The sequence below is a fragment of the Callionymus lyra genome, chromosome 8, assembly GCF_982586985.1.
Source record: "Callionymus lyra chromosome 8, fCalLyr1.hap1.1, whole genome shotgun sequence".
In the NCBI taxonomy this organism is placed as follows: Eukaryota; Metazoa; Chordata; class Actinopteri; order Syngnathiformes; family Callionymidae; genus Callionymus; species Callionymus lyra.
Genome location: NC_141825.1, coordinates 16,292,232 through 16,364,320, shown reverse-complemented (window position 1 = coordinate 16,364,320; position 72,089 = coordinate 16,292,232). Strand labels below are relative to the sequence as shown.

The following is a 72,089-nucleotide window of genomic DNA, read 5'->3' as shown; positions in this document are numbered from 1 at the left end:
TATATTTAAAAGAAAAGTCATTTTATATCCGTTTTTTCTCTTTAATTATTTTCATAAATGGTTAATACATGTTTTATTGGCCTAGTTTAGTTTATTTTTCGTTTTTTTTGTACATTTTCCTTTTTTCGTAACATGTTTTTTCCCTCATATTTTGTCTCTTCGCTCCTCATATTTTGCTAGACGGCCCCTCACAACCGTCACAGTATATAATGCGGCCCCTGAGGAAATTCAATTGTCCACCCCTGAGTTAGACGATCAGATACTACTGAGAAAACCTTCAAAATAAGTTAAATACTGAAGCCATGTGTGATAAATCGCCAAGTATACTGTTACAACCGTAGTATTATTTACATTAATTAGTTTTTTACTACACACAGAAATACAGAGATGTGTTGAAATGTGTGTGATTGTACAAATACAGATGTTTTAATATGACGTGTAAAAGAGTGTTGGAGTAACAAGTCAACTTTCTAATACGACCAAAGCTCCACAAGCGTTATCACGCTCCATATTTAATTGGCTAACTTCTCCTCGCTTTTGTCATTGAGCCGGAGGATTCTCCGAAATCCTCCTCCAGCCACGTTTTAATCTCCCTCCCATGGCAAATCCATTAAGTCGGCGCGAATCACAAAGTTATTAAGCAGACTGTCAACAACATAACTGGTGCAAATGTACCGTCTGATTAATAGCACTCCAAATACCTTCAAGCATTAAGTGCAAAACGAGCAAAATAATCTGAAATTACGATCAATCAAAAGCCCAATTACGTGTGTTTCGGTTACGGCGGAACAATTTGCCGCCGAGGCGTCAACAGCTGATTAGCACGGGAAACATTGGTAATAACCAACAAAGACAGGAAGTTTGATTGAATTGATGTTCAATTACTAAAGGAATCATTCGCTTCTTTCCGGAGCGTGTTTGACATGATCGGGAGTCAGAAGAGGAAGAGCTGCAACATCCAGGGTAACATATGAAGGAATTTTACTTTCAGGAACATACAAGAAAATTTCATTTTCCTACACGACATATGAAGGAAAGACATTAGCAACATGCTAACAAACTGCAAATGAACAGCAACTATTGATAATCGGTGAGATATCTTCTTAGAAAAGGCAATTCGACATCCTGTCATGTGAAGACAGACACAAAAAAATGTATATATATTGGAATTAACAACTTTTTTCGTAGTAAAACCATTTTAAAATTGACTTTTTTTTTGCAAAGCTTCACAGGGAGGGACAGCAAAAGTTAAAGGAATTCTCGCTCTAAATCTAAGACTGAATGTTGGAGACTACTAATGACTACTCAGTTAAAAGATAAATTAATTGTATTAACTCATAAAAAACGTCTTAAAAAAAGAAGAAAAAGAGGAAAAGATGGTAAGTGCAACCAAAAAGACGTGCTATTGAATCAAATTTAATAAAACGTGAATGTGCAACGTAAACTTCTAAGAAAATTGTATTTCCTAAAAAAAAAAAAATAATAATTGAAGAATAAAACGTTATATGTCCATAAAAAACACTATATCTTTCCTTTAACTATGTCAATTTCTTGGGACATGCTAACATGCTAACATAGCTACGTATCAGGAATTCATGGCAAATAAAAGGATTGAATCAGTAACCAAAACAAATAACAATAAATAAAAGTATTAAAGTCCAAGAACTAATAATAACAAAAAAAACAAAACATAAAGTTTAGCGACTGAAGATTTTCGTCATGTCACTTCCTGTTCCGATAACGGGCGTCCCATTTTGCAGCCGCTCATCGTCCCATTATTCAGCTCATTTGCGGCGGCGTATGACACCGACAGATGAGACGCGTGAATTACAAAAGGTGTCTTACATTTTAATTGCTCAAATTTTCTATCTACCACCACCACCCCCCCCTCTCTCTCTCTCTCTTTGTGTGTGTGTGTGTGTGTGTGTGTAGCGTTAAGATGACAGGGCCATTACTCCGGTGTCACCACTTATCGGCGCCATCAGGGAGGATTAATGGTTTCACTTGCGCCGCTAAGAAATGTTTAAGTTGTCCCGATTATCGGCGCGAGGGAAAGAATAACGGTTATTTGTCATCGTGTTAGAGGGACTAATCAAACGCAGGAGAGGGAGATTTGACTGGAATAACCAGCGACGAACACCGGCAAACAAACTGCAGTCGTCGTCGCCGCGGCTAGTATTTAACACATTTGTCTTCCGACTCGTTTTTTTTTTTTCTTTTTTCCCGCAGCCTTTTTTTTTTTTTTGTTGCTACCGGAGTAATCTCCTACATTATTTTCCTTGTCTGTCACCTTCATAGTATCTATTAGCCACTCTTGCTATCAGTACGTGGGGGCATTTTCTCCCCCCCCCCCCTCCATGAATGTTTTATATATTGGAGCGAGAAAGATTGTTCTTTGCGAAGCACGGCCTCAGTAAGACAAATTGCTCCAGAACGTCTAAATGGCAGTCAATGATAACTCATTGTAAGGAGAGTAAGTGACTTCCAATGGAGTGGGCTCGGGGACAGAGAATAATGGCGGAGCACAGGTGAAAAATAGATGTTTGGCTCGGTGTAATTACTCCATTAGGGGGGCTCTCTGTTAATCTAGCAAAACCCCCGGCAAGTGTTTTTACAGCCGGAGTGACTGGACAAAGGGAAGCGGCGGCGGCGGCGACGACTCCCGATCACAACACCATCGAGTGTTTGCTAATGCGCGTCCCACGTGAGCTCCTCCGGTTACAAGCAAAGTGTGATGATGGATGTATTAACCAAGTTCATCAGCGACATATTCATTACCCGAGAGCGCCGACCAATCCTCTGTCTCGGGTGGACATCAGCTGCTGGTAAACATGAAAGTATGGGTTATAACAACAGGAAAAAAAAAAAAAAAAAGGGGGGGAGGAAACGGAGGAAGAGAAAAAACACCCGCTGCAATCTACATTCTGATGATTTCCCAGACATAATGGTAACATTTTTTTTTTTTTTTGACCATTTGGTGTCTGCCGCTGCCTGTGGCAATCCACACAAAAGAAAAACAGGTCCAATATGGTCTTAAGAGTTTTCATTCTGACCACACAATCTGTTTTCTTGAGTTAACTTTTTTCAAAACAGCGCTACGAGCAGTGCCCACAGCTTTATCACTGGAGCTCAGATTGACCCCGCCGTCACCTTTCGTACTACTTCCCATCTGTTTAGGTTCCACCCTAGCAACCCAGCCCAGTTGGCTGTAGGCCCACTTTGCATTTGGGCTTCCTCGGCGGAACCTACCACTGAACCAAAGGAAAGAGAAGCGCTGTAGGAGTGTTTAGGGCGATTCCAGAGACATCTCAGAGTTTTTTTTTTCTTCTACTAGGATAAAAAAAAAAAATAACAGGTCCTGGAAGGTCAATATACTGCAGTTTATTTTCAATTTTGAAGAAGACAAATAAAAATGATTAATAATGTTATTTGTGAAGCTTCTTTTACACTTGACAGTAGTCAGAAAGTGCTTTTAGATACAAGCGGAATTTAAAACTATTTATTTGAAAATAGGTTAGGTTAGGTTAGATAGAACTTTATTGATCCCTCAGGATTGTTTTTTTTTCCAATTAGCCACAACAAATACAGCAATTTTTCATTAAAAAAAATAAAAATAAAATAAGAACACATGCTACAAATAACATGCTACGAAAAGAATTGCACAAAAATATCAATAGAATAAAATCAAGCTAGATTCTGTAAGGTATTAAAATAAAATAAGTGAAAACCCTTTGATAAAATCCAAGTTAAAAGTGTATTTTTAAAAGAAAGATACAGACTCTCTCGTCTCATCTCCTCGGGCGGTCTGTTTCTAAATGATGGAGGACCCTCGACACCCCCTTTGATTTTAACCTGGACCCTCTGGACCAGCTATCATGGACCTGCCCGAGGATCTAAGATTGTGACTCACCAGTGGTCAACATGTCTGATATCCAGAGGAGCTGCTGGGAGCAAAACCTAAGATCTAAAAATGACTATAAGAATGTTCATATATTTTTGGGGATTAAACCGCTCGTTAAAGAGGGAAAAGTGACCTTTAACTGCGACAAATACATTAAATATTAAAAGAAAAGGGGTCTCAGCAGGCGAGCAGGACTCAGACCCTCACATGAACAACGTCAATAGCAGACATCTGCGCGACTCTCTACAGTGGTGAGGACTTGAGCTCCTGAGGACAGTGAGGGGCCATTAGCGCGGTCCGGGTATAAAAACGGACACGGTGACCCGATTAAAGCAGAAATTTCTGGGTCACGGTCTTGTTTTTCTTTTTTTTCTTCAATGCTTAATTTGTCCGCGGGTAGTGACACGGCTGTCTGGCTTGTTCCTACCTGTAATATTATCTTTGTACAAACGTCGCGGTTCAGACAGAGGCCTTGTCACTGTGACCCGACACGCCTGGCGAGGGAAGTGGTGGGCTCGGGCGCCCCCGAGTGGCCGTTTGGGACACTGCAGCACTTGAAAACATGCATGATGGTTTGAAAATGTGTTGATATGAGCATTAAATACGAGGGGAAACTAACAAACATGTGTTTTTTTTGTACAAATAAGATACATTTTCATTGTTAAGCACAAAGTGAATGGATTCGATGCGTTTGTTGCTAAGAAATGTAAAAATAAAAAAGCGAGATTTTTAAAAAAGAGTCTCAATTGAAGGTGGAAATAAATAATGGGTCTTGAAGATAAACGGATGTAAAGAAATTGTCACGTAAATTGAAAAAAAATTAAATTAATCGAGAGAGAATATCCTTCTAAATTACACTAGAAAATTTCAAAGAGAAGTATTTAATAAATACATGTTGGTTTCAAATTTGAAAAAATGGGTTAAAATAGTTGCATAAAATATAGTTTAATTCCAGCTCTTGGCTTTGGGGTTTTCCTGACAATTTTCTTTCCATAGGTTAATATCACCGAAGTTATCGACAATTTTTTGACAAATATACTGTATATGCAATAAATAGATTTCATTTTTAATTTTAGATATTCAAAAAGAAGAGTTTCTTTTTTTTGTATTATTACATTAGTTGTGCCACAGCTGCAACCACACAAATAAATAGATGTTATATTTGTATTTATCACAATAAATAAACTTGAAATTAGAGTTTAGCTGGTTTTTTACATTCTTTTTTTTGTAAAACGTCTATTGAAATATACATGAATCACTAATGTAACTGTGTTAACATAAGATGCTACACGGCACCAGTGAAGCTATATTGAAAAATTGCGAGCTAATTGATATAAGCTATAAGAAAAATGGATGAGATTCTTTCTTTGGCCTTTCGGTTTGCAGCGAGCAAAGTTCCCTGTCCATGGTCTGCCTACTCGGGGCTTCCTTACATCAGACACCGCCCTTCATCTCATGCTAATGTAGAAAAAAAAGAAGATATCTAGCTTTAAAGACACGGCGCTCTCTTAAAAAAAAAGGCTGTGCTTAGCGTTTGAAGCCATAAATGTGACAGAAGACTTCAAGAGGAAGACCCAAGAGTGGCAGTCTAAAGATGAGTGAAAGGCGGACGGGCAACATGTTTTTTTTTTCCCTTTCCAGAGGGATATTCTGTGGCCAAGCTTGATTATCAGAGATGAAGGACAGGCTGAGAGGATGTAGGATAGTTAAATCCTTGTATCCCTCCACCAAAGCCCTCCTATAAAATTCTTCAGCTCTGAGCATTTGCGGAACACCCTTGACTTTTCTCCTCTTTTTTCCTTTTTTTTTCTTTAGTGGAACTCACAAGACAAAGAATGTAGAAATATGATTTGAAACGGAACCGTGTTGTGATTCCAAAAAAACAGACCTCGTGCGAGTGAAGTAAGATTTCCTGGCCATGATTCACAGGCGTATCCCAGCGCTAACTAATCATGACACCATGCTGCATTCAGACAGCACTTCAACCGTCAATGGTATTATGTGGAACCCTGGCTGTGGATTCAAAACCTCTGCTCCCTTTTGCTACGAGAGGCTGCGCTTCTTTTTAATGCCGCGTCCATTATTGCCAGAATATTTGAAAAGTGGTAAGCCTTGAAACGAGTCCCATATTATTTCAAACTCGACCAAATATTTCTCGGCAGGAGGCAGAAAATGAGACCTTCCCTCAAGAGACTGCCTGCAGTGTATTCTGCTTGCTGCAGCAATCGGAAGGTCTCATACTGTGCAAAACACACTCGCACAATCAATTATATATTTATCCGCCTCACTTTTTTTTTTTTTTTTAGCATCCGCCTTCATCGGGGGAAAAATACACAAATTTAGATCTGAAATCAACTTTGGTTATTGTGCAGGATCCTGCGAGAGCGCTCTGCAAACCATTAAAACGAGTGTGTTTTATCTCCACTTTACGAACAGAAGCACATTCCCCAGAAATTGGAGAGCCCTTCCGGTTATCCTGAGCACATAACGGCCGCCGAAGAAGTCGGGAAACAACAATCTAACCAGATTGTTGGTGAATGTCTTGAAACCTGATCCATGTGAGATTAGCAAAAATCACATGCTATTGTTCAATTCTATGGTTTTTATAATCCTGAAAATCTCTGCTTCAACAGACAAGAGACTATTGACTGACTTGGAATCTGATTCAACATTAGGACACATTGTTATCGCTCATAAATTATAGCACAAAGATGCTTTTAATCTGAGACTCAATTGATGCTTAAATACCTCATGAAACAACCGATGTCTAAGAAATTACTTGTGTTTCTTATTTTTTTGCTTAAGAAGAAAGCATTTTCTTAAAAATCAACGTAACATTTTACATCATTAGGATCTAACAGCTAACTTTGAGCATCATATGCTTTGAATAAGCAGTAAAAACTGTACAAAATTCCATCATAATTAATATATTATTTATTGTAATTGTAAGATTAAGACTGCATGATCAACTGCTCAATTTAATCAATGTTTTAATGATTCTTACCAAGTCAGTTGGTGTGTTATTATTATTTTGTTTTTTTGCCCAAATCAAGCAAATGTTTAATTTATTTATTTTTTTCTTATTTACAAAAAATATTTTTCGTACTACACATAAATAATCCTGTATTTGCGGTTGTATGATTTGATGGTGAAATGGACTGCGAAATGAAAAGTAAATAAATAAAAATTGAGGCACCAAAAAACATTAGAATCCATATTTTAATAAAAATTATAAACAGTGTTAAAGTGTTGATTATATGACATACATTCAAAATAAATGAATCGTGTGTGAAGTCAGAGTTTCCACGCTGAGTCAAAGACAGTCAAACATCTTTGCATTTATGTATTAGCATTTAATCTCTTAACAACATCTTCATGTACATTGTTATCACAGCATCATCCATCACTGGCTCAGTGACAACAAGTGAGTCAAACATAGCTAAGGTTTATTCACTTTAAGAAATCATCAAGTGGCATTTTTTTCAAGATTTAATAATAATATATATATATATATATATATATATATATATATAACTTATGAGGCATGTCAATCTTAGCATACATTCACTCAAACTTTCTTATACGGCTCCAGTCTTGGACAATATTAAAATAAAATATGTTTTTTCTCGAAACACAAGTGGGCCTCTCCCAGCTACACAGGGCAAAAGGCAGAGAACACCCTGGAGAGGTAATCACAGGAAAGTAAAGACCATGATGGACAAGTTAGAGTCACCAAGAATGGTTGTGAACCTGCTCGTCAAAAGTGGACCAAGCTGGGAAAAGTTATTTTGTTTTTCTCAACCACGGCCCGGCTCGATATTCTCCGGTTCAAGAGTAGCAGGAGAAGGTGAAAGTTCCCGAGACGGTCGGGAGAAAAAAATAAATAAATCCGGAGCCACGTATGTAGGTGTGTTATCGTCGCCCACTCAGGCTGCCCTTTGAGCATTTATACATTATTACTTTATGAATCAATGTTGGCACTGAATCTTCTCCTCTGCGTTTTTGCTGTGTTTAAAAGGGCAAGAAAATCTTGTTTAAAATGACATTTGATTGTTTTATCTTCATCAAACGAGCAACAACGCTGACATGTCGCCTCAATTTGTGTAACATTCTGCAACATTTGCACCTTAAAGTGGGCTTTTTTTTTTCCAACGTGGAAAAGAAAGTCAAACAACAAAGCGTGGGCTAATCATTGAAACTTCATCTGGCAGTGACCTTTGGGGAGGATCCATATCTCCGTTCCTGGAAGAAGCGACGTGGATAGCAAGCAGTTGTGTCCTTTGTGTTTGGTGAAGATATTGAGTGTTTGAAGTGTTAACACTGACACTAAGCCTTTGGGGCGAGCGGGCGAACGAAACATGTCACACAATAGGATGGGACTTGGATCTTTGCTTCCCCTTTTCTGACCTCTGACCGTTATTGGTTTTCAGGGTTGCTGCTGCTCCGGCTCCTTAGGGCCAGTGTCTGACCGCATCAGATCAAGCGCTTGTGCACAAGTAAGAGTATTAGCTCCAGTGAATCGTCGCCGGATGATATTGTGTCTCGCTTGACTGTTGAATTCTTGACTATAACTCGTCGTCCAACGAAAGGAAATGTATGATGTTTTTCTGTCTTTTATTCCAGCGACAACAACAGCAGGTTTTATTAAAAAAATTATTCATGACAAGATAAATTCGACATCCCACTTTGACATTCCTGGAACGTGTCTTGAAAGAGACGTCCAGGAAACATCTTGAGAAGAAGAACAGCCTTCTCTCAATGTGAAAATGCAGCAGTTCTACTATGAGTCTCTCCCTAATGACAGAGCTCCAGGTCTTATCTTCCATGGACAGTCAGTTGGTTGCATTCATTTCCATAATGGCTTAAGTACTTTTTTGAAGCTTACAGAAAGAGAAAACTGACACAAAAAAAGTGTCAATTGGCTTTTTCTGTCGATGTCGAAGATAATTCTTCTATTTTCAACTGTTATTACAACTTTATAAATACTGCTGTATGGTTTTCTACATTTCTAACTCTCTCCGAACTCACCTTATGGTCAGTTTATGTTGGTGCTGCTCAAATTGTAATAAAAGTTTAATATGGAGGAACATTTTTAATAGAAAACCTTGCAAACAAAGATTAACAATCTATGTGATTCAAATTAAAAATATATTTTGATTATGTTAAAATAGCAATGAAAATAAAATAAAACTATGTCAGAGAAAAAGGATAACATTCTTTATTTTTACATCAAAAGCATCTTTAAGAGATAAAAATAAACACTTTTATTATTTTATATTAATAAGTAAGTAAGTAATATTTATTATATAGCGCTTTTCGAGACCAGGGTCACAAAGCGCTTAAACAATCAAAACAATACTCAAAAAATACATACTTTAAAGATCAAGATAATACTGAGAACAACACAGGAGTTCGAGAAATTCAAGGAAAAGCCTGAACAAATAGAATAATATGTCTACGATATTGATATACTGTATATAGAATATATTGAATTACATATTAGATTGACTTTATTGATCCCTCTGGAGATCTCCTAAGATAGTTTCATAAAATCAAGAACAAAGCACAAATAAAAAGAACAAAGTGCAAGGGATGACAAAGTGCAAACATAAAGAACATAGATCAAAATAAATAACGCAAATAAAAGATAAAAAAGGATAAAGGATACAAAGATTAACATAGAATAACAACATCCCTTAAGTTAAGATAATGATTTGTAAGAACTCAAGTCAGTGAAGAACCACAGAACTTGTGGCTTTAGTTGAGTTTTGTTATCTTTTTACTTGAAAAAACATAATCCAAAAAACATGTAACATTTATTTAAAAATACTTGTTAAAAAACTTCCCACTAATGTCAATAGTCAATATATATTTATAAATATATATATATATCTAAAACAAAAATAACTAAAGTGAAACATTTTTTAATATTGTTTACTATTATTGGTTTATCCCAGCTTGATAGGGTGAGAGGCAGGTCAGCAGTCCATCTAAAGAATAAACACATAAATAGTGTCAATTAACCTGTGAATGATCTTGTAACGTGGGAGGAAACCAGAGCACAATAAAATAAAGAAGCATAAATGTATTTTTAGTTGTTTCCGTCTCTGGCCGACGGACTTTGGAGCTTCTTTTGTTTAATCACTTATCACGGTGTTAAATTCCCCAGATTTGAGCGGAGGTCAGAACGTTCCCAGCTCTCATTATGATCCATCATCAGATGAATTTGGCCAAAAACTGTGAGGTTCTCTGGTGAATTTTAATTATTTCCTACTGAGCCCCCCAACAAACGGCGTCTTGGCCATCTCTGAGGCGACTGCTGTCATGGAAATGACCTTTGCTAATGAATCTTTTGGATTTTGGTTGACAATGTTTTTGTGTGATCCCTCCATCGTCTCTGCCTCCAGTGGCTCGGCTGACACGATCCATTGAGGCCACACATAAAACAGTGGGCCATCTGCACCTGCAGCATGGCTATCAGCGCCCTGTCCCGCCTTTCACTGCTGGACCGCCGGAGCTGCTTCCTGCCTGTGTGCCGCCTGACCTCGCTCTCCTCAATCTGGGCTACAGAAGCCGAAAACCAAAGGCAGCTTTCAAGGGTGGTGGCGGGGTGGCGGGGGGGACACACTGTCTGTTCAAATCAAGTCAGAGGCCTTTTTAGAATTGGTTCAGAGATCATAGCAAGTGGAAGTCAGGGAAGAGGATGACCCTCTCCTCCAGGCTTGATCGGATCTTGGCCCAGTCAAACCCAGCAGGGCCGAGTCTCTGGACAGCTTCATCTCTGCAGGCTTTGACTCTGCGATAGTGCGAATGAAAGAGGGCACCGAGAGAGCAGCGGTTCTGATGTGTCAGGCTCAATGTCCTGGCAGTCTCGCAGAGCAAAGTGGGCAAAGCAAAGGACACAGCCAGCAGGCACGGGGCCAAAACCACAACCCTACATTGTGTGACATGTCATCTAATGGCTGTCCTTTTGTTTTATATTTACGCATCTGCAGCGAGCCGGAGCAGTGACACGGGTCGTGATGTATGAACCAAATGGGAAGACTTTTTAAATGCCAGCAATGAACTCTGAGCTGGAGATGGCCTCATCATACTTGTCTATTTCAATCAAGCGTCTGATGGATTATCGTCGTCTTCTATCCTTTAAAGCGTTAAAATTCAACCGGTACATTGAATGCAAATTTGAAACCATAATTCAAAAGTTTGCAAAACAACTAATTATAATTGATTATAAAATACATTATACATTAAAAGTGTTGAGAATTCTATAATGATAATTTCACTGTCTTTATAAATATACATTTTAGTTAAAGACAACATGGCCAATTTGTATAGCATAAGCACAAAACCTGTATAAAATCAATATATTAACACAATATTTATACGTTCACACAGGGTTTTTTTGTAGGTTTAAAGTGTAACTTAATGGAGATACATAAGTCTAACAACTCTTCCTCTTTTGGCTATAACAAAGACACTGTTTCTTTAGGTCAGTGGTCTCCAATCAACAGCCTGGTACCAATCCTTGAGGCGGCACAGATTTTTTTTTTATGTTTGTATCTGTTTGAAATGTCTTTTATTTAGCAACAAATATCACATTTTCTCTTATCTAACATTAGCATGTGACGTCAACACACTTGTTTCAGTCATGTTTATGCAAAAGGTAAACCTGTAAAACTAATGAAAATACAAAAGCACAAACTCTACATAAGGAATTCTTGCTCCTGCTGATTCAGAGTTATGATGATATATATATATATTCATGCACATATTGATGCTGTTTCTATCTACTACACCTTAACCCTTGTGTTGTCTCTGGGTCAAGGTGACCCAAAGGCCTGAAAACAAATATGTTTGTTTTATCCCTTGTGTTGTCTCTGGGTCAAGGTGAACGACCTCCCTGGCTTCCATAAATACATATGCAGTGGTGAAGGTCGGTCACCTTGACCCTGAGATAACACAAGGGTTAAAGGTCCATAAAAATAACGCCACCATAAACAGGTACAAGGGGCCAAAACTAATTTGGGGACCCCAGCTTTAAGTGACATCACAGACAGCAAATGAACAAGGTGCTCAAATAAATGCAGGAGCCAAGGTCACGAGCACCCAAGTTCCCATAAAATGTTATACTATGTATCTAGCTCTATTGTGAATTTATATCACATATGTTTAGTGTAACAATTCAATAATAGAGACAATTAAATAATAACAAACACAGTTGTATAAAGTAAAAAAATTAAATTTAAAAAAAGAATGATATAATAGCTATGCATTATAATACTAGGTGAAACTTTTCTGAAATTAAATCGGTAACACTTTGTATCTGAAGCTAAAAATACAAACCAACCATCAATATCAAAAAACACACCTTTTTTTTACGACATAAACATTTTAAATATTTAGCAAAAATTGGATTCTCCAAAATTATAGGGTGGTTAAGATTTGATCAACACCTGGTTCACTATTATTAAAGGATATTTTTGAGAAGCAAAATTTCACAGGTTTTTAACAACGTTTATCAGAAATGTTAGAAGGCTCTGGTGCAGGATTAAAAAAAAAAGACAATGTTAGGCAAGAAAAATGCTTCTATGATGTTTGAGGGACACTAATCTAAATTCAGACGACCCACATTCCTCATTAGCATAGAAAAAAGGTGTTCATCTAATGCATTAGTGTGTGTTATATGAGTACAAATCTTGACCAGGTGTTATTTGAATTCCACTCACTGTCAATACATCCACATCAAGCCGGCGCCGGCGGAGTCTTGTTGACACAGCGGATCATTCACCCGGCGTGTCCGACCCTTCTCTACTTGACTTAGCCTCCCCTCCCTCTCCCACCTCCGCTGATCTCAGCGTTCATTAAGATTACGTATTTACTCGGAGCCGGGCGCCTCTTTGCATAATGGCGTGCAGGTTCCCGCGGCCGGCACACTGTGTTTCAAGTGCTCGGGCGAAGATAGGGCTGAATTTTAAACACACAGCGTCTTGCCTGAAAGTTGACCTCGCACAAAAAGCCCAGTGATCTCATTCTTTGCTTCAGTGGAAGGCTGCTGATTCTCTCTGTTGCAGTGTGAGTAAGAAGCCCTGCATGGCCTGCGTATCACTGCGGGCTACTTCTACACACTCTGTTTTCTTTCTCTTTTTTTTTTTTTTTTGAAACCGAAGCGGAAGGGCAGGGAGAAGCGGTTCAATTCATAGCGCTTTGAAATGGAAATCTAGGTTAATTTCTCTCTCCAAAGGGAGTAATTTACAAACAGTGAAAATGATCCAGCTGAAGAAGGAGAGCGAGCCGGGAATTCCTACAAGTCGGGTTATATCTTGAACAAAGATGGATAGAAGACGAGAGATAAAGCTATCGTTTACAGATGCTGATCCTTCTTAATATTATAAACCGCGACAAGTCACGAGTCGTTGCGCCCGTTTCCCACGCGGCTGCGGCGGAAAGTGGATACGAAGCGACTCCCACTGGATGTAACTTAAGCCCCGACTTACTCAAGGCCTCTGAACTTAGAGGTCGAAGGAGGTCGACGGAGTCGGCATCGTACACCCGGGCCACGTTTTTTTTTTTTACTGCTCACGTTTTAGGATCAAGTTTGTTTAATACAACATCGTTGACTCTTGTCTTGAAAGCTCCAGAGATAGATCGACGTGTCAACGGTGTTCAAGTATTATTGAGCTCAAACGAACCCTGAGGTGACGGACCTGGATATACTGCTGTTGTTGATAAAAAAAAATGTTGGTTTCTGCACTTAAGGAAAGCTCACCCTCTTCGTAAAGAAAAATAGAACAAAAAATAGACAAACTTGTTACAATACATTTTCAAGTAATGTTAATAGAGGGAAAATATACATACATTACCATCTGGATTCACATCCTTTTGAAGGATATTCCGACCTCTGAGAGAGTTAAGACAATTTTGTTAGAATCCTACTGTCCCGTAGTTATAGACAGTATTTCAAATGCTTAAAAAGTCATCAAATTATATGCATCAAATGAATGAAGGGCAAAGATAATCAAGGAAAAAAAAACTACTTTTCAGTTTAAAGTAGAAAAAAGTATTGATAAATGAATTGATAAATGGAAAGAGAGAGAAATAATTTCCAGATAAGGACAGTAACATACTACAACAAATGGGGACAAATCTTCTGGTTGTGTGCTCAAGACACCTGACATTGTCGACGGTTCATTCCAAATATCGTCTCCTTAACTTCACTGTCATCGTGTTGTTGGTGCCATCGATGTCAAGAGAATAGGACTCGACAAAAGGATCTGGTTAAACTCTGGTCCATTTAAAACTGGATAAATAAATAAAAAACAATATTCATTGCTATTTTCACTTCAAAACTTGATTTTCAAAAAACAAATCCAAAAGTAAAATCCCTGAAGCAAGTATGGTCCAAATGTCCGAGCTGCCACAGCCACCTGCCAACACAAGAGGATTAAAGGCTGGACGAGCTCTTACGAGCCCAGTGCAGATACGAGCATTGAACTCCTATTATCAATATAATTCTAGTTCAACAAATGTTTTTTAGTTTTTGTATTTTATTGATATATAAACATAACACAAAACAATTCATACTAGATCTTATTTCTTATATGTGTGTGTGTGTGTGTGTGTGTGTGTGTGTGTGTGTGTGTGTGTGTGTGTGTGTGTGTGTGTGTGTGTGTGTGTGTGTGTGTGTGTGTGTGTGTGTGTGTGTGTGTGTGTGTGTGTGTGTTCACAATAGAATCTCTGTTTTTTATTTATTTTCTTGATACTACAAACCAAACAAATAAATATGATGTTTTACTCGTCCATAAATTCAACCTTTTTTGTTGTCGATGTTCTGACGACTGCCTCAGCCAGAACCAAGACACAACCAACACCAAAACCACAACCGATAAAAAAAAGAAAAGAAAACATATTATGTATACAATAAGTTGCCGCAGTTCAGCTTCATATTGGTTGACGATATTCTGTCAATTGCTCTGGAATTGACGTTAAGGATAATTTAGTTTTTAAATACGATACAATTATGGCTCGAGGCCCGGGCAAGAGGCAGAAGAACCTGAGGCAACAAAACCAAGACCAATACCACGAATATGTGCTCTAGAGCCGGGGTCCCCAACATTTTCCGCACCACGGACCGGTATTATGTCGGCATTATGTTCACGGACCGACCTTCAGATAAAGACAGTAAAACTAAATCGTATAGAGTTTATGTTTCACTTATTTTCACCAGTTTAATGGTTTATTTTTTTTAATAAACTTGACTTAAACAAGCGTCACAAGCTAATTTTACTTCGGAGAAAATACCATATTTTTGTCAGTAATGTAACAGTAATAATCAATATAAGTCCTTTATAAGACTCTTTTGGAATAGGTTGGATTTTCCAAAATGTATTTTGACAATATTTAATACTCAATATAAGGCATTGTTTTTTTAAAGTATTGTCTTTATTACATGTTCATCCAGCGAATATATGACTTTCAATTTTATTTATGATTTATGTTATAAATAATTAAGTTTACATCCAATATGTATCTTTAATGTCAGAGTTATAGATGGCGTCTCCTTTAGAAATAAGTAACGGTCTCTGCGCTGCTTCTTTTTCTTATGAAGTCAAATGGCAGCGTATAATGTCTCGTCTGTTAATCCCGACCTTTAGAGAAGGACACTTTGAACCTCCGATACATCTGCAATGTCACATGTTATATCGCCGGATGGCTTTCAAGCAGTAACCTCAACGGGGCCAACGTTGGCCCCCCTGCGATAGGCCGGTCCTTTGTGAAGGTCTCGGCTCTGACACGGCGCCCTCGGGTTTTGCTCTTTCAGGATCGGAGCCTAAGGACACATTGTTGAAGCCTCGCAGTGATGAGGGCAAAATGTCAGTCGGGGACACTTCAAGTTGAAGCCGACTTGAAGACACGTATTGAGCTGCTTCACCCGCGGTTCAAGAGTCAAAGGACAGAGGCTAAAACATGCGCTCTTTTCTAAAAAGGTCCATGTAACCAAGTATGATAATACAGAGTCGAGAGGATCATCTTTGCAACTTATCCAGACACGACGACCGGTGGAAGAAAAATGTTTCTAATCGACTCCAGATACGTCTTTGAGTCAAGAAAACATCTGCCATCTTTTATGAGACTATGGTCAGCTGTATGTTTGTTCAAGTAACTAATACTAATACTGAATATTTTTTATCAAATTTATTAACAAATCTTTTTTTTTTATTGGCTTTTAGTGGGAAAAAATGTAAATGAAGATACCAGATTCAGGCACGGAGATCATTTGAAGCCGTTCATAGACTCTCTCAACCAAAGATCATCAAATACATGTAGTTAATTTAAACTAGTTTGATTGACAACAACGTCACTTCAGTTTTGACAAGAAACACAGTGGATTACAATGTGGGCGTGGCTTCAGACTGTCAATCTGAACTCAGGGTGCAGGACTTTTTAATAGAATATTTATCTTGTACAAAATGTTTTCTTAAACCATTCTGCCTTCAACTTCTAAATAATAAAACTTAAACATTAGAATATACGATTAAAATAGTATAAAATATATTAGTTTAATGCAAAATATATTTTGGTAGTTTTTAATTTTGTGGTTATATTTTAGCCAAAAAGTGATGGTCACCAAGAAACTTCATCTCATTTAGTCAAGTCCTTTATATTAAAGACAACTAAGGTGTTGACTTAAGTGTGTCTTAATGGATATTGAACCTCTATTGTATCATTAGTATGTTTATTTTTGTAAAAGACTCTCTTTTCATTGAAATATTTACATTAGAAAATGTGCTTAAGCCCCTCCCACTGAAAACACTTAATGAATTATCTAAATCACACCCACTCTGCTGTGATTGGTCAAGCAATGAGTTGTTCTTCTAACCTCTTGTTCCAAAGAGATTTCAGACAGTATTGTATCAATTCTTTTTTTTTGGCTTAAGAAACATTTTATCATAGTTCTTGTATAGTTTATATCTCAATAAAGGGTGTCTAAAAAAACATTGTAAATGACATCGAATTACGTTATATTATAAGAACAGAAAAATACCGGCAATGAATGAGGATGAGAGGATACAGCCGTCTACAGCTGATTTTAAAGCTGAATTTTCAACGTCTTTTTTTTTAATAACAAATGTCAGCGGTTACGATTTAAAGTTTAAGTTGTCGGTAGACAATACTACAAATATGTAATTTTTCCTACGGTATCACAAGATATTCCATTGTTGCCACTATATTGCGACACGTATTGTATCACCCGATCATGGACAATACACACTCCTATTTTGAACAACCCTAGTATACAGTATTTTTTCTATAGAATCAAGTTTAAAATTTCTGTGCTGTACTTCTTTCCCCAAAACCTCTGCTGAAAAAAAGTGATGACATCATCAGAGTCAACCTTCAAGATGAACTAGTCCAGGACATTACAAACACAACTCTGACTTTGCTGTTATTTCCTGACTTGTCCACAACAATTCTGACAACAAAACCGTGACATATTCAATTATTTAATTTCCCACGCTTTTCCCCCGCAACATCCTTCGCTTTCTCGACCGAGCCCGGCAGACACGACGGGTCAGACAGACTCGCAGCCTCGGCCCAGTCCCACCATGACTGCACCAAACAGCCATTAACTGCCATTACAGCGGAGGGCCATTTCATGGTCAAAGAGCATTCTAGTGTTCGCTCTCCCTCGGGCCGTGGAATCAGCCAAGTGAGTTTCAACCCTGCTCAGCTGCATATGCTGTGTTTTGCATTTTCCCCCCTCGGCCCTTTTTTCCGATAACATCGCACTGTCTTGAACTTCGACTCGGCTGGTGTGGCTCCGTGTAGCCCCACGATAGAAGATTAAAGGTTGTGTGTCTGCAGTGAACTGTGAGTCTGACAGCTTATTCTAATATTAAACATGAGTTTCTGCCATCTTTTTTATTTTTTATTTAACAGTACTTCATATTGTTACTGGCTAATATTATTATTTTTCTTGAAGGACGGAGCTAGGAAGCCCTAATGGAGTAAATGTGTTTAGCCAAATACATTTTTTAGTATTCATTATTACTACTTCAAATAATGATTGTTACATTACCCTGGTTCTTTGTATTTAATACAAATGTACTTTTATTTGATGACAAATGTGAATAGTGACATCATACCAAGAGCTCAGAAGTTCAAAAAATAAAGCATTAATACTTTCTACTAGTGGTTAGGAATTTAAATCAACACGTATAAGCTTCGCTTTGTTGTATTAACTAGCAATGGGTTGACCTACTGACCTCTAAACAACATGACACTGTTTCATGAAGCCTCGTCAACCCATCACCTCTACTATACATACTATTTTCAGCCTGCATTTTAAATGATAAACTATACTATTCTACAAAATAATATAAATTGCACTTTAAAAAAAGCAAATTCACGCTATTTTATGCCAGAGTCAAATGTTTATACTAGCAATGGGTTGACAAGGCTTCATGAAACAGTTGATGAGGTATCATGATACAGTTCAGTAATTTTAAAAGACCAGACACTAGATGCCAAGTTTGAACATGATGCCATTTTTCATTAAAATAGTAGATCAGAAACAACATTAATTGAGGAGATAGTGCCATCTAGTGGTCTTTCAAAATTAAGACACTGTATCATGATACCTCATCAACTGTTTCATGAAGCCTTGTCAACCCATCGCTAGTATAAACATTTGACTCTGGCATAAAATAGCGTGAATTCGCTTTTTTTAAAGTGCAATTCACATTATTTTGTAGAATAGTATAGTTTATCATTTAAAATGCAGGCTGAAAATAGTATGTATAGTAGTTGTGATGGGTTGACGAAGCTTCATGAAACAGTGTCATGTATTTTAGAGGTCAGTAGGTGGTGCCGTCAGTTTAAAAATGACGTGATGTTTCATTAGAACAGTTGTTCAACACAAAAGAAAATAGTGTAGAGACCACCATCTAGTGGACTCTGAAAATAATGACACTGCTCCATGAAGCTTCATCAGACCATCACTGTATAGTAGTATTATATCATCAAAAATTGAGTCACGGTTTAATTGCATGATTTTTATTTTATTTTGTTATTGGTTTTCTGACATATAAATGCTCTCGTACTCTGGTCTGCTCAACTGTCACGGTTTAAAATGTGATTTGTCCGGTCCATCAGTCAGAAAGCTGAACATCTGTCATGTCAAAAAGGGGAGACATGTTTAAAAAAAAAAGCCAGACTTTTTAACATTTGTCCATCTATGTTCCTGTCCTTGCTTTTTGTCAAACTAGACTGGATAAAAAAGAAAGACAGACACAAGCAGGCGAACAGAGTTCCTGCACCGAGGGACTGGCCTGTATCTCAGAGGTGGTGTGAGAAACTGGGTCATCTAAGAAGAGCTGCTCCGTGACATGGTCGGGGCGTCTTGTTGCACCTCTAAAAGTCTTTCAGCCACTCACACGTGGGAAAAGGTCTCTCGGTGCCGCCTTGGATTCGGAACGCAACTGGGTTTCACAGAGTATAAAACATGTACAGAAAGCAAAGTCATTGACGATTCATTCTATATTATAATATATGTAAAGAAACATGCTTTGAGAAAGAAATATTGTGTTGTTAACACTAGTCTCTTGTCAAGAACCAGATGAGGGTTTTAATAAACTAGTTATACGTTTTAAAATACATGTAAAAGTCGATGAAAGACAGGATTTCTCAAGAATAAATGAAGCAAGTTATGGTGGATCAATCCTGTATTCAACCATTATTATTTAAATTTGGATCTTCAGAAACAAACAACCGAACCGGCACATAGTCCAGGTCTTAAGGGTTGTTCATTCTCACAAGCTGAATTATTTGTTATTCATGTGTTATTGGTTTAAGGAAATTATAAATAGTAATTCAACTGTTAGATGTAGTTTAAGCCACTTTGCAAAACTAGCAAACTAATAACGTTAGCAAGTGTTGCAGAATTACACTTTTTTATACTATTTTTGTTACTCTCTCAGTAGCACTGTAGGTCATTCCAACAGTTACAGAATTATATTTAAATGTAATTATTTAGCAATTAAAAAAAAAAAGTAAGAAAAAATGGTGTTGGTTTCTAACTTCGTAACGTATTTTCCTGAAGAAAAGTCTAAATCATCCACACATGAAAATAAATTAAAAAAAACATAGCTTTTTTGCCCAGATAACCAAAAATCTACATTAGCTTATTAGCTTCAACATCGACTAGACCAGACAATTTTATTGTAAATTAGTTAACTGTGTTTTAATCCAAAAATCTGTAGATTTGTGCCGTTTTCTCTCATCTTTATAGGATGTTCCAAAACACAACCTGATGCATTTGGTATATTCCTTACAGAACCAATAACACTGGACACTGACATTATCATATTTTGATGTAGTTTATATAGTTTAAAAATAATAAAACTTCGATTTTGGATTTATTATTGTAAATGTTAATTTATTAGAGAGTCATTTGGGTCAGATGTGGCCCTCGGACCTTGAGTTAGTCATTGACGATCTTATCCACACCAGGGTAAAGGTTGGACAGGAGCAACATATGTTCCTTGTGACAACAGAATCAAACTGTCCGACAGCTGACTAACAATTGCATTGTATACTCTTTTTTAAATGTTTTTTTTAACCACTATAATGATACATTTTGAAGTTATTTGTTACCATTGAAATACATTAAATAAAAAGTATACAACATAATACTAATGGAATAAAAAGTTAAGCTTATTTTTGTAATGTAGTGGCAGATTAAAAACATATTACTTTACTTAATCTTCCTCCATATTATCCACATCTTCCACCATGTTCTCTACATCTTCCACCATATTCTCCACATCTTCCTACATATTCTCCACATCTTCCACCATATTCTCCACATCTTCCACATTATTCTCCACATTTTCCATCATATTCTCCACATCTTCCTCCATATTCTCCACATCTTCCACCATATTCTCCACTTCTACCACCATATTCTCCACATCTACCACCATATTCTCCACATCTTCCTTCATATTCTCCACATCTTCGACCATATTCTCCACATCTTCCTTCATATTCTCCACATCTTCCACCATATTCTCCACATCTTCCACTATATTCTCCATATCGTCCACCATATTCTCCACATCTTCCAACACATTCTCCACATCTTCCACCATATTCTCCACATCTTCCACCATATTCTCCACATCTTCCACCATATTCTCCACTTCTACCACCATATTCTCCACATCTACCACCATATTCACCACATCTTCCTTCATATTCTCCACATCTTCCACCATATTCTCCACATCTTCCTTCATATTCTCCACATCTTCCACCATATTATCCACATCTTTCACCATATTCTCCACTTCTACCACCATATTCTCCACATCTACCACCATATTCTCCACATCTTCCTTCATATTCTCCACATCTTCCACCATATTCTCCACATCTTCCACCATATTCTCCACATCTTCCACTATATTCTCCATATCGTCCACCATATTCTCCACATCTTCCACCATATTCTCCACATCTTCCACCATATTCTCCACATCTCCCACTATATTCTCCACATATTCCACCATATTCTCCACATCTTCCACCATATTCACCACATCTTCCACCATATTCTCCACTTCTACCACCATATTCTCCACATCTACCACCATATTCTCCACATCTTCCTTCATATTCTCCACATCATCCACCATATTCTCCACATCTTCCACCATATTCTCCACATCTTCCACTTCCACTATATTCTTCACATCTTCCACTATATTCTCCACATCTTCCACCACGTTCTCCACATCTTTTACTATGTTCTCCACATCTTCCAATATATTCTCCACATCTTTTACTATATTCTCCACATCTTCCACCATGTTCTCTACATCTTCCACCATATTCTCCTCATCTTCCACTATATTCTCCACATCTTCCACCAAGTTGATATTGATTGTATTTTTCCTCATATTAAACTCAAATTAATCTTTTAGGAACATTTTATATAATATTTGAGAAGCTAGCTAGCTTCAAATGCTACAAACCTACTGGTCTCAAACCCTGGAACCTGCTTTTATTGGGAAGAGCATGTTGTTAAATCATGTCAAATCCCATCAGTTGAGACACCAGACGTCCGTATTCCCTCGGGCGACGACTTAAACATCTGCACTTCTTCAGGAATGAAGCAATCACAGCCAGAGTCAGACTGGTCCGTACGTCTCGTCCCGGGAGGCGACAATCCGAGCTGAAGTGTAAAGGGATTTTTATTAACCAGGAGATGTGATTTGCGGTGTAGCGGCATGTCGAGCAGAGGAACATGGCGGGCAGCTGTTGCCAGAACACCTCAGTCACAAGTGTGGAGCCCAGACTGTCGCTGCCATCTGGCCATTAGCAGTGAAGGTGAACTAAAGTGTTAGCATTAATGGCTAAGTAAGTTACGGACGCTGATTAAACTATCATTACAGTGTTTCCAGAACTTGAGTGATCGTCGACCTCAAGTTCAGGTTTACTCAGTCTACCTATGAAGATAGATGAGAGAAGCATCTGATAAAGAACACACATAAGATACGCCACCCACTGTCGAGACAGCTCAATAGTCCACCGCTCACTGACAGTCACCACAGCTGCTCATTCTACGCTACCTGAAGCCCAATAATTAGCATTTCTCTGAGAGCCATCAAGTTTCTTAGCACACATTCTAATATCCGATTCTCTGCAGCGGAGGCTCAGGATGGAATTAATGGTGCAGGTATTCATTTGTGTCAATGCGACGCTCGTCAGCTTGACGTTGACAGTCACGTTGTTGTTGTCTTGTGGCAGAGACGCGAGCGAGCCGGTGGAGCCTCCTGCTGCTGGAGGACGACTCTCGGGGAGAGATCACTCCTGCTCAGTCGGCTCTTTCCGCTCACTTGAACCAGCCAGCTGTTGGTTTCTCAAGAGCTGACTGTTTGACATATGTTGTGTTGTTGAGAATCACTGCAGTGACTGATGTCCCGCTGAACTTTATTGCACATGTGAGTGCAATTCTCTTTGAAACTTCTTTGAAACTTAAGATGACTGTTAATGTTAACTAAAATCTATTTACTCACAGGTGTGTTTGTTATTATAAATCTATTTAAATTCACCTCTTCTATCTCAATATTTGAATCATTTTACGAACATTTTTCTTCAAATGCATACATATATTACTATACTATGTTATATACTACATTATATGTGCGACTTAGGTTTTAATAAATTAATTTTTGTACAATCGTAATGAAATTAATTTTAAAAACGTGTGTCTGTCCGACTTTAATATCATTAAAAAAATTAAAAAATATAATTTGAGTGGCGCTAATGTGTCAATAAAAACTAAAATAAAACTAAAAAGACATCAGTGAGTGAATCATTTACTTTATTACAAACTAAAAAATAAAAAAAAAATTAATGTATGAGCCACATCAGAATCAGAAACTTTTATTGCCGTAAATAAACAAAATATTTTTGTGTGATGACATTACAGATAAAATAATGAAATCCGTTTAACTGAATAAAATAATGAAATACTTTTAACTGAATAAAATGAGGTTAAGAAAATCAAAATAATCAAATCCATGCATGTAAATTTACATTAGCTTTAAGATTAATGTTTGTAAATATGTGTGGTCCCGCTTCATAAAACATTTCCACATTTCTATTTAATAGGTACTTCTATTAGTATACAGCAAATAATTAAACTTGAACAAAATTTGATTTGAAAAAGAAAACAATTAATCATATCATTCAGAGAGAAAACATTTATATAGTACAAATTTGCATATCATTATTTGTTAAGTAATAACATTTAACTTCAAACACTTTTATTTCACTCCCAAAAACCTTCATTTTATTCTTGTTGGTAAGAATGTAAAATAAATAAATCGTATACAAAATGAATACATATTTAAATAACAGGAAATATGTTGCATAATACATTTTATTTAAACGTGCTTGTGTTTATTTGGTGAAAGAAAAATATAGAAAAAACTTACAAACAACCATTTTTAATGAACGTTTTTAATCTTAAAAAAAACTAAAATTGTATTAAAAAAATGTTGTGTTCATTTGGGAAGAAACACAAGATAACAAAGATAACATGGAAAAATAACTTTTAGTCCCAAATATTTTTTGCAACTATGGTTTTTATTTTTTTTCAAGGAATGCATGAAAACCTTTATAACCTGTTAAAAGAAAATTGCTTCAAATGGAAAATAGAAAACAGATAAAAAAAAAGAAAAGGTTTAGGTCTTAACAGTTGTGACATATTGACAAAATAGAAATTCTCACAAAACAAAATCCTATGCTCTGTAGGTGCACACTGTGCGACGAATCAGCAGGCCCGGGTACAAACCTGTCACCAGAGATGGAGAGCCCGGCCAACTGTGTTGACGGATTGTTAGCATTAGCCACAGTGAGTGTGATTAATACCTCGGCCCCTCACTCACAGCCCAGAAAAAGGTGGTGTCGTTTGAAACCAAACTGGTGTGGCTAAAGACTCTGAAGCCTAACCTGGATCTGGCTCAGGTGCGCCAACATTTCTACCCTCACAAAAAAAACAGAATCCCAGAATGTATGTGTTGGACTAATGAGTTTGCTTTGTGTGACGCTGTCAGCGACGCTGTGAAAACCCACCGCGGTCACGGCTGGTGGGTTTTCAACCGCCATAATTGCTGCATTGCGATGTTTTTTTTTTATTCGACAACGTCCACAGCAGCCCACAACATCTGCTGGTGTGTGTCTCCCGTCTGTTTCCACACACTGGACCGGCAAACATTTAGGCAATAATTTAACATGATGAGGTCCCACTGCTACAGCAACAAACACTCTGTTTCACCACCAACGTGCTGGTGAGGAGAACCACAGGGTGTTTATTGTTCCTGTTTACAAAATAATGCTCACACTTATGAGCGTTTGACAAATGGCACATTTGTAAACAGTGTGTTGCATATGCCACGGCAAACAATCTTGGCCTCTACGATATGTAATATGGCCACGACTGAATTTTCCATAGTTATCATTTACAAAAACATACATGTTACTGATTAAGATGTAAAAAAAATATATTTTAATCACATGTGCCATGTTATAAAGCTGAAAGCAAACTCTAGGATATCTATTTTTTAAAGTGCAGAAAAAAGTGATTAATCAAGGACAATTTGTTGCGGTGCTTTCCCCCCGGATACATAAGCTTGACTTCCCAACTTACACTTTTAAATTAATAATGTTAAATATTATTATTTTCTAAAGTTTTATCTTTTTTTTTATTCATTTTATTTATTATTGTTATGCTGTACTTTTTTTTATTATTATTATCATTTATAATTGTGTTGTCATATGTCTTTAATAATTATATTTATTATTTGTATTAATATTTGTGTACTTTTGATATGTAATTTAATTAAATGCTGTGAGAAACTAAATTTACCCAACGTGCAAAGAATAAAAATAAAGATAAATATCTTATCTTATCTTAGTGCTTGTTAATCACTCTTAATACTTGTTACTGGCTATTTGCTAAATGCAGTGTTTAAGGAGGTAAAAAAAAAGGTGGTGGTGAAGGTAAACAGACAAGGTGGAAGAAATCAGGGCAGGACTTTAAAAATGCTTCACGTGGCACTAGAACACTATATATGTCAATATCATTATTTTTAATATTGGTAAACATGCATTTCTGAAAACCCCTTTCATCAATGTTTGGTACTGGGCTGCATCAGTCACGAACTGGGACAGACATCACACTTTTTTTTAAAAAAGCTTCCCTTTGAAGGACAAGCAGAACCCTCTCCCCATTCAAATGTTATGAACCCGGAGGAAGAATTTTGGTCTCCAACTAGTTTACGTTTTTAACACCTGTTTAACACTAACTTAATTTCATGATAAATATCAGGAAAACAAAGTACAACAATATTTTTTTTAACTTATTTCCTCTTCCTAGACTGCTGGCAATACAAATTCCAAAATGTATTAGAGGCTGAAAAAAAAAAAATTGTTTTAAAAATATATTATAGATATATATTTCTATATATTATTTGTTATTAATATTTACAAGCCATTAAATGAAAGATAGTGATAGTTGGTGAAGCCTCATGAATCAGCTGATGAAGTATCATGATACAGTGTCTTCGTTTTGAAAGACCACTAGATACATTTGGTTTCTTTGAACTAGTAGATCAGAGGAAAAGATTTTAAATCATCTAGTGGCTTTTAATAATGAAGACACTGTATCATGAAGCCTCATCAACGCACCACTGCTATATAACAAGAAATAATGTAAAATTAATTTACAATAATCATTTACAAGCAGATGTTTGGACAAAGATTTAATGAGAATATCTTTAAAAATGAAGACACTGTATCATGATACCTCATCAACTGTTTCATGAAGCCTCATCAACACATCACTGTTATATAACAAGAAATAATGTAAAATTAATTTACAATAATAATTTACAAGCAGATGTTTGGACAAAGATTTAATGAGAATATCTTTAAAAATGAAGACACTGTATCATGATACCTCATCAACTGTTTCATGAAGCCTCATCAACACATCACTGTTATATAACAAGAAATAATGTAAAATTAATTTACAATAATAATTTACAAGCAGATGTTTGGACAAAGATTTAATGAGAATATCTTTAAAAATGAAGACACTGTATCATGATACCTCATCAACTGTTTCATGAAGCCTCATCAACACATCACTGGTATATAACAAGAAATAATGTAAAATTAATTTACAATAATAATTTACAAGCAGATGTTTGGACAAAGATTTAATGAGAATATCTTTAAAAATGAAGACACTGTATCATGATACCTCATCAACTGTTTCATGAAGCCTCATCAACACATCACTGGTATATAACAAGAAATAATGTACAATTAATTTACAATAATAATTTACAAGCAGATGTTTGGACAAAGATTTAATGAGAATATCTTTAAAAATGAAGACACTGTATCATGATACCTCATCAACTGTTTCATGAAGCCTCATCAACACATCACTGGTATATAACAAGAAATAATGTACAATTAATTTACAATAATAATTTACAAGCAGATGTTTGGACAAAGATTTAATGAGAATATCTTTAAAAATGAAGACACTGTATCATGATACCTCATCAACTGTTTCATGAAGCCTCATCAACACATCACTGGTATATAACAAGAAATAATGTACAATTAATTTACAATAACAATTTACAAGCAGATGTTTGGACAAAGATTTAATGAGAATATCTCTAAAAATGAAGACACTGTATCATGATACCTCATCAACTGTTTCATGAAGCCTCATCAACACATCACTGGTATATAACAAGAAATAATGTACAATTAATTTACAATAATAATTTACAAGCAGATGTTTGGACAAAGATTTAATGAGAATATCTTTAAAAATGAAGACACTGTATCATGATACCTCATCAACTGTTTCATGAAGCCTCATCAACACATCACTGTTATATAACAAGAAATAATGTAAAATTAATTTGCAATAATAATTTACAAGCAGATGTTTGGACAAAGATTTAATGAGAATATCTTTAAAAATGAAGACACTGTATCATGATACCTCATCAACTGTTTCATGAAGCCTCATCAACACATCACTGGTATATAACAAGAAATAATGTAAAATTAATTTACAATAATAATTTACAAGCAGATGTTTGGACAAAGATTTAATGAGAATATCTTTAAAAATGAAGACACTGTATCATGATACCTCATCAACTGTTTCATGAAGCCTCATCAACACATCACTGTTATATAACAAGAAATAATGTAAAATTAATTTACAATAATAATTTACAAGCAGATGTTTGGACAAAGATTTAATGAGAATATCTTTAAAAATGAAGACACTGTATCATGATACCTCATCAACTGTTTCATGAAGGCTCATCAACACATCACTGGTATATAACAAGAAATAATGTACAATTAATTTACAATAATAATTTACAAGCAGATGTTTGGACAAAGATTTAATGAGAATATCTTCCATCTAGTGGTCTTTCAAAATAAAGACACTGTATCATGATACCTTATCAACTGTTTCATGAAGCCTCATCAACCATCATTGATTGAGTTTAACATCTAATTTAGACCCTCTCATTTTGCTAACACCCAAGAAAATCCATTGACCAGTAGATGGCGATAAAGATTCCATATGTATTCAACTGTATTGTGTTTATAAGAGACAAAAAAAAAGCCGAGTTAAGAAACTTCATCGGCGATGGCTTCACATGCTACACGTCGCTAATTACTCTCAGCTAGCTGCGGCGGTGAAGACGTCGGTGCGTTCCCATGCACGTGTGAAGGCCACAAGATGTCCAAGCGATTAACCGTGGCGCTCACTCAACATCTGTAAGAGGTTCATCTGTGCAGCCCACATCCTCGGCTCAGGCGGTCCCTCTGTGCCCGTGTGGAAAGAGAGGCCTGCCAGAATGAGGAATGATGCTAAAGCCCTGATTATTAGGATTAATTGTCTTGTAGTCGGGCGGCGGAGCAGGGGTGCCAGGGTAAAGCAAGGTGGAAATAATGAGGGCTCGCCAGCAGTCGTCATGTTTTCTTTACAGACAACCTTCACAAAAAAAAAACCCTGGTGGTGAGATCCTTCGCTCTCGTCAGCACAGTTCATTACCGCTTTTAAAACAGGTTAAATAACTCACCCGTGTTTGCTTTTCTCAATTTAAATCACGTTTATTTATCATCTAAGACGATGGTCTTCAAACCTTTTTTTGTCCAACGGACCGGTTAAATATCAGGATTATATTCAAAGACCAATTCCAGAATAAAAATAGTCAAAGTAAAATAGCACGACCTGCAAAAAAACTACAATTAGGTGCATAAAAAACGCTGAATCAGCATAAGCTCTGGACTGGTTACAACAAGATGTGTTTGCATCTTTGTATATTTGATTGTATGCCGACGATGCTGTTCTCTATGTGTCTCCTAGCTGTTAGAGACTTGTGTCTGTAATTGTGTGAGCGTGTTTGTCTCTAAAGAGTTTGTATTTTACTCATTTCGACAAGTCAAGAGTCACATGCTTATGTGATTCAAGAGAGAAATCTGGTGTTTTTTTCAACATTAAAACACATCATTAATGCAAATGTATTCAATAGAACCACTTTCTTTCTTTTGCAGCCCAGTAATAAATGTCTCATGGATCGGTACCGGTCCTGGACCGGGGGGGGTTGGGACCACTGATCCAAGAGGATCACTTTGGGGTAAAACCCTGGATTACCTTCATGCACAAAATGAGGCTTTCGTCAAAGAAGGCAGAGGAGCTCCTCTTTTGAGTCCCACAATCCCGTCCTACTCGACGTTCTAATCTGCGTTCTCGCAGACAAAACCCCGTCCGCAACTTTCCTAAAGTGGTGCATCGATGATGGAATATGTGTCAGCCCGGCCGTCGTTAATTTAGCTCATGATTAAGTGAGTATTTATGGTACTTGTCAAGTGGCGTTTTGTGTGCAGCAGAGCTTAATATTGGGTTTCATCTGCGCATTATTGAAGGTAACCTGTGGACGCCTTCATGGATATCATCAATTGAACAGCAAAGTGGTGCTAAACAGGATTTTACTCTTCCTTTTGTTAATGGACAAATATTCACGTATTCTATCTAGAAAATGGATAAATTATTCAAGACATTTAAAAAATATATATAATGAGTTGAGAATTATTAGTATGATCAAAAACAGGCATGTCCAAACTAACTAACTAAACTAACCTTGACCAGATTCCATTCAACCCGTGATCTACTTACCTGAATTATTTGACCAGAGATGGTAAATTTCAACTTAAACAAAACATAATAAATGTCTCACAAGCTTTATATAATGATAAACTATGGATGTGTTGATGAGGTATCATGATACATTGTCTTCTTTTTAAAAGACCACTAGATGTCACTCTCTGCTTTTCAATTATTAAACTTGGAATGCAGTCTCCTAAGTGTTTTGATGGTAGTTCATAAAATGTTTTTTTCCTGTGTGGGAAGAATTTCTGAGGTTTTTGCTGAAGTTCATGCAGATATAATTTGTGCTTTTATTTGAATTTCTTAATGTAATATCTCTTTGATACGGTTCACATTTAGTGAACTAAACAAAAGTGTAATGAAAGAGTAAACATGGAAAATCACTGAGACAGCTTGTAACAAAAACCAAACAATATAAATAAATGAAACATATCCCATGATGCTGTTGGCCCTCTGAGAAAAAAAAAAAAAGGCAGATTTAGTGACAAAACTGAACTCCAGGTCTGTCTACCGTATAATCTTTGAAAACTGATCTACTAATTAAATTAAACCCAGCATAATTTTCACTTAGAGTGCCATCTAGTGGGCTTGCAAAATAAAGACACTGTATCATGATACCTTATCAGCTGTTTCATGAAGCCTCATCAACACATCACTAATTTAAAGTATTTAATTGTAGGCTGCGTATAAAGTATTTTGTAAGTTCTATTTTTGAGTATAGTTGAGTGTGTGTACAGCAGCAGTTAAAGGCCATACAAGTGAAAGATCCTTTAGAAACGTTCTTGGATCTACATGGAGCTTCATAACACACCAAAATGTAATAATACGATCCTTGTCCTGGTCTTTTATCTAATACTAAACTTGTTCAGTGCATATGATGCTTCAAATATGTGTACCAGGATTAAAATATAAATGATTTGAATAATGCATTTAGTAAAATAACTTTGAACATGTTAAGAATCAGAATTATTTATTAATACCATTATTAGTGGAAGGGATCCATTAATTAGGAAATTCAGTACAATGTGCAACATCAACTCTAGAAAATAACCTATTAAGCATAAAAAAGTACAATTTAGCTATTTACATGGTGCAAATACTATTAAAGAAGTGTGGATGGTTCAAACAAGTTTTTATTTACGAGTTGTGTTGTACAGTACTGTTTGTCTGAGTTATGATCGATTTCATCGTCATACCTTTAAATTCATTTAGAATATCTGTATTTTAAACTAAAGAAATCATGGAAAATTGACACCAAATTTAAAACAATGCATAGAGATAAGGCACAGAAACCTGCGTTGCCTTTTGGTCTGGATACCAATGCTAATATGGTACAGAGTATTGGTTAAAAAAAGATGGTTTCCAAGTATATAATAAGGCTGTTATTGGTTTATCAACCAGGAGCTCAAAAATCTGCTCCACATCTTTGACTTTGTTGTTTTTTTAATAGACAGTTTAAATAAGAAATGGTGGATTTTGTCAAATAAAAAACACACAGTTTTGGTTTGTAGAAAAGGAACCTTTGCTTTTGTGAGGTTCGATTTGCTCCGATGTGTGTTTTAAAGCACAGCTGGGTCACGGCGAGACTTCCCCGTAGCCTTGACTGCAACAACTAAAAGAAGTCACGAAATAAACAGTTCGCCGAGCCCTGAATGCAGCGCGGCCTTGGGTGAGACAGAGGAGCGACGGCGACATGAACTTAGTGTTTTTTGGGGGAAATTTCCGCCTCTTTGACTTCCAAGGTTTTCCTCGGGAGAAGCAACTTCTCAAGTCGCTTCTACAAAAATCCAATAATAGGGACTGGTTCAAATGCCAAATAATGCTTTGCTCTGACATATTGCCCAACACCATGTGGCGTACGTGTTTGTCTGTGTTGTGCGTGAGAGTGTGTGTGTGTATGTGTGTGTGTGTGTGTGTGTGTATCCTGGCTGCACACGCTGTGGTGTTAGTGGAGGTGGCTGGTGGCAGTGTACCAAATAGTCGCGGACCTGGAGGATTAGATTTACCATTTCAAAGATGCCTGTGTTTCTAAAGTTTACACACACACACGCCGCCGCGCACACACACACACACACTCGTGCAATCACCCACCCACACGCCGCTTCCCCAGCTTGTCAACGTGTGCAACGTGGGCTGTCGAGGCTTGTGCGAACAGATGGGAGGAACCAGCATAAAATAAAGTTAAACTAGAACAGAATGACTATGCAAGTGGCGTGGCCGCCCTTTGTTTGCTAGGAAGGTGATCCTCAGCAGCTGGGGATGATGGAAGGCATGATTAAAATTACCAGAGGGAATGATTAATATCTCCTTAAAGCGCACACTTCCAGCATATCAATCATCTCATTACACTGGAAAAGTTAATTGTGTGAGGGGAGGGTTGAGCCCGCTGAACCGCAGAGGAGCGTCCCACCCCTCGACATGTTTACATACACGAGCCAGCAAAACAAGTCCATGTGTTCACTCGTCAAAACTTTGGGTTCCGCAGTCACAGCCCGGCACTCGCTGGGATTATTCGGGGAAAACTTTTTGTCAAACAAAAAGTTGTTTGTAGACGGAGAGGAAATACAAAAGCGCTGGTCACTGAGAGGTCGGGTGTTGAGGGAAGGTTTGGGGGAGGCGGGAATCCCATGTGTGTTTGTTCACATGTGTATCTGGGATATGGACTCGACTGACCTTTGACACCGAGACAGGAAAAGTCAATGAAAAGATAATTGACTGGTTTGTACAACTACTTTTACAAATGATTGTATTGCAGTTTGAGTACTAATTTATTTCTTATTAAAGTTTTTTTGTCAATCACTCACATGTCAGAATCACATTTTTTAAATTAACTTTTTTTTTTTCTTTGATCTTGGTTTTAAATGTAATTTTATTGTTATTGTCTCTTTTTATGGTCAAAGAGGTAATTCAAAGTATACTGTTAATGATTTAATATTTACACTTATATTCTTTCGTTAAAATTAATTAAATTGCATGTAAATGTATGAATTATAAAAACTACGATCGGTTTTACAACATAGGAGTTACTTTACTTTACATTTTGGTATTTCAAACTCTAACTTTTTTGGTCCATTATTGCAATTTACTTTATTTTTTTCTATTTTACGTTTTATTTTAACTCCCTTTAAAAAAATATATATATATTTTTCATATTTTCTTCCATTTTGTCATTGTTCTCATTTCAATTGAATCAGTTAATGCTCAAATACTTGAATATAATATCAAAATCCCTTTTTGTTTAAAACCCTTATTTTGGTTCAAAAATATTATTATTGATGTTGATTTAAATAATAATAATAATATTAATAAATAGTACCAAGATTGAGGGTAATATTCGTTAAAAAAAAAGGATATTATTAATACTTATAATTGTTCTGTTTTGTTTTATGTAATTTTATCATTAATTCTATTTTTTCTTTACTTTTGCCTTATATTTATGCCTGAAACTAAGCATTTGATCGAGCAGAGAATTCTATTTTCTTCACTCAGTTTAAAGTTGAATCATTTTAGTCGAGTGGCTAACCAACCAAATAGCATACGGTGGACTCAATTTAGAAATATATACTTAATACCGTGCAAACTACCTGGACTAGTTGCCATGGTTACCAATATTCATGAGTGTCACCTAAACAAAACATCCTCAATGGTATGATTGTTTACGTGTACGCTAGATATAATACATGCTATTGTACACAGGTGAGAGACGTACAAGAAAGAGTCCAAAAGTGTTGCCCTCTGGCTAAGCTCTAACACCGCTCTACAAACATGTGTAACTTCTCTGGTTCGTCTGTCGACATGTTTGCCGACCGCACTCCGGTGATGTAAGAGTTGTTCAAAACAGCAGATGAATTCAAGTGGTGAACCAGGATAAGACTGTGAATAAATGAAGCAGCATGCCAGGGGAGTCGAGGGGGGAGTCGAAGAGGGGAGTCGAAGGGGGGAGTCGAAGGGGGGAGTCGAAGAGGGGAGTCGAGGGGAGCTCGGGGTCTTGTGTGCGCGTGGTGGCCCACATTGCCCTTGCTTTGCCTCCCTCTCCCCTGGCAGCCAGTGTGTCCTACTCTTTGCCCTCTCTGCTCTGGTGCCCCCCACACCCCCCGACTCTCCCTGCGTGCCTACGCTGCCTGAGCCAGCTGCTCCCACTTCATCTTCAGCAGCGTCACCGGGCGGGGTATTAATCATGTTTTTCGAGGGGGACACTCCGCTATTTATCTCCCTGACACTTCCAGCATTCAGAGGCCCGTTGCCGGGCACAGCCCATTGAGTAGTAAGATTACACATTACTTCGCTCCATTGCTTCTGCCTGCCCTCTCCATTGACTGGCTGTTCAACGGTGGCATCCAGCTTCCACCGTAATTTATGCCCCACACGGTGTGGAGGAATCGCCGCCACAGCTTTCCTGCTTTTATTCAGCCCTACTTCCGTGCAAGCGGGGATCGCGGACGCACGATCACGACTGTGTGACAAAGTCAGACGCTTGGATTCACTCCCCCGTCGAACAATATGGGAAATACCTCAACAGCAATATAGTCTCGCAAGAAGCTCTAGTGACCATGCAACGAATATGTTCGTGACGGTTTTGAACCTTTCAGATTTAAGGAGAGCGTGGCAGCTACGCTTCAGAAACTACAGCAAGATTCAGGAGTCCTTAATGTGCTGATGCACAATTTCGTTAGACATTGATATTTTGCTATTTGAAAAAGGTTGATTGCCATAGCGTCACGGAAAAGGATCAAGAATCGTATTTGAAGATTGCAAAAAGGTGTTTCCGCCCGGTCTCGAACCGGGGACCTTTCGCGTGTTAGGCGAACGTGATAACCACTACACTACGGAAACTGATTTTCATACAGTAGTCAGGCAAATAAATCCAACAAATATGTTGATTTAAGTGATTTAGGTAAATATATGTTGGACTCTATTGTACTCATCATTATGTGTCTGTTTGTACAAAACTCTTTCATTGAAATATCACTTAAGCCCCGCCCACTTTGCTGTGATTGGTCAACCATCAAGGTCCATCACTGCGCATACTTAATTCTGGAAGTCTCCACCTCCAAGAGACTCGATGTATATTTGCTATTTGAAAAAGGTTGATTGCCATAGTGTCACGGAATAGGATCAAGAATCGTATTTGAAGATTGCAAAAAGATGTTTCCGCCCGGTCTCGAACCGGGGACCTTTCGCGTGTGAGGCGAACGTGATAACCACTAAACTACGGAAACAGCTGTTTATGCAAGACACCTGTATACGGCCCAACGACATCATCACATTTCTCCAGACTATTGCAATTTTAGAAAAGAGCATGATACGTTTTTTAATGAAGTTTAAAATAAATATTTAAATGTCATCGTGTAAAGAGTTAAACATTTTACCGTTGAAATTGTCCCAGTGAGACATTGTCTTATTTGAGGATCTATGAGTGAGTGCTCCTTGCGTTGATATACAATTTGACGTATTTTCTCACTAGAATCACAGACTGGATGTGTTCTCTATGTTTGAACCCTTTTTTTTTTTTTTTTTACACGTTTCAGTTCCTATAAAATATAATATAAAAGATATTTTAAAAATCCTGAGCTCAGTAAGAAAGTGGGCAGGGTACGAGTGTAGCAAAGGTAACATTGAGGTCAGGAGATGCGCGAGTTAAGCTAGTTCAGATGGGAAAATATAGAAGAAAAAAAATCATTTTGTTGTCTTATACCTTGATTTATATCATCAACAACATAGAGTTTACTCCTAAAGCCACATATGTGTGTAAGAGATTGTCTCCGTCCTATTTTTATCACCATTTTTTACATAAATTGCATCTTTTGGTTTTAAAAAAACAACATTTTACAACACCAAAAAGGCCCATTTGATAAAATAAAAACATATACTTCATCAACTGTTGATGAGGACTCTTCAACCCAAGTACTCAGTAAATGTTCTATCCACTTCATTAGAAAAGCCTTTTTTTTCCTCTACATTACCATGAATTCCAAAAATAATCCAACAATTTCGTCGAGGACTGATTTCATGAATAATAATAATGATCCAACTGTAAAAACGGTCATTGAACCACAAGCACTGTAGGATTAACAATACATACTACTTGGATGAATCCAAATGGTGAAATGAGAACGAGCCTCTAATCACCGCAATAACTGTTACTAAGTCTTTAACGTGTAAATACAGAATTGGTATTATATATTCAATTATAATTATATCATAATATTCAAGATAATGACATTTTGTTAAAGGCTTTTGACATTTTGAATGAGGTTGACTGCCATAATGTGACAGAAAATGATCAATTACCGAATTTGAAAAATGCAGAGAAGAAGAAAAGAAAAACTGTTTCCGCCCGGTCTCGAACCGGGGACCTTTCGCGTGTTAGGCGAACGTGATAACCACTACACTACGGAAACTGATTTTCGTATAGTAGTCAGGCAAATTAATGTTTTGATTTAAGTGATTTAAGTAAATATATGTTGGACTCTATTGTACTCATCATTATGTGTCTGTTTGTACAAAACTCGTTCATTGAAATATCACGTAAGCCCCGCCCACTTTGCTGTGATTGGTCAACCATCAAGGTCCATGCGCATACTTAATTCTGGAAGTCTCCACCTCCAAGAGACTCGATGTATAAACAAAGCGGGGCGTGAGTACAGCTGACTGGAGGAGAAGAGAAGCCATTATTACATCATAATGGACTCTGCTCTCGTAACCTCTTGTTCGCTGAGATTTCAGACGGGGGAGAAGTTTATAAAGTAAAAAGTTAAAAACATGGTCGTGATGAGAGTCATCTTGGAGAGAAATACTTCAAACATGATAGTAAATCATGACAGGTTTTCATTTAATGCCTCAAGGTTATTCCAGCGCTGGTCAAAAGAACTTTCCTGAGGTTCCTGTTCCACACTTTCTTTTAGGCAGAAATGATGTCACATGAGTTGAGTTAGAAGCTTTGTAATCACAATGTCAGCAGCTCGTATTTTATGTCGAGCGGCTCAGTTTCAGGGAGGCCAAGGGCCAGACGGAGGAGCAGTATGGAGATTAAACCTCTTTGGCTTTGAAGGTTTCGATCGCCTGAAGTGGCCAAAAGAAAAGTGCGTCTGGCATGTGCAGAAAGCTTAATCATCGCACCTTCAGTCTTTAAGCGCTTCTAAACTCTCATTTCCACCCTAAATAGACACAAGAGGGGCTGACGTTTGCAGCACCAGAAACGAGAGCAAGCGTGGAAGAAGAAGAAAAAAAATGGGCCAGTAATTGCCAGGAGAGTGAATAAGAGCGAGGTTGAGCGTCTACTTAACTCTATTGTTCTAAAAATGTTCACTTCCTTTTCAAACACATATTTGATTAACTATTTGGCAGCTTTTCAACGCACTTTTACCCTCCATCTTCACAAGAGGAGGAGCCGGTTGACGCCGTCGATTCAGAACTTCACCAATAGCCCGGGGCCATCCCCGGAGGACGGCTCACTCATTCGGCTTTCCCATCAGCCCATTAGTCTGGCCATCAGCCAACATCACGGCTTCCTGTTTCTGTGGGACACCTTTTTTTTTTTTTCATCCCGGCTTGTAATGCAGCTGTTTGAGGATCCTCCGCTGGGAAAAAGACAGTGAGCGAGTATGAGAGTTCTCACACGTTTAACAAACTTGATGCTGGACTCACATCAGGGATTTGTCAGGGAAGCTTGTAGGACTCAAAATGTCCCTGTAATTTATTCTAAACTGCCTTATTAGAGATCTAAGAGGGAAGTGAACTGACAGAATATGGTGTCTTTTTTTTTTTAATCGTCGCTCCCATTCGATCCTCAACGTTTTTCAAAAGTCAAAACCCATAGACATCGAATTAAAAACAACTTATTTAAGCTTCGTTTCTAGGCCACCATGAATCCCTTCTCGTGCATAAGTGTCCTTGGCAAGTTTCTGATTTGCCTGACTACAGTTTAGAGATCAGTTTCCGTAGTGTAGTGGTTATCACGTTCGCCTAACACGCGAAAGGTCCCCGGTTCGAGACCGGGCGGAAACAGTTTTTATTTTTTTCTCTTCTTCTCTGCATTTTTCAAATTCGGTTATTGATCATTTTCTGTCACATTATGGCAGTCAACCTCATTCAAAATGTCAAGAGACTTTAGCAAAATGTCATTTTCTTGAATATTATGATATAATTATAATTGAATATATAATACCAATTCTGTATTTACACGTTAAAGTAGAATGTATTGTTAATGCTACAGTGCTTGTTGTTTAATGACTGTAAGTTTTTACAGTTGGATCATTATTATTATTCATGAAATCAATCCTCGACTTTATTTTAAAAAAAAGTAATTCGGCGAGAAGTTTGATTATTCTTCGAATTCATGGTAATGTTGAGAAAAAAAGGCTTTTCTAATGAAGTGGATAGAACATTTACTGAGTACTTGGGTTGAAGAGTCCTCATCAACAGTTGATGAAGTATAGATTTTTATTTTATCAAATGGGCCTTTTTGGTGTTGTTAAATGTTGTTTTTTTAAAACAAGTGATACAATTTATGTAAAAAATGGTGATAAAAATACGATGGAGACAATCTCTTACACACATATGTGGCTTTAAGAGTAAACTCTATGTTGTTGATGATATAAATCAAAGTATAAGACAACAAAACGAATTTATTCTTCCATATTTTCCCATCTGAACTATCTTAACTCCCTCCTCACGCATCTAACCTCAACAAGAGCATATATATATATATATATATATATATATATATAAATACTTTAATATTTTAAATTGGATGATAGGAATGAGCTCACTGCAGGTGGCATTAGTTTTCCAAAAGACACAACACACATACAAGTCCAAAGAAGCAAAGGGAGCTCATGCTGCAGGTCTTCATTGATCCAGTGTGGTGAAACTTCAAAAGATTCCTGGATCCAGATTGTAATTCAAAACACCACCAGGTCTGCTGCTTGTACTTCTGTTGAAAAATTAATTTTGATGCTTTAATTCAAATTTAATTGAATCAATTTAATCAAAATTGTGTTGCAATGTCGCATAAAGTATAATGTCAAGACGGTTTGCATTTAAGTTTTGAGTGTTAAGTTTGCATGAGATTATTTTTAATGTAATTAAAGTAATAAAGTCCTACTAACTTGGAGTAACAATTCACCACTTTCTGCATCCCAGAGCTGTGTATTTACCTGTTTCACGTTGTTTTTTTTAAAAACATACATTTAATGTATCTTCCTGAAAAAGGTGATACTCGCTTTTATTTGTCAATTAAGAATACTAAATTACATTCAGGTGTCCTTAATGTGCTGACACAGAATTTCGTTTAAGACTTCCCACATTAAGAATGTGCCATTTGAAAGAGTTTAACTGCTAGTCACGGAACTGCAGTGTCACGGAAAATGGTAAGGAATCATATTTGAAAATTGCAAAACATGTTTCCGCCCGGTCTCGAACCGGGGACCTTTCGCGTGTTAGGCGAACGTGATAACCACTACACTACGGAAACTACTGATTACACCTCACTGACGAACGGACGCTGATTTGTATTGGGTATTCTCTGTTAAAATGCCTAAAATGAAATCATATAATATAATAACATGTTCATTGTCCCGACAGTGACTCGCAGATCACAAGCCGGAGCCTGGAAAAGCCACATTCGTGAGTGCTGATCTGGTTCTTGGATCTATGGTTCTATTGCTTATTTTGTGTCTTATCTTACTTCATTCGTGTATTTTTTACTGACAGTACAAACAATAATTTGTTTTGTTTACAGTATTGGCAATACAAGTTTCTCATTATGAAGCTTATTCTGTCCGTGTCTTGGGCACATACAGTTTAGCCCCAAAATAATTCTCACAGAACAGTATCTCACACAGCAGATGCACCAGCGTCGTTTAAAATGCAAAAAGTGTCTAATAAATACATGTATTGTTTAATATGTTTCATTTAATGATCTAATACCTGTTCAACAGTGAAGGTGCTCGCAGATGTTCTTGCTCGGTAGTGTGCTGCAAACATGAAACAGGAAAGACTTAATGGGTTCTCAGGACATAAGTAGATCTGCAAGAAAATCTCGTTTGTGAAGGAAGAAAACTATTTTAAGGATAAAAGACATTTCCTCCAGCAAAATTGGTCCAGAGTGATGCAAATGGGCTATAAAGACAACTATGTGTCTCATTCTGTTTTGAAATATACACTGAGTTCATTAGACTTTATTCTAAAAGTCACATATGTAACGTTAGTTTTCAACTTTTGTTAAAACGTTTTTTTTTTTATGTTGAGCTGTGATTTATTTCCAGCATAAGAATAATTTATTGAACTACCTTGGAACCGTTTATTACACCACAAGTATTAAATAATAATAATAATTAAAGGGTTAAAAATGGGAGCGGCGAAGCTAAGTAAAGACTGGTCGATTATTTTAATAACAAAACATGTTTCCGCCCGGTCTCGAACCGGGGACCTTTCGCGTGTGAGGCGAACGTGATAACCACTACACTACGGAAACTGATGGTTGGGCTGAGCGTTAATAAGAGACCGTATTTTCTATACTGAACATATTTTTGGATTGCCATATGAAAGTAAGTAAGTAAGTAAGTAATAATTATTTGTAAAGCGCCTAAAGGGGACTCCTTGTTTTTTTTTACATACCTGTAAATGCACTTTAAAGCCATTTCCTAACTCCAGCATTAAGCTTGTGTATTTATAGAGGTTGACTCCCATAATGTCACGGGAATAAGCCATAGGGGAGTTAAAAAGATGTGTTTCCGCCAGGTCTCCATCCACTTTTAATAGGCCACTTTGCATTCTCATCTTGAAACCAGACATTTTAAAGCAAGTTAACGTTTTAAAACTGGATACTCTCCGAAGTAAAATTCGTCTGTGACTCTTAAGAGATTAAGACGCCGTAAACTAGCAACAATTATTAACCTTGGTTGCTGATATATTTTTGCGGCCCACTAGATGGTTGGCTCAAAATCAAAGTATCAATTCAAGCTAACTTTTAATATAAAGTGGTTAAGCTAAACTCTAGAGTGATTCACCTTTTTTCGTGATGTTTATAACATAGATTGTGACGCTAAGACAAAGGAAGTTAAACCTGGTCCACAGAGTGAGCAACTCAATGAGATGTATTTTCCAATAAAACACTTAGATGGGAGCTACTCAACAAGTCCACGTGTTCACATAACTTCCTGTTTCGATCTTACTTCCTGTCAGGGATGATTCAGATCCACTCGATTTAGAACAACTGAGTCAGTGAGTTGCTTAGTGGCAGGTTTTTATTTTTCAGCACTAGGGGGACACCTAGTGGAGTGGAGAGGTATCAGGATACAGTGTCTTCATTCTGAAGAGAATGATTTGAGGATTCATTGAATTAGTAGATCAGAGACAAAGATTATAAAACAGAGAGTGACATCTAGTGGTCTTTCAAAGTGAAGACACTGTATCATGATACCTCATCAACTGTTTCATGAAGCCTCGTCAACACATCACTATTGTTTGACGTTAACAAACCAAATAAATCACAGCTTAAATACTTTTTATTTAGAGAAACAAAAAGTCAATCCATACCGACAGAAGCATTGTGTTCTGTCGCTCCTCTCTTCTGTGAAGGTGCTTTGTTTTAAACCCATGAGCAACTCTTGGGTTCTATGACTGTTGGCTCCTGTACAGACGATGGCTCCGAGATGAAAGCTCAGGACTTCAGTCAAAAAAAAAAAAAGAAGGAGAAAATGGAGCAAACAGCCGCAGTGATAACAGGAATTTGGCTTCAAACAGGTGAAACATCAAATGGCGGCGTATGTGCGAGGGGGTCAGCGTCCGCCATGTTGCGGTGCATTAGGGTGAACCTAAAAACACACACTCTGTGCTATACACCCGCATGGTCTGTGTTTTTATGTGTTATTACGCTGGCGGGACGGACACGGTTTGCGGCGTCTCTTCTCTCAACACCCACCTATTTGGGCCGTAATCACACAGCATGTGGCGGCGCAAGGCCACGAGAACCCGGACACGCGTTCACCTTCTCTTTTGATGAGCAGAAATTGAGACCAGAAGAAAGGGGACAACATTTGGTCCACAGATTCACCAAAGGGAATGAGATGAAAAGGTAGGTCTAGATGGCAAAGAAGAGGAGGAGGGGTAGTTGGTGGGGTCTTGTCATGACCAGCAGAGTGGTCCATTCATCTGCGCTAATTCGGGGCGTTAGTGCTTCACAGGATCAACATTGTCAAGGCTACAAACGAGGACTGTTGTCGACTTCACTGCCGGACATTCTTTCATGTCATGATTCTTTCATAGTCTTCGGGAAGAAAAGAAGGATCGTGGAGCATCGACTGGTAATGAAGGAGGTAACCAGGGTCATCTTTTTCACCTGCATGTTTGAACCTCCTTCCTTTTACGATTAAATCATGAGTACAAGTACAAGTAAAATGATGATCTTGTATTTATTTTGTAAGCACCAATCATGTGATAATCATGTGTTCTGGTCACAATTTGATGCATAAAACATTGACACTGTTCAAGACCGAGGTAAAGAAAGAGCTGAGCTAAAGGACATGTTTCATTTCAGAATAAGACCGTATATTCTCCGAGGTAGCATTAATCTGTAACGCTTGACACTAGTGATGGTCTGATGAAGCTTCATGAAGCAGTGTCATTATTTTCAGAGTCCATTAGATGGCGGTCTCTGCACTATTTTCCTTTGTTTTGAACAACTGTTCTAATGAAACATCACGTCATTTTTAAACTGATGGCGCCACCTACTGATCTCTGACACTGCTTCATGAAGCTTCATCACTACTTGACACATGTGACGCTGTAAACTAGCAACAATTAGTAAAACATAAAGACTATATAGTAATTAGTAAGTAAGTAATTTGTATTTATATAGCGCTTTTCCAGACCAGGGTCACAAAGCGCTTAATATATATAAAATATATATCATATAATTATATGAAGCATCTTGTTGCAGAGAAACCAGACCAGGAATCCTGCTGATTCAGCAGTATTTTCATTTTTACTGCTTATAATAATTTCTTGGGTGAAACTTTTGATTGTGAACATCTATAAATGATGTCATATTAAGCTAAACGGGGCACTTGTCGTAGGTATACATAATAAACTAACTGTAGTACCTTGACTTCAGTTTTGTATTTATTTACTTTTTTTTGCTTTAAAAAAAAGTGTATTTTTTTTCAAAACATATTTGATCCATTTTATTTAAACAACTTGTTTTATTCTACAACGTTACCATAACCTTCAGACGAAAAACAAATCTGCCCAAATATTATTAGTTATTTAAAGATTCACATTATCAGGCCTGATTTTACACCTAAGAATAATAAATAAATAAATAATTTAAAAATATTTATTATTCCATAGGACATAGTGTATCCTGTTTCATTAAAGTTTATATAATTCTTCGACGGATGGATAGCGGTAAGTAGAGACGACAAGGTGACGAATTTAAGTGAACTCAACAGAGAAAGTGAAAACCTTCTAGTGAAAACCATAAAATATGTTTCCGCCCGGTCTCGAACCGGGGACCTTTCGCGTGTGAGGCGAACGTGATAACCACTACACTACGGAAACTGATGTAGCCTAAGTAGTAATAAGAGAAAGTCAAAAATTATTTTGAATACACACTGAGTTTGATAGAGGCGGTAGATTAGACTACTTCTTTTTATATTTCTTGTGATGACGCAATTTTCGACTTCCAACATCATGATTGTGTATTTAAAAAGAAGTTGGCTCCAATAGTGTCTCGGAAAATGTATAAACAAAAAAACTGTTTCCGCCCGGTCTCGAACCGGGGACCTTTCGCGTGTTAGGCGAACGTGATAACCACTACACTACGGAAACTGATGGTGCGGAATTCAGGAACAGTAGAAGCAATTTTCGTCACTGTTTTAGAGTGAGTCATACACAATCCATGTTGACAAAAGTATTGTGTTCTGTCGCTCCTCTCTTCTGTGAAGGTGCTTTGTTTTAAACCCATGAGCAACTTAAATTGATGGTGTATGTTGATGATAATACCTTTATTTTTCCTACACGTTTTTATACAAATAAATTGTATGCATTTTTAAATGCATTTTAATTATTTTCAATTACTTTTAAGATCCACAAGTTGAAGAATCATTTTTTTAACGATAAAATAATTTATGAGATTCACTTTTAGAATCAGGAAATGTAATTGCCAGTGAAACACAACATGTGCTTTTTGTGTGGTGGCGGTACAGAACAAAAGAATATGTGAGGATATGAGTTTGTATGTTCTCCCCGTGTTGTGTGGGTTTACTCCGGGCACTCCGGTTTCCTCCCACAGTCCAAAAAACATACAGAGGTTGATAGAGAACTTTGGGAAATTGTCCGTAGGTATGAGTGTGTGTATGAATGATTGTCTGTCTTTGTGAGTCCTGCGATAGACTGGTGTCCAGTCCAGGGTGTCCCCTGCCTCTCGGCCTATGATACTGGGATAGACTCCAGTCTCCCCGTGACCCTGACCCCGGGATAAAGCGGTAAAAAATGAATGAATAAATATATATATTATATATATATATGCTGATAATTATTTCTTGGTTGAGAATACTTTTGATTCTGAACATGCCGTTAAATATGTCATGTGAAGCTACACAGGGCACTAGTAGTAGGTACACATGATAAAGTAACTTTAGTGAGTTTACTTGAGTTCTGTATTCATTCATTTTTTTGGTAAAAAAAAATGTTGGATTCACTTTATTTAAACAACAATCTGCCTAATAATTCATAATTATTTAAAGATTCAAAAGTTCAGGCCTGTCCTAAGAATACTTTAAAAGAAATTAAAAAAAATTGAACGATTTATTACTATGCAATAAAAAATATATATATATATACACTTATTAGAAAGTGGTAAATAGAAACGACCAGCTGACGAATTTAAAATATACTTGTACTGTATATGCTGACAACTCGCCTGAAATACTGCAACAGTTTATTTTCATGTCTAAACAAGAAGGATCTGTCTTGTCTGCAGTTGATTCAGAACTCTGCAGCGAGAATTCTGACCTGCTCTAGTAGAAGAACTCACATTTCTCCGATCCTTAAAAGTCTTCAATGGCTTCCGGTTTCTTTCAGGATCAACTTTCAAATTCTGGTTCTTACTTTCAGATCTGTTCATGGTCAGACTCCTCCTTACATCAGTGATCTGATCCAGCCTTACACCCCAGCTCGGGGTCTGAGGTCTGTGGATCAGAATCTACTGATGGTTCCAGGCACACGGTTCAGGACCAGAGGAGAGAAATCCTTCCAGGCTGTTGCTCCAAAGCTTTGGAACGATCTTCCTCTTTCTTTGCGCTTGATGGAGTCTACTGACTCTTTCAAGAAACTGCTTAAGAATTTTTTATTTGTTCAGGCTTTTCCTTGATTTTCTGGAACGCCTAATGTGTTATTAGTTTAATCTTGCCCTTTAAAGTATATACTTTATTGAATCTTGTTTTGATGTTTAAGCGCTTTGTGACCCTGGTCTGGAAAAGCGCTATACAAATAAAAATGACTTACAACCATAAAAGATGTTTCCGCCCGGTCTCGAACCGGGGACCTTTCGCGTGTGAGGCGAACGTGATAACCACTACACTACGGAAACGGATGGAACATTGATAGTTATACGAGAAGGTCAATAATTATTTTGAATACACACTGAACTGAATAAAGGCGGTAGATTACGCTTCTTTTCATCTATATTGCGATGACGCGATTTTCGACTTCCAACATCATGATTGTGTATTTAAAAATAATTTGGCTCCAATAGTGTCTCGGAAAATGTATAAACAAAGACCTGTTTCCGCCCGGTCTCGAACCGGGGACCTTTCGCGTGTTAGGCGAACGTGATAACCACTACACTACGGAAACTGATGGTGCAGAAACAGGAGCAGTAGAATGAATTTTCGTCACTGTTTTAGCGTGAGTCACAATCCATTTTGACAAAGATAGTGTTCTGTCGCTCCTCTCTTCTGTGAAGGTGCTTTGTTTCAAACCCATGAGGAACTTAAATTGATGGTGTATGTTGATGATAATACAATTGTTTTTCCTACACGTTTTTTTCAATAAATTGTTTGTATCTTCAAATACATTTTAACTATTTCAATTACTTTTAAGATCCACAAGTTGAAGAATCATTTTTTTAACGATATAATAATAATTTATGAAATTCACTTTATTGGAATCAGGAAATGTAATTTCAGGTGTTGTAAACACAACATGTGTTTTTTTTGTGTTTGCAGTACAGAACAAAAGAATATGTGAGGATTTAATTTTGTATGTTCTCCCAGTGTTGCATGGGTTTACTCTGGGCACTCCGGTTTCCTCCCACAGTCCAAAAACATACAGAGGTTGAGTCCAGAGTGTCCCCTTGCCTCTCGCCCTATGATACTGGGGTAGGCTCCAGTCTACCCTGACCCTGGGATAATGCGGTAAACAATGAAAGAATGAATGAATATATATGCTGATAATTATTTCTTGTTTGAGAATACTTTTGATTCTGAACATGCCTTTAAATATGTAAAGCTACACAGGGCACTAGTAGTAGGTACACATGATAATGTAACTTTAATTCATTTTTTTGGTTCAAAATGTTTGATGCACTTTATTTAAAGAACAATCTCCCTAATAATCAATAATTATTTAAAGATTCAAAAGTTCAGGCCTGTCCTAAGAATACCTAAGAATACACATTTTGAACGATTTATTCTGCCACAGGAACTAGTGAAGTGTCATGTTGCAATAAAAATATATATATATATATATACTTATTAGAAACAGGTAAATAGGAACGACCAGCTCACAAATTTAAATATATAAACTTGCTGTCAATAAAAGATGTTTCCGCCCGGTCTCGAACCGGGGACCTTTCGCGTGTGAGGCGAACGTGATAACCACTACACTACGGAAACTGCTGTAGGACACACCGAAAAAGAAGCATCAGTATGTGACCTGTTTACAGACTGCCACGGTAAGTAAGTATTTTATATTAGTAAAGCGCTTTCCCACGACTAAACAATCAATAAAATCCATAAAATCCATACATTTCTTCAAACAGAAGAGTGTTTATTGTCGTTATAAAACAAGAAGAGAGGAGCAGTGTTATACTTGATAAAGGGGCAGACATAGTGCTTTTGAGAAGCTGGTACCGGGTATTTAAAGTGGGTAAATATAAAATACATAAAAACTATGTCCAGTGGTTAATCTTGACAAAAGTCGTCACGAGAAATCTGAAAAACCGGACAAAAAAGAGGACTGTTTCCGCCCGGTCTCGAACCGGGGACCTTTCGCGTGTTAGGCGAACGTGATAACCACTACACTACGGAAACTGATTCCATCACGGATAAAATTTACTTTAAGAACTACACCTTCTGATTACAAACTAGCGTAACAATCAGCCATGTTTTTAAAAACATGTTAAACGCTTCTCAGTAACTCTCGCGCGCACATGTGTTATGACCTGAAGTGTGCGGTAATAAAGTGCAGGCGTGATTAATCACCTGACCTGCTCATATTCCGTCCACACATATTCCATCGATCGTGACGTGATCTTATATCATCAAGTATATTCGTGGCATTTAGTTTGTTTCCTATCATAAAAATAATAGATATAATGGATTTTTTTTTATATATATAATTCGAAATTTGGAGCCTGCAAAGTGCAGTTTGATGAATTTCCTTTCAAATTTAAAGACAGTATAGAGTGATTTAAAAGTACTGTAGATTAAAGAAAAAAAGTATAACAGTAGTTGTTTTCTGTATATAAATTATACATTAAGTTGTTTAACAATACATTTTACATTCAACATTCTGTTATTATTACTTTTATAGCACGTTATTGGCAAATTGATTAAAAATTAATTGTTTTATATAATGTTGTTTTTTTTTAATTCAGGTTGCTAGCGTTAGCTTAGCTTAACTTAACCGCTAGCATTGCTAAAATTAGCAAAGCAGCGGGAGCTCATACAATTATTTATAAAACATAATTAAGATAAATAAAAAAAATGAGATATAAAGTCACAAAGAAAGGCACCATATTCTTTATCTAAATGATCTTTTTGCAGCTTTTGAGTTTTGCGGCAACAAAAGGAATATATGACACTTGTATTCTTCAACTAACGTAGAAATGCAAATAGTCAAACTATATTGCAAGTGGTTACTACAACTACTACTCCACCATAAATATTATTAACATCATATCTCCCAGCAAATAAATAGTGTTTAACTGTAAAATGTATTGTTTGCATGTCATTAGCCACTGTAAAAAAAAGGTTTACCCATAATGCATTGCAATATACAGTAACAGTACAGTAACGAGAAGCTACTATCATTCAGTAAATGAAAAATAAAAGTTTTTTTTTACATTACAGTTTGATAAATTCATTGAGTGTCTTTGTGTATTAATATGTGTTAAAGTAGTATTTATATCCTACAGACGTTTGCAACATATATTCATTATGTGCGGAGACTCTTGAACCGACAAACCTCTGCGTTTAATAAAAATGTATGGCCTCCATCAAAGCAAGGGTTCGACAAATATAAAATAAAATAAAGATAATATTGTGCAAACTGATAAAGAGTAACAGATGTAAATGCAGATTTCGAACCAATTTTTCAATTAAGTGTAATTCTATTAAGATCTTTTATTTGAACTTCACAGCAATATAGATTTTCCCCAATGTGTATGCAAAAAAAAAAAGAGGGACCGATCATTGATCCAGTTATGTCGTCCCACAGGAGCAACGTCCGGGTAAAATAAAGCTGCCCTTAAACTCTGCAATTGCCAATAATGGGCCGTCATTACTCAAATTACAGCGAGCTCTGATTGGGTTAAAAATAATGAAGAAAACAACACAATCAATCATCATCAAGTCCCGGTGTCGTCGTGTCGGAGACCTGGTCTGTGACGGTGGGCCGGAGCTCCTCCTGCTGGACCGGGTCAGGGTCAGGGTATTAATACATACCAGATCATGGCATCTTTTTTATACATTTAAAAAAAAAGTAGTTTGTGGTGCTGAAAACGTAGTACACATGCCAGGCCTGTGGGTGGCGATGTATCGAGTTCACTAATCATGAAGAAGACTATCAAGCAAGTGCAGGTAGAAGACACTGAACTATACATAGACAAACACATGAGTGGCAGTCATGCTACAGGGAACAACGACATGAGAGTATTATGTGTATATATATATATATATATATATATATATATATATATATATATATATAATTGTGTTAATGCTGAAGGCACAATTGAGATCCACTTTTGCTCTTATGACCTCAACTTTGTACCTCCTACAATTTACATCAGATTTTAACCAGTTAAACTTTTATCAATTCGGTTCGTTCCCAAAACGCGGGCTATGTTCTAGATTTTTTTTATCTCTTCAACTCTTTCTTCTATTGCTCTTTTTCTTCCCCTTTTTTCTCCATTCACTTGAATGGGAAACATCTTCAACTCATGTTTTAACTCCTTCCACTTTGAACTTCAGGTACATTTATCTACTCACACCTAGAAACTTTAAAAACGCTTTTTTCTACTTCTACTACTTCATCTACTTCTACTACGACTACTACTTGTACTAATAACTCTACTCCTACTATTAATTCTACTACTATTTATGTAACTGCTTTTACTAATTCTACTTCAAGTACTAATTCTACTTCAACCCCTAATTCTAATTCTACCACTACTTCTACTAATAATTCTACTTCAACCACTAATTTTACTTCTACTACTACTTCTACTAATAATTATACTTCAACTACTAATTCTACTTCTACCAATACTTCTACAACTACTACTACTACTATTTGTAATACTAATTCTATTTCTACTACGGAATTTACTACTTCTGCTTCTACTACTAATTCTAGTACTAATTCTAAGTCTACTACTACTTCTACTTCTGCTTTTACTACAAATTATTTTGCTGCTTCGACAACTTCTTCTACTTCTACTACTTCTTATTCAATGTTTGCCATAAAGTGCCCTCTTGGTTTAGCACTTATCTTTTCTAGTTTCTCTTAATTTATTATTTTTATTACAGATTAAATAATGATTTTTGAGAAATTTGTGGGCTACAACTTTTTCAGCACATCAAACAACTTTTTTAAACATATAAAAAAGTTTTATTTATTTTTATTATTTTATTATTGTTTGTTTTTCTTGTTTTTTTATTATTGTTTTAAACCCTAAATTACACAAAAAGGAAAAGTTAAGAGGGAATTAAATAATAATACCTTATAATATGCTTATAATGAGAGGGACAAAAATACTTAGATTTGTTTTTAATAATTCCTGTTGCTCAAAATATAGTTTTTTTAACCCTTGCATTATTTTTGGGTCAAGTTGACCCGGTGGCCAAAAAACAAAGTGTTGTCTCTGTGTCAAAGGTGTCAAAGGTTTTTCACCTTTAACCACAAACAACACAAGGGATACCTCAAACAAATTTGTTTTTGGGCCTCCGGCTTACCTTGACACAAAGGCAACACAAAAGTTAAAACTACAAAGAAAAATGTTGCTTTCTAATGTTTATAAAAACATGTCAACAACCATACCTGACATGGTTGTTGACTCGTCATAATAATGGACGACAGTGAAGACAAAAGTGGTTCAACACCAAAGAGGTCCTCCATTGAATCACCGCATTACAGACCAGGAAATAGAAGTTTAATCCGGCCCAACAGGGGGGGACACGACCACAAGAGTCGCTGCTTGAAACACATCTTCAATTCTTTCTCCTTCTGCGGCTCCACGATCATCTCCTGCCTCTTATTCACAGCGCGACAGTTCAACTAGCCCGGCTGCCCTCAATCTCAAACCAGGAGCGACGCGGAGCAAAGTTTTAGTGCTGATCCAATCCCTGCGTCGCACCGACGAGCACCAAAGCTCCTAAAGTTCCCTCCCGTCAATAATGAGGTCTCATTTACACAAATTACTATGAACGCTGATTAGGTGTTATCTAACAGCGAGGGCCACCTCGATCAATCATCATCAGGCGGCGCGGCGTCAATGGACATCGAAAGGTTAACCCAGATCTTGGAGGGTCTGCCGGTGTCAGCAGAATCCGAGTGGGAGGCCGTCGCGCTGTCGATAGAGCAGCTAGACAATTAGGTAATGATTAAAATAGCGGCACCTGGGACTCGATAAGAAAATGAGCCATCCTGGCATAATGTGAGAATGATTTGTTTACCGATCCATAGAGCCGTGAGCCAAAGTCACCCGGGTTCACAGTCGAGAAGTCTCTCGTCTGCAGCCGCCAACTTTCTTTCTTCGCAATTCTTGCAATCCGTGGCCTTTAAAGATGTCGCTCGTTTCAAAGTTCTTCCCGTGCTCGTCGTCAAAGTGACTCCGGTCCTTTATTTCCGCTGGTCTTCAAAGCAGAGCGGTGATAATAGGTGCACAATTGAAATAACTTCATCTCTGGCCGCCTTCAAACTTCCTCTGTCTCAAAATCATCGGCCTCAATTTGTGGTTTTTCCAACATGCTGTATTCACAAGGAGAATACAAGTCAGGAGAAGTACTTTTCAATCTCGTAACAAATGTTGTCGGGGGTAGGATGGTAGGTCAAACACCAACTCTAGGACTTGGCCAAAAAAACACTCTCTGAAGCCGATTATACATACCGGCTTAAAGTACATACATATTTGTAATTATTAAACTCTTAACAACACATGAACTTGAACAACAAATTGTCTTATTAATGTGTTTAATGGGGTAGTAATGTGTGTGTTTTAAATTGGGTGTTGGGATGATGTGTGTACCTTTATGATTATGTGTTGGGGAGGTTTGAGTGTCACTCTTGTACTTCTTTTTATCTGTTGTGTTATTTTGTTAGTGTTTCTATATCATTTCTATAGAATGTGTGTAACTATATTGGGGTTTGGGTGGTCTTTGTGTTTCTATTTCTTTGTTTGGTGGTGTTTGTGTGTTTGTTAATTTCTTTGCAGTGGTGTTTTGTTTGTGTTTTATTTCTTTGTTGGGGTGTTGTGATTTTTCTTTTTATTTGTTCTGTTGTGTGTTTCTATTTGTGTCTTGGTGTTGTTTGTTTGTTGCGTTGATGTCTGTGTTGGGGATGTGTATGTGTGTTTATTTCTCTTTTGTTGTGTTCTGTGTATGTTTCTATTTCTGTGTAGGGCTTGTGATTGTGTGTTTATTTCTTTGTTGCAGTGTTGTGTGTGCGTATTTCTATGTTGGGGAGGTATATGTTTGTTTGTTTATTTGTTTTAATTTTGTATGTGTGTGTGAATCTCTTTCAATGTTGGGGTGGTGTGTGGGTTTCTACTTATGTGTTTGGTGGTGTTTGTTTATTTCATTTTTGTTGTGTTTAGTGTTTGTTTTTCTACATTTGGGCTTTGTGTGTTTATTTCTTTGTTGTAATGTTTTATATATGTGTGTGTCTATTTCAGTGTTGGGGTAATGTATAGGTTGCTACTTGTGTGTTTGGTGGTGTCTGTTTATTTCTTTGTTGTGGTGTATTGTTAGTGTTTTATGTCTATGCTCTATCTGTGTTTGGGTGGTCTGTGTGTTTCTATTTCTGTGTTGGGGTGTTGTATGTTTGTTTACTTGTTTTCTGTGTTTTGTGTGTATGTTTCTAATTATGCGTCAGGGTGTTGTGTGTTTGTTTGCTCCTTTGCTGTGTTGTTGTATCTGTGTTTCTATTTCTGTGTTTGGGTGTTGTGTGTTTGTTTACTTCTTTGTTGTGTTGTGTGTGTTTCTAATTATGCGTCGGGGTGTTGTGTGTTTGTTTGCTCCTTTGTTGTTCTGTTGTATCTGTGTTTCTATTTCTGTGTTGGGGTGTTGTGTGTTTGTTAGCTTCTTTGTTGTGTTGTTGTAAGTAAGAAAGTAAAGGTTATTTCTGAAGCGTTTTCTAGACCAGGGTCACAAAGCGCTTTAACAAAAACAATACACAGTTAAAATGATATACTATAAAAGGTCAGTTGTGTGTGTGTTTCTAGTTCTGTGTTGGGGTGTTGTGTGTTTGTTTACTTCGTTGTTGTGTTGTTGTATGTGTGTTTCTATCTGTGTTAGTGTGTTTATTTATTTCTTGTATTGGTGTTTGTATGTGTGTGTGTGTGTGTGTGTGTGTGTGTGTCTATTTCTGTTTTGGGGTGTTTGTTTATTTCTTTGAGAAAGTATAATAACCAGTAATAAAACAGTTTAACCAAAGTCTAAATGAAAGTGTTGATCATGATTAGAAGTGAAGTGGGGAATATAATAAAACATAAGGTTAATCAGATGTTTAATCTGTAGTTTTAATTTGTAAATCAGTCAAATTTGAGCCAAACATGAAAAGAAATAAGACTTGTGTGATACATGAATCAGATCAGCTTGTGTTCACCAGACGGCGACGGACGCACTCCCTACTTCTTATTCAAGTCCACTTGTAAGCCCTCTTTGTCAAATATTTGCTTGACAGGAAAACCTTGTTACCTAAATCAGCTGGTGGCCCTCGGTATATGTCCGTCCCATAAGGGGTGAGGAGCAGAACATGCTGAGTGCATCCGCTAATACAAATGAACTTCTTCAGACGCCTCTGACACTCGCAGCCGTGAACAAACAGCGGCGCCTCTTAATGTAATGTGTAGCAGTGGGGCACGGACGCGAGATGATGAAACATGAAGGGCCATTGGCTCCGGAGAGAGGTGAGCGCTATCAGGCCGCCAGGATTAAGACGCGGCCCCCCGCCGCCGAGTCACTGATCTCTGCCAAATAAGTAGGGCTACAAGTTATTACTCTCACCTTTCACAAGGGGGTTTTTGGATGGAAAGATCATTAAATTAACCGCAGGGCACTGCATTTGTGACCACAAGTACATAAGCCAGGAGAGGGTGGTGGCCTACACTTTGTGTTTCTGAGTAGCACCTATAGCTTCTCCTGAGAGGGACTCAGAGGTGAGCCCGGGTCTGTAATAGAGTTAGCCTTTTGATCATTATGTGCTTACCACCGAGGAGCTTCATTATGAAAGCTGTTTTTTTTTTTCTTCTTTCTAACTCCACAGAATTCCTTTCATTGAACATCATTTTTCGGTGACCCAGTTCAATATCTGGTGCTTCACGTTGAATCGACTGGGAGCTCTCATCTCGGAGAGGACGGTGATAGGTAACGCACAAGTGCCTCAAAGATTTTTCTTCTATCATTAGTCTTTCAAAGAAAGCCGTGATTGACATCATCCCATCAGCGTACGCGCGAGGCACATTATCATAGATGTCCGTTTCCGTCTAGCGGGAGAGGATGTCCCTGTCGTCGGAGGATGTGTTTCATCAAGTGGTTCTGCCCGATTCCTCGTCAATAAATAAATCTGATAATTGTCAGTGCAGACAGCTGTTTGTGACAGCTTTGTTGTCTTGACTCACTGCATCCTGTCATTCTCGCGGAGGGAAAAGTGAGTTTCATACAGTCTGACTGCCATGCGGGGAGCGGGGACATTTGCACATGAATCAATTGTCAGCATCACTGTACGCTGACAACCCGATGACAGCTCAAATACACTCGCTGCACATTTTTCTAGCAAGAAGTTTCTGTAGATATTCTTCTCAAGCATGAGATTCAAGGAAGAATCTGTTATATCAAGGTTATATCTATCATAATAAAAACAGAAGTGGAGGAAACCTTCACAATAATGGACTGAAGCAGAGCAGGAAAGTAGATGAAACATTTTTTTTTTTTTTTCCGGCAGGATGGAAAAATATATCTCTTCTTTCAACAGCTACTTGAAAGTGAGCCTCTTCGGTTATGATGGTGGCTCTTGTTGCTCAAGATAACTACTTGACATTTGCTAAATCAGTCAGTGTCAGTCTTGCATACTCAATTTCCCGCACTTGAAAGCTCCGTCTATAACTTTGGCATTTGGTAATGTCCTGTCACTCAAACGGAATTTACCGAGTCCATCCATAAACAAAAAGTCTGACAGCATAACAAAAAAAAATGAATTGTTACAGAAATAACTTGTGTTTATTCAGATGTAAAAATACAGTAGCATTTACTTAGGTACATACAGTGATTCATATTGCAGGATTTGACCACGCTGACATTTCATTAGTCGATTCAAGCTGTTTTTTCAGGTACAGTCATTGGTCAAAGACTACAAAGTTGATGGAGAGTTACTTTTTTTAAAAACTTTCAATTCACAGGACCGGGACCAGTACCAGTCCATACATTTGATTAATTCTGAATTGATTTATTACGACTAAAAGGTGTTTTATTTTTGGAGAAAATAATCTACTTTTTTCAAGTCATTAATTTTAATCAATCTAAGTATTGACATGTACATATTTTTATTTAATTCAAGTGTAACGGTTTATTTTGCGCGACGAAACATGGTGAACGATGGACTTTTTCTGTTTTAGCTTTAAGGTTTACTTAAAGACAAGACTGGCTTGGCTTTTTAACTAGACAGAATTTATTTATTTTAACTCGTTTATATTATCATATCATTATTTCTAATGTGCTTCTTGTAAGGTACTTTGCCATTTTTAAATGAATCATGTTTTTTTTTTTTTTTCTGAAACTGAATGTCTAAAAGGTTCTGTATGAATAAAGTTATGAACAATTTACCTCAGTTTTGATGGAGATGTATCAACCAATTACATTTTTCAAATCATAAGACGTTTAGTTCCTAATGCATCTATGTCCCCTGGTGTTGAACAAGTAGTTTCAGGGCCAAACTTGTACTTAAAACAGGGGCCGAAATATTTTAACAATGCATGTTTAGAACAAAATGTATATTCACTAAATGTTCTGTATAGAGAGGTATGACTCTGATTATAAGGTCTTTTTATTTTTGGTCATATGGTTCATGTTTTTCCATCAAGATTGGTTTCAGTGTTTTTGGAAGTCTGTTCCTTATCTTATCTTAAAAACTTAGATATCTTTATAGATCCAGAAACTAACATTGATCTACTTTAAGTGAACATAAAATTACTTTGGCCCCCAAATCGAGTTCGACACAAATGAAATGGAAAACAAATTTAGTTTAAAATGTATTTTTTTTTCCCTTGTCTTCTTTTTATTTTATTATAATTCCGACAACTACAATTTGTGTTTCTATTATAACAGACTTTACCCATCCTCTGTTCTGTCAGCCTTATTTTTAGGTGGTCTCAGGTGCGGAGACAGAGTGGGTGGTGCAAATCACAATTCAGTCTATTTTCAAAAAACATGTTGTTCATGTTTTGTTTTTTTCTCTCCAAATTTTAGAAAATATTATCTTAGGGTAAAATTAAACCAAATAAAACCTGTTATTACCGATGATGGTGTGATTGTGATACCAATCCAATCCTGGCTTATAGATGAGACGATAATACTTCTAGTCCCAGGCGGGAGTAAAGACATCTGGTCAAGCTAAATGACCCGCCTACAGAAAGCCACTCTCCATAGTAATCAGAACCGTATTGATTTATAATAGCAAGAGATTTCCGTCCAGTTCCTCCACAACCCCTGGATGTCTCTCGAATGTTTGGCCAGTGTCAGGACACGGCGCTCTCAGGGTGAGAAGATAATCACTGCGAGCGGTGTTCCTCAGAGCTCCACTGGCCACGGTAATCTGTCTACATCGACTATTGTGCGCTCGCCTGTGCCTAATGGCTCTTAAGTTGCCCCGTCCTTCAGCAACCCCTGGCTGGCCATGTGCTGATCAATTTAAACGACTGGAAGAGTTAAGGGCCAGTCAATAAACAGTCCCCTATGACACAACCTGTTGAGGTGCGAGGATCCCAGGCTCACACCTGATTCCACCGCTGTAATAACTAGGATATATATGTTGACTTTCAAAAAAAAAAACTCTCTTAAAAAACAACCTTCTAACTTAAGTTGCTTACTCCCCGCACCTTTTAAAGGAGACATCCCAAAATACTTCCTCTGATGATGTCGAGGTGAGCCATGATGGCGTACGAGAATTACCACACATATGGCGGTGAAGACTCCTGAAAGTGTTCACGGGGAACAAACCGAGCCTCACATTTGCATGTGGAGCGTGGGTTTGTATCCACTTGTCTGTTGTCACGGATGAAACGGAAGTCGCTGCTATAAATGGCTCTGGCGAGTCCCTCGAGGGAGACAAAAGTTGACATGTGTTAGTGAATTACCATCTGCTGCCGAACTAGCTGTTGAGAGCCTGCGACCTCTGCAGACACTAAAGGCGGCGGAAAAGGGACGACACCCGAAGATTTGTTTTGTTAGCTTGATGACAATCCTGATCAGAGAACCAGGAGAACAAAGCAACACATTGTTGTAACTAAAATAGCTGAGTCATTTAGTTTTAGCTGAACCAGCCAAGCTAGGACCAACTATGTGTTGTGTTGCCCCAGAACGGGTACATCGACGCAGGTACTATTTTTAGAACCTGCTCTGCTACAAGCAATCCGAGCCGGCACTAAAAAGGTTCCGTTGACCCACTGCTTGCCACTGATCGGTCGGAGATTGAAGTCACTAAAGAGTCAGCAGCGCTACTCCCAACATAAGATACAAACCTGCCATTTCAAACTAAAACCTTGGTCAGATGTCACTATTGCCTCAAAGTTTCACAACACTATTTTATGAGAGCATGTCCACCGTAAGTATGTAGCAGGGTCTGTAGAAACAGTACACAACAGAGAGTGTACCACTTCAGTATTACACTTTCCTGCATCCAACAACTTCTGGACCTTGTCAGGATATTGCTACCTAAATGTTACTCTTGTGATGCTGTATTGGACCAACTTTGGGTCTGTTTGGACTCGTTTTAACTGGATCCAACTTGGAGTCCTTATCTCACTATGGCTCACCTTCACCTATCTTGAGCAACCTCCGTCATTCAAGCCCGTCTTCTTCATGTACTCCTTTATCACATCTGGTTTTCTTCCTCTACTCCAGCATCTCTAACATTCCTGGTCCAGTACTGTCGCTCCTCTCTATGTTTTCAACCAATCTGGTCACCTTAAGATTGTCTTCTCCCTCTGATTTACTAAATGTCGGTTTTCCTGTCTTTTTACAAATATAATTTACTTACTTGCTTTTTTAAATCACACACTGAGTAGCTTTATCACTGCCCTATTTACCTCTGGCTCTTGAGTCTTTAACTGAGGTGTGTAAATCACACAGGGGAGCAAAATGTTAAACATAGTCCTATTTGAGAGCCTCATAAATGTTCCTAAAAACTCAGAAATTCCACAGTTAATTAGTGTAAAACAAGAGTAAAATGCATCACTGTAGTTCCTCTTCACCAATTGAGACTCTTAATCATCCATCATGGCAGCAATCATTACTTTTCATTGAAGATTACCTTTAATCTTTTGTCAGAAATCACCCTTATCATTGGTTTCTATCCACCTTATTGTTTTGTTAAACTATATTCTGTACAAAAACGTATATAAAAACATAAACATTAAATAATGAAACAGTAATACTAAATTAAAGGGTAAGTAAAGTGTTGATTTAAATTTGTCTTAAATAGATGTTGGACTCTATTGTATCATCAGTGTCTGTTTGTACCAAACTCTCTTTTCATTGAAATATTTACATTAGAAAATGAACTTAAGCCCCGCCCACAGGAGATGAACTCTAGTTTGCCATAAACACACCCATTCTGCTGTGATTGGTCAAACATTAAGGTTTGTCAGCCTGCGTCATTAAGTCTCCAATTCCAAGGGACTCATTGTGTAAACAAAGCAGGGCGTGATTACCACTGGCTTGAGGAGGAGTGAAGCCATTATTACTTCCTAATGGACGCCGCTCTCATAACCTCTCGTTTGCTTTTCAGAGATTTCAGATGGGGGAAGAACTTTATAAAGTAATAAGTTAAAAACATGGTCATTATGAGCCAACGAACTTACTGCATCTTGGAGAGAAAGACTTCAACATTTGATGCCCTTTAAATATAGATCTATTAGTAAAGGCTTGTTTCTAAAACTTAATTGAGGATTTACTTCATGGTATAATTCAAATTTATTTATACATTTGTTTGATATTGAATTAAACACAATTCCATAGAAAAAGATTACATCTGATTTGTCATCCCTCGACTGACAAAAAGCTGGATATTTCAGAAGATAAGAAGACAGTCTAGCATGTTGTCAACCATTAGCTATTCACTGTGTTATTTCCCTCTTTGGGGAAAACAGTGTTAGTGACGCGACAGAGCTGTACGTGGGTGGAAAACCCGACGGGAGCCAGAGGTCAGGACTTTGACGTAGCAGCCTCTGTGTCCTCGACAGTGAGTGACAGGGGGAGGCAGGCCGCTGATGCCTTTCACGTGGGAATCACAGCTTGCAGCGATATCGGAATTAAAGAAACATCTGCCTGACTTTGTGGGAAAATTCTATTTTTTTTCTCTAAGAAAAGCACGATCCGAAGTTTATTAGTTCAGATAACATTTTTTTCATTTGTCCGAAGCCACTAGCAGCTGTGTTTTCTATGCGGACCGCAAGGTCACCCAAAAGACATTGTCTAAATATAACCACTTCATCCGTCCGTCAAAAACCATGTATTGTTTTTCGATCTCACCGGGGAGGCTATTATATACATGGTGGTAATCTAACGAGGGGTTGCTAATTAATGCTGACAATTGGGGGCGACGGGGGCAACATATTAATAGTGACATTTGGCAGAAAGGAAATCTTCAAAGTGATTTCTTCTTAGGCGTGACAGTGAAGGCATCAGTTGCGTTGCGGTTTTGAACCATTGTTACGCTCTAATCAGCCCGTGAGCTTCTTTTTTTTTTTTCGGAGGCGTCTGACTACTGAGCCATACAATCTTCACAGCTCAAAGACACCTTTCCTATGGAACAGTGGGGGGCTGCTCACTTTCCAGTTTGTAAGTTCTTCACTCAGTCTTGTGTAGAAGTTTGCGGGCTTATTACTCAAGGGGGGGTCTTCACTGTATGCCTGGCGTGTCCCATGGGTGTCTTTTTCAGCTGTAATGAGGCCTCCTGGACCAGAAAGCTCTCTTTAAAACAGGGAGTAATGAGTCCTTGTTGGCAGAGTGGATGGGGATTTGCACTTCTCTGTGGAAAGGGAAGGTCATTGAGAGGAGTTTTATTTTGGGAAACTGTCTTGTTTTGGTGCAAAACAGAGCAGAACAGGAAACAGTACAAAGTCCCAGTCCAGGAGCTGCCGATCATGGTCTGAAGGCATTTTCGACACCTTTCGACACTTCAAGGTAGACTTGACAGCTGAAGCCTGATATCTTCCCCAGCAAATATTTTAACAGATACCTATATCGCTTTTATTTTCTCATCGCGCCTGATGTTTTTAGATACGCAACTGTGAGCCAGTTATCAAAGCCAAGGTCGGAGCCGCGCGGTAACTAAAGCATGAACCTCGAACACACTTGAGTCGTGTCACACATGATGTTGTGTATGTTTTAAGAACCTCAAGGTCAGAAACTCCTTTTCTTCTCTGTGTGGATTGTTAACTTCACTACATATTCCATTGTGTGGGAATCCTGATGGAACCTTCTATTGTGCTCGGATACCTTTTTTTTTTGTATTAAAATTTCAATGCCACTTCTCTCAGCAGTTCAGACATCCACTATTGTTTGGGGTTCAGCCAATCACAATCTCCCTGAACAGCGATGCATTGTTAGTCTGCCTATTGGCAACGTGACCTAGAGAAACCTGGAGCAGCTCAATCAAATAACAGAAAGACGTTTATTCCACCCACTTTCTTCTGTTCCAAGGTTGTGTGACCGGAGCAACAGTTCAGGTAAAGGAGCCGTCGCAACGGAAAAACTAATCTGGATCTCTTTTAAGAAAAAGTTAAATCAGGAGATATTATATGTACATAAGGTCCACCCCATGGCTTCCTTCTTGTTTTAGATAAACCAGAGTGGGTAACACAACACACCCAAAATACTGAGGAACTGCTAGTTGGAAAAACTATTAAGTCAACTTAATCTTGACTTGTGCAAAATGGAAAATGTAAACGCATGAGTAGAGTTGAAAACTGAAATATTAAAAGTTTTCTATTTCAATAACAAGTGCCCATGACCACGTTTAATGGTGAAGCCGAGTGGTTTTGTTGTGATGCAAGAAGAAGAACATTTCCAGTTAGTAGACGCATTCGTCAGCATCGGTTGTTAACAGAATTCGAAGCAGACAAATTGTAAGAAGCATCAACTCTCCCATAAGCTTAGAAAATAATGTAACCCTGTACAGTGGTTGCTGATGTCAAAATAAGGGTTGAAGACTTGTGCCATTTTTTAACCACACACAAAGTGTGTTTTTTAATGCTTTGAAAGTGTGTCTTTTGGCTGGGTGTACCTGACTTCTCCTCACTTGAATTTGGTTCTGTCACATTCACACATACAATGATCTCAAAACAATACTTAAAGAACACCCAGGTATTCTGAGGATAAGATGCTTTATCTATGGTTATTAATGACACGGTATGTAGGATGCAACAAAATCTGTAGCACTAAGGACCTTAGCCAATGGCTACTATTAACCACATTTGAATTTAATTTAATTGAATTTGGATTCAAAACCACGACTTCCTACTTCCTTGATATGGATGCTATGCATTGACCTGAACACCTGGTACTAGAAGTAACTCCACCATGGTCAAAAATGCAACTGGTCAGTAGAAACTAAAAAGAAGTTTGCCACTAAGACTCCAGGGGTCTGAAATCACCAAAGTAGGGAAATACATGTGAGTCTAAAATGTTTTTTGTTAGAGTCAAATACAAAGGTACATTGTGTATTTTTTCAGGCAGGCTGTTCCAAATTCCTGGTGCATTGGACATGCCCCCCTTAAATTATTAGGGTCTTGAAGGTGCTGGTTGGCCTTTATTCAGACACCAGCCGAGGACGTACCTTTCCAAAGAAAAATGACAAAAATCTCAAAGTGCAGTGAAGCTCAAACCAGGGTTATGAGTGAAAGGGTACAATGAAGACCTGACCGTATTAGATTTAGTTTCTACGTGGAAATAAGTGGGGGATCAATTATGACCAGTCTAGATGTTCTTTGGTATGGTGGCTACCTTGATCTTAAAGCATTCATTTGGATAAAAGGAACCTTTAAATCAGTCCTGGATTGTTTCTCCTGATGTCGTTTTACATCACTCAGTAGCATAACTAGATGAACATCTGCAACTTTCACCAGTGTGTTGAATAAAAGGTTGCAGGTGTACTGATGTCCGGACTTACCCCTTCACCGTTGCAATAATTAAAATCAAGCATAATATTAAACTTTAAATCTTTTAATGTTAATGTAATCGATAAAACGTACACCATTGTAAGCAGCTAGAGGTTATGGCCGCTCCGTGCTCTGCTCCTAAAAGGTTCGAAGACATTCAAAGTGCTTCGCCCGCTAACCTGAGTTGCTCACGAGCCCCCCTGCAAGATCCCCCACCCTCTGCTGTAAGCGGCCGCTCAGTCTACTTCCATGACACCATGACACATTCAAGCATAATTGGCCCTGACAAGAGGGCAAATTATCAACAGAGGCCTGATAAGCATTACGGTGCGATGACAGCGCGCAGAAGTGTATTAGCAACAGTGTGACATATCACATTACCACTGTGAATACAATGAAGGAGATACTGAAGATTATGGCAGACTCAATGACCGTCCTGTCCGTCCTCCCTCTGCCGGGGCCATTATGCACTAGTTTCCATAGCTAATTCGTTGAATGGATTTGTGTCACCTTAGACACGCGAGATGGGTATTATACATTACAGTGATTCTGTAGATAAGCAATTAATTTATGGCTTCCATGTAGCCATTTGTGTCGCCCCGTGGTGCACTTTACCTGACTGCAGGGGAGGTTAACTGTGGCATTGAAGATGTCGTTTGAGGTGTCACAGTATTATTCATGCTAAGCGAGCAAAGCTACTTGTGTATTTATTTATACTCCAGACACACTGTTTAAGGTGAGTTGTTGTTGTGTAATTAATGCATAATGCCATGGTGTCTTTTTACACAGCACATTAGAATCTGTGATAATCTGTCCAACCATACATACATACATCCATTCTTAAATCCATCCATCCATCCATCCGTCCATTCAATTATTCTGCAATCCATACGACCATCCATCCAAACAGCTATCCAACATCCATCCATTTAAACATACATCTATCCATCCAAACATCCATCCAACCTTCCATCCATTCATCCATCCAAAAATCAATCCAACCATCTATCCACACATCCATCCATCCAAACGTCTATCCACCATAAACATCCATTCATTCATCAATAATCCATCCTTATAAACATCTATTCATTCATCCATAATCCATCCATCCATAATCAATTCATCCAATCTACTCATCCATCCCTCCATATGAACATCCATTTATTCATCCATAATCCATCCATAGAAACATCCATCCATTCATCCATTACCCACCCATATAAACATCTATTCATTCATTCATCCATAATCCATCCATCCACAATCAATTAATCCAATCCAAACATTCATCCATTAATCCATTCAATTGGATCGATTCATCCATCCAAACACCCATTTAAACTTTCACCCATCCATCCAAACATCTATCACACACCCATCAATCCCTATGAACATCCATTCATTCATTTATCCATCCATCCATCCATCCATCCATAACATCCAATACCATCCGGTAAATTTAAAATAGTGTCCCTCAGTTTAACATGTATTACCATAGTTCTTTTATGCTTTCATTTTATTCAACATCACCTCAAATAATAAAGCAATGGAACACTGTGAAATTAAGAAGAGGCTTGGTTATGTACTGAGCTTTGTCACTTATATTTAAGGGTGTGTTGGGTGTTTGTGTGAGGTACATTTCAATCTCAAAGGTATTCTTGCTTTGTGAAAAATGTGCAGGGATGGTTTCAGTATATGAAATGCTCATAAGTTTAGCTTTACAAAGTTGTGAACTAAATTTTGAAGAAATTTCATGTCGCTTATGTCCATTCTGAGTCTTTCCCAGCTACCTTGGGTTAGCAACAGGGACAACCTTGGTTAGATTTGCTGTTTTTCTGAAGGCTAGTAAACACTAGCTCTAAAGGGCTGAAACTTTACTTCCAGGAAGGCCACATTTAATGGAGTAAAGACAATGTGGACAGTGAGCTCATACCAAGAATGATCTGATTCAAAAATTCAAAATAAAAGCTTTTATATCTTCCACCAGGTCAACACAAAACAAAGTGAAAACCTATTCAAAGACCAACTTTTTCAGTATTTAGTAATAAGCATCAACATTAAGCATCTTCGATTTGACTTATGTTTGAATAAAATGTTCATGTTTGAAGTTAAAATTCTTGTGTAGTTTACAATCTCGGAATAATATGGTTTAAAAACAGAGCACATTGTTTGCGTGAAATCTGCTAATGTGGCAAAAAGGGCAAACAATAAGTACCATAAAATGTAACTTCTCTTGACATCTCAAGCTACTAAGCTACAAAAAATACTTGAATTACATCAGATTGAAAATCTCCCTGTGAAAAAAAAAAGGTCTTTTGAAGCAAACGAGAGGTAACAGGAGCCCCCGGCCACTTGGGACAGGTCTTGAACCTGATAACGTGTACATGTTTTATAGCTGTTACATTATAAATTATTTCCACAGCCTTCGGGCCTTGAGGGATCAAATTCTCTCAGCTTCAGTTACTGGTTACATCTTCTAATGATATTAACAGATCTGCCACTCTAGTGTTTCAGCACTATCGAGGAAATCTCAAGCGTCTCCACGGTAAATACTCGCTTATGATATTATCTGCCTCGGCCCTGTTGTGCGCCGGGGTGGATCGTATGGCTATTAAAAGCCGACCAGCAGTGGCCATAATTAAGCTCGGCGAAGGGCTTGCTTGTGTTTCCTGCAGGATGGAACACCTATTTTCCCTGTCGCTTCTGCAGGAAAAAAACCTCTCGTAAACTACCGTAAATCTCTCGCCTCAACTGTGTTAATGAGACTCGACCGACAAAGTCAAACAGTAACGTAGTGTTCACACCTTTTTTCTTTTTTTTCCAGAATCCGCTTCACGCTGCGCGTACATATGGACGTGCCTGGCGAGTGTGTACATTAACTTCTCTCTTTAGCTTCATTGTAGCAATTAAGTTTGCCAATGACGCGAGGTGTCGGAATGCAAACCAGACTAGTTCATATCCACGGACTTATGATTAGCTTGGCAAGCTAATGTGATATATGTTATTTCATCAAGTAATCCAATCCAGCTGGCACAATCGAATCTAAACTGCCCTCTCCATTTTTCAATTAGGTTGATAAGACGATGGAAGGATTGTGGAATGATTCCCATTAAATATATATATCAGTGTGTTCCTCGCGCATGACACTGTAATCTAGACAAAATTAGTTAATTCTTATCTCTTTCTTATCGGCTGCTGATGAAATTTTATAATGAGCTGCCAGATATCATCCCAAACTGCCTTGAAGACTTACTCGACGTCGGGCGGCCACACACGCGACATGACAACTTTTAATCTCAGCATGGAACTCTGCCAAAGCCCATTTCATCCCAAAGACAGGGAGAGGGATTTGCTTCCACTAATGGAGTTCAAAGATTGGAGCATGTCAGATAAGCAGTCGGGGTAAGTGAGTGACAGCCCTGGAAATGAGGCGAGGATGAAGGTGCGTGTAGCTTCGCAAATACTTGAACCGTGTTTTGTGTTTTTCGACTTCTGGATCCTCCGTCAAACTTTCACGCTGTGTAGCTGGGAAACTACAGAAGCTGTTAAAAGCAAAGAGGCGACATTAACACACTGGATTGGTAAAGTGTTGAAAGTTTTTAAAAATATCTATATTGTTTACACTGTACACAGACATCTTCATACACACATATACTGGTACATTGCATGCACACACACGTTCACAAAGTTCAAACACTACACATATATATACAAAACCGGGCACGCACACCAGCACATGAATACATATGCACAAACATGTACACTCAAATAAATCCATACACTCCACCTCACATACATATACGCACATATATTCAGTATAGATACATATGTATGTACATACGCGTACATAAATACACACAAATGCATATACCCATACATATCGACTCACACACACTGAAAACACATGCACACACTTACATGCTGAAAAGCGCTATATAAATATAAATTACTTACTTGCTTACTTATATGTCAGATATAAAAACACAGACAAGCACGCTTAAATACATACATACATTCATTCATATATACACAAAGTTTTTTATGTACACTTACACACACGCACACACACAAAACGTCCTACACACACACACATGCATACACACACACACTCAGACATTATTACAGAAACACACATCATTTCATACAGACACACAAACACACACATAAGCACACACACACATGCATATTTACACACACATTCACACAGACACACAAACACATGTATAGGCACACAGAGATAATTTAACACACGCATTCATACAGACACACAAACATGTATATGCACACACACACACACACACACACGTACACGCACACTTACACACATATACAGACACACAAACACATGTATAAACAGACACACACTTAAACACATGTATAAGCACACACACTCACACAAACCTATCTATATGCACACACACAAACAAAGGTGTAAGCACACACACAAACACATTTACATGCAGACACAGACACACACACATGTATAAGCACACACAGACACACACATATATAAGCACACACACACAAACCCATTTTTAAGCACACACATGTATAAGAACACACACACAAACCCATGTGTATGCACACACAGACACACAAACACATGTATATGCACACACAGAAACACAAACACATGTATATGCACAAACACATGTATATGCACACACAGAAACACAAACACATGTATATGCACAAACACATGTATATGCACACACAGACACAGACACATGTATATGCACACACACAGACACCCATGTATAAGCTCACACAGACACACAAACACATGTATATGCACACACAGAAACACAAACACATGTATAAGCTCACACAGACACACAAATACATGTATATGCACACACAGACAGAGACACACACGTATAAGAGCACACACACACACGCATCAGCACTCACAGAAACACAAACACATGTATAAGCACACACAGACACACACACACAAACACACACACACACCCGTATATGCACACACACAAGCACACACAGACACACACACACAAACACACACACACCCGTATATACACACACACAAGCACACACAGACACACGCACACAAACACACACACACCCGTATATGCACACACACAAGCACACACAGACACACACACACAAACACACACACACCCGTATATGCACACACACAAACACACACACACACACACACCGAACAAGCGTCTCTACTCTCTGCACCAGCAGGGCTGCAGCAGCATCCGACGTGACAGATATTTATCCGGGATGACAGTTTGCAAATATCTCAATCTCGGGGACGAGGCAGGCGGTGACAATGAGGACGGCCGTGAAATTGGAGGAGTCAGCAGCCAGAATTTATTTCATCAGGCTTTTTTTTTTTTCAAATGAGGGCCAATCGGCCCCGACAGCGAGGGGGTCAGCGGCGGGCGCGGAACCAGCCACAGGTCCGTCCAGATGAAGTGATAATGAAATGCAGGAAGACAAAACATCGGAGAGAAGGTGTGAGGACGGTGGTGTTAGATTCTTTTTTGACAGCATGAGATGAAGCCAGAGCCGAAGTGAGAAGAAAACAATTAAATTGTTGTTAGCATTAGCATTGTTGCTAACCCAAAAAACTGCTGGAGAAGTGATGTCATTTCAACTTAAAACCACTTAAAAACAGCGAAAAGACGTCGGAACGCTACAGGACTATAGATCACTTGACCCTCAACATGTGCCTGCACTTATAATAATTGCATTTTTTTTTTTTTACGTCTTCTTACTTTCACTTCGCACAGCTTACAGAGGTTAGCGCGGCGGAGGTTCAAACGCCAGCGCCGGTCGTCGAGGTCGCCTCGCGTGTTGTTCTTTCTTTAGGGGGTAAAATTACGGACTTCCTTAAAGAAAATTGTTTCCCGTTTTCTCCGTCTTGTTTGCGCAGCTGTGACAACATGGCGGCAGGTAAAGTAGCGGCGGGTCTGGACCGATAAAGAGGAATCATGAACCTAATTGACGCTGACATCGCTTTGATCGGTGACGACACATCTGTACTCAATTTATAAACTTTCTTTTTAGGGATTTTATAACATTTCATTTAAGAACAGGAGTTACAGCTGAGCTAAGCTAAAGGCTAGCGAAACGCTGAATATTTTGTTGTTGTTGGTTGTTTATCAGTTAGCTTAGGGTTGACATGTCAACCGCTAACTTTGTCAAAAGTCACAAACTTTTCTCCCCACTTTTCGGCCGATTTTCCAGGTCATGATGTTAAAGGTCGCAGTGTTGGATTTTTTGGCATTCTGACACCTGTCAATCAAACTAAACCTTCACATGTTTGTGTTTAAAAAAGCAGCAGAACACAAGTGCTACCAACCGTTTCTCTGATGCTCCAATTGCTTTAGCTTTTTTTTCTATTTAACCCTCGTTTTTAGTCCAACATGTTGTTTTGATTGCTCGTAACATGGAGAAGAAAAAAAAGCAAGAAGTTAAGAGATTATTTTGTATTTAACTGGACTCCAACTGAGATCAAACAACGTCATTTATCGGTAACATTATACTTGTATTTGAACACGTGAGCAAACTATATACAGTATTTAATAATAAAATCTATATTCTTATTAGCTACTGAATTGGGTCCAGCACTACCTTAGGGCGCAGAGTAACATGTTTTGATGAAAAAAAAAAAAAAACACCTTTGCAAAGCGAAAACATCTCTCTTTAAAATGGAGTTGTCACTATTTGACATAAAATTGAAGCCTGATGATGCCTGAATAGTTCCCTGTAATTTGACTTGGAACTATTACTGGCAGTTTCAAAGAAAATACGTTTCAAGGTTTAAAGCCTTAGTTGAAAACCTCTTAGCAAATATTGATGTTATTTCATTTTCGATATTTAATTTTATCGAGAATCTTCTCGCCAAACAAACCCACATTAAGGCCACATGACTACCTGAACTATTGTGAAGTTGTGGAAGATTTTGTTATAACATTAAAACTATGTTCACCTTCCATTTCTCATTTCTTTCCAACCTTTTTTATATTGGTCATGATATCAATGTGCTGGTTTTCTTTTTTGTCGCTGTTCCTTGAATAAGTGTAGAACTTTATTTAAGAGAAGGAAAAAACTTTCCTTGTTACATACAGTATTCTAGCCAACATTTATGAAGTTCAGAAGTGTGACTACATGTTTAAAAATGCAAGAGTTCATATATATATATATATATATATATATATATATAAGCACTACAGTTAAATTATATATATTAGCTCTAACAGAAGGAACAACTGTGCAGTACTGGATTCATTAAATTGTGTGTTAAATCTACAACTTCTAGTCTCTCTGAGAAATGAAATAAATAAAATAACAATAGCAATATTAATTGAATCATATTTTAGACACAATAGACGGACAATATCTAATCAATATGTTCTTTCTGTTTGGTATCTTCTGCAAAACTGTGTGACTATTTAAATCCAAATCTTCAAAGAATGAACACGTTTAATAGTTATCCATATATCTCTGACAACCTCAATGAATTAAACAACAGTTAAATGACGATTATCTTTACAATCGTTACAATTTTACTGTCTGTCATCCTTTTTATAAGCTGACCTGCTGTGTGTCAAACTGATAATCGTATCACGTTCTTTCTATTCTAGAAACTTCTCTGTTAGAAAACCGGTCGAAATATTTGAGTCATTGCACTTTACTATCTCCCTCTGCCTCCAGTATTTGATTAAATAAATGAAGGCAGATAAACCTGCGAAATGCATGTAATAATCTGGTGTGTTTGAGTGTTTCATGCAGGAATCCGTCGAGGAGTGAACGCTGAAATAAACACTTTAAAGACAAGGGCAAACATGTCACTCTGCGTTGAAGCGCCAACACCATAAACTCTGATAGCTTTTAATTGCTACAGACAAATTTGTTTGGAGGGAAGCGTGCGATTGCCAGCATTAAAGAGGAGTGGAGCAGATGAGCATGTAAAAGGCGAGTCCTTGGGGAGCCCTGCAATGTGCTGTAATGAGTGGAGGTAATGAAAGACTTCACATAGACAGATGTATCCATTTAAAACTGTAATAACTACAGTTAAGACAGCGGCGAGAAAATTAGCTGCAACTTTCGCTGAAGCTGGGCTTTTGTCGGGACTCTGTGGAGACTTTAATACTCGCATTACTGTGTGTCTCACTTTCACTTGACCAGTCATGGAGCTTTAACACCTGTTCGCGACCTTCTGTGTGTTTGTGGAACATGGACAGGTGCGTCTACTGGTTCACACAGATGACTTGACTAAAAAATGTACTTTCTTTCATGTATCTGGTTCAAATTGACCCACTTTTTCTTGCCTCTATGGCTTTTGTGTTATTTTTCTGGCCGAGAAAAAATTGTTTTAAAAATCAAATGAGTTCAATTAAAGGAGATCTTGAAGGTCCGAACCTTCCCTCAACTGCATCAACTTTATCTTCAATAGTTGTGGCCACGAATTATTACAATGTGAGCACGAAATTGTCTTTTGCAAAGTGTTGCCTGAGTCTGTGTTTATTTGGCTCTCGCTGGGTCAGAGCGAGTGCAGTCCTTTGTGTGTTCAATGTTAAAAAATGTTGATTATTTAATTAATTTAAGGTTTGATTGGTTTCCCAGTTTCACAGATAATAAAAAAATATATGTTGATTATTAAAAAAAAAAAGTCATTATTAAAGTCTGCTTCATTTCCCTGTTTGACTGATAATTAAAAATATACAATGTATTTATTTTCTTCTTTGATTTTTCTATTTCTTCCATTTTTTCATTTATATTTCCTCATTAATCTAATATTCAGAATTTTAGTTATTTGTCAGATTTTTGAGGACATGTATACTAAAAATGCTTTAATTCTTTTGAACTTTTTTTTTTTTTTCTGCATTTGAATCATGTTGAACACACTGTTTATTGTGTTTATTGTAAAAATGTAAGCCAATGATATTTGTATTGAGTGTGTTTATAATGTGTTAACGTATTGACTTGTTTACATTTGTGTAAGTAAAGAAAAGAAAGAAAGACGACTTGTGAATCTGGGAAATAAGTCACACATAATAAAGGACATGACATTAATTTTCAGTTGAAGTTTTTACTATTTTGCTTAAAAACTCCTTCACAAGTTGATTGATGCCAATTATTTAAACGTAATTGAAAAGAAAATTATCACCCATGGAACGTGTGTATGTATAGTATTAACTTTCAGGTGAAATTTAAGAAAACATAAAACGTAAATCCGCATAAATGCAGGCAAATGGCCACAATTGGTACCAAACCCTGAGCTCAGTCCGAGCTGAAAAGAGAATATCTAAATTCCTATTGTATCGTTTATTAATGTCTGAAAGCATTTCTATTTTCTCCAAAGTGCCATTAGAACGTGACATGTCTAGACGCTTGTTTAAGTCAGGGAAAACAAGTCAATAATCTTGTTATAATGAGTTGCGGAGAAACCGAATATGAGATCCTGCTGATTCAGCAATAAACTGAGATGTATTTTTTATCTACATTAAACCAAAAAAAATGTTGGGGAGGCCATCTGAGATACAGCAGAGACGTCTGACAGCGAGACACATCACCCTTTATGTACGTCTGACAATGTGAACAACACGTTTCTTATTCCCCCTTCAAACTGCCTTTTGTGGGCGCAGGTACGACCTGTCAGTGACTCAGTGAAGGTCAATTGACTCGACGACGGAGCGGCACACTTCCTCATCCAGTCTCTTCCGAACCTGAGCGAGCGTTTGTGTAACTGCGCCGTCACCGAGGGTTTGCTGTGGATGCCGGAGTGATGGATGATGTTCCCCCCGAATGAAGATGAACCTTCTCCCGGCTCGTGGGAACTACTGCGTGTCTCTCGCAGCCATTGGTGGTGGAAGTGGAAACAACTCTCTCTCTGACACGGAGATACAGATCTGTGGAAAGAGAAAAAAAAAAAAGGGGAGATGCTGGAGAGCTGTTTTTTTTTGTTGGTGGCTCTCAGCTGCCGAAGCGGATCTTCCCACGCAGCTAATGGCGAGCCGCGGCCGGCCGGAGCGGCGGAGGCAGGGGACGTGTTAATTGAAAGTTAGGATCACTTTGTGGCCATTACCAGGGAACCTGAGACGTGTTAACGCGGGCGAGTTCGGCAGCACCTGCTGTCACCGGATAATTGTGTTGGGTTCGCTCACGTCTGTCAGGAGCATGGTTTCCCATCATGCTCTGCTTCCAGTTACAGCTGTATTACTGCCGGAGTTGACATCACGGACGCAGTCGCGGGGGGGAGCCACGGGACCGACCCGCGACACTGAGCGATCCTCAGAGGAAACCTGGTCGAGAAC

The 72,089-nt window shown here is 37.8% G+C and overlaps 11 non-coding genes across 11 annotated transcripts; 1 reads left to right on the top strand and 10 right to left on the bottom strand.

The window, feature by feature from the left end:
- Window positions 1-34,450: 34,450 nt before the first annotated feature.
- On the bottom strand, window positions 34,451-34,523 carry trnav-aac (transfer RNA valine (anticodon AAC)). The gene has a single exon. It is a non-coding gene; the product is annotated as a tRNA-Val (tRNA).
- A 1,495-nt stretch (window positions 34,524-36,018) lies between these two features.
- trnav-aac (transfer RNA valine (anticodon AAC)) lies at window positions 36,019-36,091 on the bottom strand. The gene has a single exon. It is a non-coding gene; the product is annotated as a tRNA-Val (tRNA).
- A 1,533-nt stretch (window positions 36,092-37,624) lies between these two features.
- On the top strand, window positions 37,625-37,697 carry trnav-aac (transfer RNA valine (anticodon AAC)). Its single transcript has one exon. It is a non-coding gene; the product is annotated as a tRNA-Val (tRNA).
- Window positions 37,698-39,092: 1,395 nt separating this feature from the next.
- Window positions 39,093-39,165, bottom strand: trnav-aac (transfer RNA valine (anticodon AAC)). The gene has a single exon. It is a non-coding gene; the product is annotated as a tRNA-Val (tRNA).
- A 929-nt stretch (window positions 39,166-40,094) lies between these two features.
- On the bottom strand, window positions 40,095-40,167 carry trnav-cac (transfer RNA valine (anticodon CAC)). Its single transcript has one exon. It is a non-coding gene; the product is annotated as a tRNA-Val (tRNA).
- Window positions 40,168-43,180: 3,013 nt separating this feature from the next.
- trnav-cac (transfer RNA valine (anticodon CAC)) lies at window positions 43,181-43,253 on the bottom strand. The gene has a single exon. It is a non-coding gene; the product is annotated as a tRNA-Val (tRNA).
- Window positions 43,254-43,450: 197 nt separating this feature from the next.
- Window positions 43,451-43,523, bottom strand: trnav-aac (transfer RNA valine (anticodon AAC)). The gene has a single exon. It is a non-coding gene; the product is annotated as a tRNA-Val (tRNA).
- Window positions 43,524-45,212: 1,689 nt separating this feature from the next.
- On the bottom strand, window positions 45,213-45,285 carry trnav-cac (transfer RNA valine (anticodon CAC)). The gene has a single exon. It is a non-coding gene; the product is annotated as a tRNA-Val (tRNA).
- A 193-nt stretch (window positions 45,286-45,478) lies between these two features.
- On the bottom strand, window positions 45,479-45,551 carry trnav-aac (transfer RNA valine (anticodon AAC)). The gene has a single exon. It is a non-coding gene; the product is annotated as a tRNA-Val (tRNA).
- Window positions 45,552-46,518: 967 nt separating this feature from the next.
- trnav-cac (transfer RNA valine (anticodon CAC)) lies at window positions 46,519-46,591 on the bottom strand. The gene has a single exon. It is a non-coding gene; the product is annotated as a tRNA-Val (tRNA).
- Window positions 46,592-46,935: 344 nt separating this feature from the next.
- On the bottom strand, window positions 46,936-47,008 carry trnav-aac (transfer RNA valine (anticodon AAC)). The gene has a single exon. It is a non-coding gene; the product is annotated as a tRNA-Val (tRNA).
- Between the last annotated feature and the right edge of the window lie 25,081 nt (window positions 47,009-72,089).